We start from the raw sequence: 72,089 nt of genomic DNA on the forward strand, positions 1-72,089 counted from the left end.
CTAGAATTGAGCTTGAAAGTGAGCTGATTTAAGTCTATCTAATGAATGTTAATATGTAAATGTATTTCATAATTTGACAACTAATATTTTCCTGATTACTTATCAAACTTATAGGAATATAGTGCTAACTTTTGATCAGAAATTAATACATGAGAGGTTGTGATTTGATCGAAGTTTTCTTGGGCTGGATCAGGTCAAATGTTGGATGGGGTGGGGATTCAAAATTTAAAAAGGGTCCCCCTTTGGGCACCAAAGCAAAGTCTATGTGTCTATTTACTCAGTGTGTACAATACCCAATAAACATGTGCAAGAATAAAGCTGTGGTCAAACTTCAGCTGACAAGTGACTGTACGTTTGTGTGTGTGTACTTTTTATGATCTGGCCCGAGTTTTCAACCTGGATTCCATATTCTAGTCGCAGATTTTTAAAAAAAGAAGCTTATTTAAAACCTTGTCTATGTAAAGTATTAACTTGGAGAAGTACAAATTCTTTTCCGCTTTGTTTGAAACGTCAGAAAGATGGGTGTTAGGGGTCCACTGGTGACAAACTGGTTAGAGTTTATAAATTGATTAATGAAAATACTCAGTTATGAGCATTTTTAAATATCCCTGATGCTTTTCATTTATAAAATTGAGTGGTGGGGACGTGAGGGAGTACGAATTCTACTGGGCAAGAAATAAAGTGAGTACCTGTGGGTTTTTGCAATACTGTACAGAGCACGTTGATTTAAATTATTCTCGTGCCACAAAAACTTTGAAATATAACTACAAAAGTAGTTCTACATGCATTTCATTGTTTCCTCTCAAAATTATAATTAGAAAGGAAAAGGATAAGAAGAAAAGAACGAGATCAGAAGAAGATCGTACTCACCGTTGTTGACATTTTGGGCGGTCTCGTAGCGTGGTTGTGTTTTACGTCATCATCTTCAGTGTTTACCATGTGGCCTATAATTATGCAAATTTTGGTCACCGGAACTATGTGTGTTATTCATTCGGGATCTGCCGATGACTGCCGAGCGGGATTTCAACATGGAGAGCTCGTATTTCATAACGAGAACCCCTACGTACATGATATTACCCCAGAAATGCCTTTTAAATAGTATTTAATCAGTTGATATACATAAATGTCCCAACATTTTTGCAAGAAAATTCACCCTCAGCTGCACTATTGTGCCTTTAAACTTCTTTCCAAATAATATGGCCCGATCTAAGCAGTAAAATAAGTTACAGTAAGGTGGTGGCGGTGCAAAATGTTTGCGGTGGGCCTGTGGTAATATAATTACGACACTGGTCAACACGTACCTTAGCTTTGCGCTTTTCATTAGCTTCATCAACTTCGTCAACTTTATTGTTTATGCCTGAATAGGTTAGGGACACCAGGACAGCCTACTTAAAAATGATTGTAAATATTTTTATAATTGTGCTAAATATTCTGTTGTGTGTATATATAGTATCATAGTTTTAACGAGTTGATTTTAGCGAAAGCCAAAATCATGGTGGTCTTTGTTTCGCAATTTATATTGATCATTGTTCTAGTTAAATCCCCGTAACAATTACATTTAGGCTAAAAAAGCTTTTCAAAAGCAATATAGAAACCAAACTTAACTTTTCTTTAATTTTGGTAATTTTTAAAATAAATTATAATCACAACAAAGTAACAGAAAAGAGTGAAGGCATCAAGCTTTTTAAAATTTAACAAATAATTTTTTACCTAGAATAAAAAGTGAAAAAATGAGAAAAAGAACTTTCGGTATTGTGAATTAAATCCAAAAATAATCTAAGGATTTTTAAAGACAACCATTGAAACGTTCCAATCGTATCTCAGTTCAAATCCCGATGAAATTCAAGTCGGAAGGCGATGACGTCTGTAATTGTCAACGTTGTACTGATGTGACAGCAATCTCTTGTTGAATCACAGAAAATATTATTTCAGGCAATGTCTTTGTCCAAGAATTATAACAGAGCACTTTTGTATTTCCAGGAAAATGAATTTTTTGAATTCAATAATTTGAAGAAAACAAAAACCCAGCCCGAACTGGACACAGCATAAAATAACTGACGTCTTCATTATTAAAGCACTAATGATATAATTCTTATTGTATCATCAATTATAAGACTAACGAAAACGCAAAATTTATTCCAGGATGGGGTCAAGAGTTCTTCCTTCTGGAAAGTTTGTTAAATGATAATTATTACGTAATGACCTTGAGACAACTTAATGATTCTTACACTGAGACAGTTAACAAAATTTTAAACGGTTACTAAAACTGTCACTCATTTTGAAACAAGGTCAGCAACTAGATACAATATTTTTGTATTATTAGTTGTTTACATCGCAAATAAAAAATTTTAAAAAATAGTCAGGCCAAACAAAATTGAAGTCTATTTTTGACAATATCAAATCCAGTAAAGAATATTACATTACAATAGCGTGTAATGGAATAAAAGAAATTAAAATCTAAGACAACTTCCAATAATGAACATTTGCATTTGTCAGCAGTTTGGGGCTCTAATGACATCAGAATTTGATCTTTTATTGATTGTATCATAATGGCGAGCATGCATTTTGTCTTTCTTCTAATTGATTAGTACCTAATTGGCACAAGTTGCTATGGAAATGAGGTGCAACTTCCATGATGGTGTTATGATCTCCCTTACGACTCCGATATTGTAGGGTTAGTGTGTTCGTTCAATGATCTATTTATGGTCCGTTGTAGAACAATAACTCATAATGGCAATGAAACAGAGGATCAATTAAATTTTCTAAACTGTATAATGTTCATAAACTCAAAATTTGCTTTAATGTTCAGACCATTCAAACAAATTATGCAAGTTTAAAATGCGGGTTGTGATTATCGCTCTTTTTAAACGTTTGGAAGTACAGTCGAACAAAAATAATGAGTTGATATAAGAAATAGTCTATGCCTGTATTACTCACATGTTGATAATCTGATTATATATATATATATATATATATATATATATATATATATATATATATATATATATAGAGAGAGAGAGAGAGAGAGAGAGAGAGAGAGAGAGAGAGAGAGAGAGAGAGAGTTAATTTCATGTTCCTGATTGCTACCTTTACTGTTGATTGCTTGAGTTTGTATCAAGAACCAAATACACGACTCAGACTGAATCTATTTCACATTGATTACATCAATGTCAACAAGCTAAGCAATCTGCGCACATTATGTTAAATATTTGTGTAAGGTAGAGAGGTTTTAAATAAGCATTACAAAGAATCTTCAAATGAATCGGATATAAAAATCGGTATGTAGGCTTTCACACTCTTGTACAAGAGAGCATCCTGATCTCTTTACCGCAATCGATAACTTCGGCGATGCATGAGATGTCGCCATGTGTAGGTTATTCACCTATGAAAGATGTAATTGTCTGCAACGTTTCTTTGTCCAATTAGATTATGTAACAGAAAAACAGTTGGTGGAAATTAACTCAAGTGGTTAGAAAGTTTGAATTTATTTTGGATATTATAATTTAAGGTACGCGTCATTACACCCTGAACTCAAATCCAAGGAAACCAGTGAAACAACTTTAAAATATGTCAAGAGTCATGTAGGTCAGTAGGCTTCCAGCAAACACGGTCAAAGGTCAAAGGTCAAGCACATAACATATATTAGATACACATAAGATCAGACAATTATAACAATGATGTCCGCTGATAAGAAATATCCGTCAAAAAGCCAGTATTTACAATGTAGCGTGATACACCATGTATGCAGATAGTGATAAATTGTAGGGTGGTGCACCATGTATGCGTGGAGTTATTTATTTATTTTGACGGAGTGTAGAATGATCTGATTTTTATATGTAGACAGAGTGTAGGTGATGTGCCATGTATATATACAGTGTAGAACGACGTGTCATGCACGTAGACAGAGTTTATACATATATCATGTGTGACATTTAGCCCTCACTCCGAAAAAATGGAAATCCATTGTGGCTACAATTTGTTATTCTCGTCAGGTAATCATCTGGTTTATTTTAGAAGACACCTAAAGAACAAATTCACCAGAATACATATATAATAAATGAATATATATTTAGTATTAATTTGGAATTTTATACATGTCAAGTTTGCTTGGTTGACCTAGAGCCCATTGGACAAGCTTACTCCCTCCATTTATGATAGGTATATGGAAGCTGAGTAATAAATGTTGCTATTTGTATCATAGGTCGAAACTTGCTTGGAAATAAACTATATGTGTCTAATTTCATATTTTGAAACATGGAATGCAATGTATTTATCTATCTTACCGTAGACAAGTATAGTTAAAAACATTCATGTTCTCAGCAACTGTGACTGAAAAGTAACGATAGTTAATGGTGAATTTGACACAATGAAGGCATATATAACTGCAACTTGTGTATATTACATAACTTTCGAAGATATTTAATTTACCATGATATGACTGAAGCTCAGTATAGACTGTTATACATGTTCAATGACTCTTGGAAACGTTCGAATAGCAATGAAGGGTATTGTGTAGCACTGAAATTACCTCTCTAATAACGATGTTTGAGCTACTTTGTGGTACTCACAATAGTCAATATCTTGGCGCACTGACAAGATTTGTCAGGTCTCTTACTTGTACTTTTAGAAAAGGGTAGTAGTAGCATTCTGGACGGGAACAGAAATGACAGATAAGACAATCTCGAATACTCAGCATCGCTTCATATCATGTATACCCTGTTACGTGGTAAATCTTTTTATTGGCAGCAGCGTCGAAGGTATCAGAGACCAAAACCAATGGATGAAAATGTTTCACTTTGTTAGTTTGGCTGCATTTGGAAACAACGTTGTTAAATTAGAAAAATAAAGTAATATCCGTAAGCATTAATAAAATGTTTTCTGTCTATAAAACAATCTTTCTCACACAGGCTGGTATAGACAATGGAAACCTGAACATAGTCCTGGAACCCGAAGCTGCCGCCATGTACTGTCACCTGCTTCCCTCTAATCGTTTCTCTAGCAAGGACAAATTTGATGACAACAAGTATATGGTTATAGATCTAGGAGGTAAACATTTGTGCTGTTGTTTTCTAATTTATGAAATTGTTTCACATTAATCAAAGAATGAAGAACAAGCATTAAAATGGGTTTTAAAAAGCATGATTTACCTTTTCCAATTAGTAAGTACTTAACTACATTTGTATTGCGAACACAATGCTATACTATATTCTATGCATATCGCGCTCTCATCATGAATTGGTTAACCTTTTGGTTGAGCTGAACGTGGACTTAATTTTTCACATTAATTTAATTAAACAACTCATGTACATGTGGTGTCTGTGTAAATATTTCAACAAATGATGTAGTTTATTGTTTAGTTTGACTTAATTTTATCTACTAAACAAATTAATTAATTTGTATGTTTTCTAGGTGAAGCGGTAAACATTACAGTCTACGAGAAGCAAGCTGATGGAACAATCAATGAGGTTTACAAAGCCATGAGTACACTGTGTGGTGGCACTAAAGTAGATGAGGAATTCAACCAAATAATCATCAAAATCTTTGGGGCGCGTGTGTTCAAGAAATTTTGTCAGGAAAACATGTATGACTACATATTAATGATGAGAGATTTTGAAAACACGAAAAGAAACGCATCTACGAAATCGATTTCTATAACCATGAGGGTCAGGGTGATGCTTTACCATATTTTCGAAAGAGAAAGCGAAGAGACAATCATAAATGCTATAGAGCAATCTCCTTTTAGAGGGAAAATTCATTTGTTTAGTGATAAAATGAGGCTTGACGCTGACCTGTTCAGAAGTCTTTACCAAAACTGTAGCAGTAGCCTCACAGAATACCTTTTGCATATTCTTGAGAAGCCAGGGGTAACGGGAACCTCAACTTTGTGTATGGTTGGCGGATTCACTGATTGCCTGCTTATACAAGAAGCCGTAATAAAGGCTTTCCCAAAGGTTAAGGTCGTCATACCCTGCGAAGCATCCTTGGCAGTGATGAACGGGGCTGTTATATTGGGTCACAGACTAGGCATGCATATACATACATACATACATGCATACATATATATATATATATATATATATATATATATATATATATATATATATATATATATATATATATATATATATATATATATATATATATAGCGAGAAAGAGAGACAGAGGGAGAAACAGGCAGTGAGAATGAGAGAAAAAATGTTTTTTAATAATCTAGTTTGTTTGTTTTTGTCCATAGGCACATGTGAATGACCGAATTTTCTCAGGTATATATTGTATATACTTCTAACGTCTGTGTTTTATTTATTTTATCTCTTCATGTTCAGCGCCATTTCATCGCTCAAGTTTTGTTTGGATTGACATAACCCTCTTATAAAGCTCTGTTTGCAAAATTTAATTTATCTTTAGGGATAATATATGCCTCTGTCTGCATAGATCCTTGCGTTTATGTCTGCACACTTTTGCATGCACAGACCAATCAGTGCATATACTGGAAGAAATAAAGTATCATGAAAGATGAGCACATATCCTTGTTCAGCGCAGTCCGACGTCCATCAACCAATTATGTTGAGGGAAAGATATCCTTTCCAGTTCCTATAAGTATTCCAGCCCGCTTCGGGCATGGTAGTCCAATTAGCAGAGCTTTGGACTCTAGTCTATAGTCTTGGCTGCAATATCCTTCAAGGCCAGTACGCCTCATTATGTCCCTGGGAAATGCTTTTAGGTTTCATTTCCTCAGGGGATGTGGTCTTTAATGTGTTTAATGTACCGTTGAAACAGTTGAAAATAAGATGTGCAAGTGGCCTCTTTTGGTACTGCTGGCAGTGCTAGATGTGTGATTTGCTTCGAATCCGTCTGATCCCAAAATCTTGGCAGCTTGCTTTAGTGATTTTGTTGTGATTGGAACGACTTCTATAACCAGTAACATGTGATCGATCTTTCAAGACACGTGTTGATATGGCCTTCGTAGAGCATTCCATCATCGTTAGATAGTAGTATAAATATGCCTATATACGCACGTCGTAGTTTCAATTTCTGTAATCGTTTATTCTTCTTGCACGCGTTTATGTGTGCTTCTCGTTTCTCGCTCTCTTCCCCAGGACTTTACAAAGACGTTCCGATTCCTTTCGTTCATGGAGTTAACATACCGAACTATTAGAATACCAGAATTTCTTTGCACATGACTAACGGTACTTGTCAGGAATCTTTTCGCAGTAACCATAATTCTCTCTCATTAAATTAAACCGTATGATCCTGGCGACATCAATCACACTATCTGTCTGATGCGATACATATTGGTGCCCATACCAAACTCGAAGGTTGTCTGTCCTACAATTGACAGCTTGATACCGTCATGCAGAAACAATAATTTGTTTAGCTTTAACCTTTTTGGTGGGAATTTGCCAATACAATCTATTAGATCTAGTAGCTCAAAGATCAATTATGCACTTAATATCATGACATTGTACGTTGCTACTACAATCATTCATGTTTTGTTCGTTAAGATCTAAACTCCAACCGCTGTTGGGATATTTATTTCCATCTCTTAAGGCAACATTCATAGTGCTAGTCATTACCCACGCGTTATTGTCTCGTTGCGTCGACTAAAGCTTGGCCATTCGTGTTTCCTTCAAATTTGATTAAATCTTGACATTTTATCTTAGTATGTCCTCTCTGGCCGCATTTTTGTAGCACTTGACGCGTGTCAAGGATTTAAGCCTTATCAGAATCTACTGTCTAATCTTAGGAATTGTTACTTAGTCGTGCCCACTCATGTCAGGGAGTTCTTAGTCGTGCTGGGACGACATTTCCAGCCCACTCATGTCAGGGAGTTCTTCAATCACCTGCTTCATTTTAACTAGTCTCTGCTGCTTCGTCAATAATTGATATTTTTCTTGATGTTATTTGTCACTGGCTTCTGACTGACTATATTACATTATTTTAGCATCAACTGCTTCAAGTTGTACGGTTTGGTCTTTGACATTTCTTAGACATCTTGGCCCCGCCAGTTGATTGCGAAGTCACATATTCCATATTCGAATATTTCATTGCTTTACTAAGATGATATTTGCCAAAACTTCAAATATATCAAGTGGCCTTATTGGATCCAAATGATCAAGTTCCTTGCTATTTTAATAGCTTTATGAAATGTTTAATCAGCTATGCCTTCTCTATTTCATCTATTCTCTATAGTGGTTTTCTTTTTGGAGGTAATACTTGTTCTTCTTGCACAATTTAAACACGTTTCTAATTCTCTCCCTGACTATCCTACACATACTATAAAGGTGGGTCCATGCCATGAAACGAGATTTATACTCGAATCAAGAAGCAGGCACATCGAACGTTGATGGACTGATTATCATTAAGTAACTGTATGCCAATGGCTGTAAGCCAACTTCATCTGCTTTCTTTACAACCTTTAAAATGAACGCATACTGATTTACAACATGAGTACAGTCTCAAGCGTTATCATAACCGACAAACGATCATTGGGTGGGTGCTAAGTATTTGTTCAGAGGGTCACCGTTTGATACATATGTACTTCAAGATTAGTAAATAGTAAAGGCGTGATACTCGCTAACCCGTTAAAGAATGCGAACGCCTAACATATCAGAAACAGCTTCCGTGCAAGACTTTTGCGGTAAGCTGTAACTCTAACGAAGAGAATGTGGAAACAAATCGTGTCTGGAACTTTTTTGAGAGATTAAGCCTCAATATATGTGGTTTAGATATAAAAAGAAATATATAATGACGTCTTTTATGACACTTATAATCTGACGCCGATGTGTAAGGACTTCAAACTATTCATTAATTTGGTTCTCTGTTAGTAATGTATCCATTTTCCATGGGATGCTAAAATCTGTTTCTTAGTATCAGTGTGATGCCGAAGGAAACATTGAAAACAATCGATTAAAATCGATGCAGTCTTATACAAGTGTACCAAAAGGAATCCCACACCATTATAAGTTATGGAGTCAATAATGCATTTGATTTGGTACGTATTGAAATAGGTATTAAAATCTTATACATTTGTACTGAATACGAATCACCAGTCTGCAAGGTCGGTTGAACAAAACATACAAAAAGTCACCGAAAAGAGAGAGAAAGAAAACTTTAGCATCATAGACCAGAATATAAATTTGATGGATGGCACTTTTACTAAAGAACAATATAAACTAAACTAGCTATAGTAGTGGAGATTTATTACTGTTCGTGTTGGTGAACTTAACAAATTACCCAAATTTACACAAACAAATATTGGTTGTGATATTGTGTATGGGGAAGGACAATCGAAATTGTTTTTGAAAATTATCATGTAATACCAAATTAGGTGAAAGAAAAACGTAACCATTCCCTCAAACGATATGCACACTCCACAATATATTAATATTGTCAAAGAACAACAACAAAGTGGACAATAATCTTTGATAATATACATCGCTGTTTAGCTAACTAAATTATCTAAGCACAGTGTACTGTTTGATCCCCTTATAATTTAACGTACATATTTAATCTGTTTAGTAACAACATATTTATTTTATCCACTGATCAAAAATACGTTGTTTTTTTTTTAAAGATTTGTTGCTTTTATGTTCAATTTATATTTAATTGTATATAAAATTTTAACCGCAGGTACTTATTAAGCAAAACAGCTGTGTATCTATATGTTGTAGTTTTAATTCCAATTTTATTTACGGTTTTAAAAATCCTTAATGAACGGCATATATATCTCTTTTCTTATGAATTATAGACTAGATACAGTTGGTCTATGCACCTGTATTTAATGATCGCCAGTTTTGTAACTAGGGTAAATCTCTCTTGCCCCCGAATTGGTCTCTTTGGACATAGCTAGTAGTCGATGAAATGGTAGCAAAAAGTAATCACTAAATACTCTGTAAAATGCAACCAATGTCGTTGTTGTCTAGTATTTCTAGCATATTTGTCTCATTCCATCTAGTCTGTTCTTCGTGTTCCCTCTAAATATTTTAATTATTGGTATTGATGTCATATCCACCTATAAAGATTGATATTTTATAGCCACATATTGAGTCACCATATGGTATCTCCTACTCAACAAAATTTGATCCTACAATCTTTATGTCAGTTGTATGCATAAATTAATTTGTGTACATGTGCAACATTTGGCTATCATTACCTTCTATTCCCCTATGAGTCATCATGACCGTATCAGATTTGTTAAAAAGGGAACTTGTTATCTTAAAATAATCAATCATGGGTTAATCTAGGGGCTCTGTTATACTGAGCTGGGTCTCATTTGTAATTATGTTTAATTATACATTCCGAAAGTCTTAATGTGACGCAACGATTTAAAATGATAACTATTTTGGTCATCATTATTAGCAATTGGTTTATCTAAACTAATATAACTACACAAGTTGTTAAGTATGTACAATGGTCAAGTGCCTGGGTGAATTTGACATAAAACATACTTTTAGCCCGATCTTAATTCACTGTACAATGAGACTAAAGCCGTCAACAAAGTTGATTGTCTTTTCAAGCATTACATGCTTTTCTCTTTTTACAAATATACTAACCAGAAAAACCTTGCTAAATTAAATGCATTTCTTGTCTAAACCACTTTATCAGTTATCAGAAGTGAATTTATCAGGAGATATATGCAATTGTTAAATTATTTTTGAATGAAGTATGACATGTGGTTTGGGTATTTGAAAATAAATTCGCATTTGTTATGTGCCGATCCTGAAACCTTACACTCCTTATGTACATACATTTTACATATTTTGTCTTAGGTTTTCATAATTGCCTTTGTGAGTAGACGAATAACTGTGCAAAAATATATAATGCAGTTTTTGGGTCTATCAAGTATAAGCATGTATCTATTGTTGACTATTCTTCAATGCAAAAGAAACAATGATAAAATTCATTATACCTTTTGTTCTATTCATTATATATTGATCTTAACATCAACCTTTCGTTTCATAAAGTGAAAATTTGATGTTAAACGCCAATAACATGCAGTGCTTTTAAATACAAATTATTATTGTTGGTATAATAGCTGATAGAGATTGTGTTAAATATACTGGCAGAGAAAGGTACATTCGGAGGAATACTTAAGTTATGAATACATAACATATATAAAATTAAAATCTTTTTATCAGAAGTTCTATTTTGCACTATTGCTAATATATTTGTTTCTCGTGTTGTTCTATTACAATAATAGATAATATATACACGCTTTAAGTATAAAACAAAACTTCCTTAAGTTGTGTATCTACTGTCCCAATTATTATAAGGAACGATATACCTTATACTTCATCATATATATTCAAAAGCATTCTAATGAAATAAGGAAAAACAATATGCTTCCTCAAGTGTTATTTGAGGGAAAAAGTTCACGCTATATATGTTATACGTACCCCATGTATGCTATTCATAGATCAAGATTTAGAGTGGCTGTTTAAATAAATGCTCACAGGGTAAAAAGGTGTAATTCACATTGTGCGATTATTTATTTTGTAGCTATTTATTTTAGTGTCTTGTCCTTAAAATCTTCAGGTGATGTCCGCACAGCATTGCCCTATGAAATTCGTCGAATGGATAAACAGTCTCAAAAACTGTATAGGGAAGCATTGTCCGCTGGAAGAGAAAGGGTGTACAACATCCGATTAATGATTGTTGGGCATCTCGGTGTTGGAAAAACCTCTCTTACTAAACGTTTGTTGAATGAAGAAGTCAAAGAAGCGGATAGAGAATCTACCGAAGGCATTGAAATTCACGATATGCGCTGTGAAATTGATCACGAAACTAGAGAGTGGAGAGCAAGGAAAGAAGGTCAGTGAATCAACAGGCTTTGGAAACTTTATTTCCTGCTAGTATTTGTAATTCATATATATCCACCATAAAAATTCAACCAATCATATTTACTACCTGAGAAGCAGAAGGGCTCGACCGACCAGAAAAGTAGAATCGACACCACCACCACCACCCAATCAAGGCCTATTTGCCAATCCGGACCTTGTAAGGGTGTTGATTCTACGTGTAGCAATGTATATTTATTAGTTACCAAATTTGAATATGAGGCTTATATGAAATCTGGTTTTAGCATGAAAACAAAATAGGAAAAGGAGACTGCAACGCCCAACTGACCGATGCTGAATATCATTAGTTATTGTTATAGTTATTGTTTCCATTGTATGTGAACCTAACCCCCCCCCCCCCCCGCGAATCGCTTAGAGCAAAAAGAAATTTTAGAACGAAATTTTAGGGGTTCAGAGGGCTATCCATGCTGAGTTTTAATTTGTTAATCTGTAAACCAACACACCTCCACCCTAAGTGAACCCGACTATAAAAGGAACATACTTATTTGGCGGGGTGGGTGGGTGAGGCACGCAAGTGCACCTGGGTAAAGTTTTACAATTACCTATTTCAATGATATTTCATCTTTTTCAATTGCTTGTGGCCGCCTTCCCATTTATAATATTTTCTTACAACCGCCAACAATATTGGGATCGAACGTGAAGTGAGTTTTCACAGGTCGATCGAAAGCTTGTCTGTCCTCGATACAGTTAAAATTATATGTACTATACCAGCGGTGGTCTTAGATAATTATATCAGTATATTCGCACTAGGGAACCTCTTACTTGTGAGTTAAATATGCATTCCGGCAATTCGTTGTAGTAAAAACAATACGTTACATTAACTATGTACCAAAATCTTTTTATGTCCACTGACTAGTGATCTGTAATTAAATTGCTGTTGCAATAATAATAATGATTACTTCTGCATTGACAATGGAATCAATTAAAGTCACAATTTTGTAATCTGGGGCATAAACAAGAAAAACTACCAACTACTACTGCAAAATAAAAGCTCCATTTTGTAGTCCCCTCTTAAAAACATATTGTATTTCTTGTTACAAAACCCCAATCCAACGATTTTATCGATATTGATTACTGATCAGTATAAGTAAAAAAAATATTTTGTTAAAATTGTTGACGTTGCTGTCATAATTACACCAACTGCTACATATTGCACTGATTTTTTTACAAATATCAAAATGCCATTGATTTGATATATTTGGTTTCTAATGTATCAATGCTAATTGGCCAAACGTGTTCTCGTGGTCGTTTTATTTTTGCATCTGATAACAATCTGGAAACTTGCAAGCGGTTACACAGAGTGGAAACAGCAAACGTGGAAAAACTATCTGTTATATCAGAATCCACGTGATTAATTATGATTGATATCGCCATTAAAGCGCCCATAAACAAATATGTGGGCAGTATATATTTGTTTTCTTTTCACAAGGTATGCCAACACCGATCATGCTTTTCGTCCATTTCACTGACAATACCGATTGTTTTTCAATCAACAGTTTCTGATGGCTTTGGCTTTATTAGCCTTATTGTTTGTGAAGATCGAATGTTTCGCAAATTCATCAATATTTTTAAAACTTGACTCATGTTATTATTTTACTTCCAATAATAGGACCGTATTATTTTTAATTTATCTCTCTATATAATTGTATGTGTCCTGTATTTTAACATTCTCATCATCGTTCATTATTTCGAAGTATCTTTTCAAAGGGCGATATTTATGTCCACCACAAGCGATACAAAGTTCTGCTTTCCCTTTTGCTCCCACTTCACCTATCAGACACGGTTTCGGACAGGTAATGCCAAGTCTGATATTTATCATATGGACACTACAGTAATCTCCACGATTGTTTGTTTCTAAACAAGTAGTTACTGACCTTTAGCCACCTGCAATTACTTTTTTCTCGTGCATAATTGTAGTTATATTATTTGTTTGTAATTATAGGAAAGTTACATTACATTAAAGAAAGTATATCGAATACTACAGCAATTAAAAATTCGAATGTTGCAAATCTACCGCGGGAAAGGTATTAAAAACTGACTGGAGTTAAACCGAATTTTCCGAGGTCAAAATCGCACAAGAAAAATTGCATGATCAGACAAAATATTTGTTAACGACAAGGGCAATCCAGAGGCTAACCAAGATTGAATTACAATGCACCACTAGATTATTCTATCAGGTGTACTTGATCGGAAGGAATCTCTCCAACGTGCACGTGAAACGTGCGATTAAACAGATTTCGTAAAAATACAACGGCGACAATGGTGAAGTATTCAAACACTGTTTTACAATATAGTCTCTTGTGGCTCATATAACATTACAAAAATTCATAGCTTTCAACTCTAAAAGAATTTCTTGACGATATATCGTGTTCATGTGTCGAGTTGGGACACGGCGAAATTTGGAAGACAAGATATAATTCTGCCGATATGATCTCAGCTGAGTTGCATATCGTGATTGTAATCAGTATGTCCAACGATTCGGTCATCCAGCACACAAAACGACCAGAATATCATAGAATGATCCGCTGCATGTATTTTTTTATCTGACTATATTTGCCGAGATTGAATCATTCGAGTTTCAGCAAATATTCATCTGGTTATACCTATCTTGTTTGGTCGACATGTTAATGGACCGGATACCAGTGTTAATCTCAATTACTGTTGTGCAAAGCTCAACGTGGCTGGGCTCCTATAGTGATATTACAATACATGTTGGACGCTAAGATTCTCACGTGGTTAACGGTAACATCTGCGATAATTTTGTACAGGCCGGCGAAGACAGTTTGGTTACTGCACAATGATAAAGATATATGCAGATAAATTATCGGTAAATTCAGGTTATGTGCCACATCTGATAATAAACCCGTTGTGCAATATTAATGATGGACCCGGCAAAACTGGATTTTGCGATCGCAGATACGGCGGCGAGAGGAGTACTTAGGTCGCGTTAACGTGCAATCACAAAGGACGGATGTTTACGGATGCTACTACTGACTCAGATAACACACGTTTGGGTCACTGGAGAATAAAGCGTGAACAAATACGTAATTATTCTAAACCAGTTGATGTTAAATCAACTACGGTGTATTACCACAACAATAAATTATCAGAACCATCATCGTCTCCGTCAGTGGATGATCCAATTACGAGACATAGCACGATATAACTCAATGGTTCAAGAGGTTCTGGCAAAATAACACATGCGATGGAATTATTTAACAATTCAGATATGATTGTGCTGACCCGAACTCGCCGTCTTGCCAGAGAGATAAAACAGCGGGGGCTTACGTTATGCACGTATCACAGCTTCTTTCGACGACATGGTGATGTGTGAACCCCCGAACAAATGGATGAAAGACCTATCATAAAATCATCATTTGGGACAATATATGTACTGTATCCAAAGACATGTTAAAATTATTCTCGATTGGCTGTCAACGAAAAACTCGGCAATTAGCATGTGCGTAGATCAAAGAAAATCTACTCCGTTTACTGGAGAATTGACACATAACTGGCTAAAATAGATACGTCGACGTTTTTCTAGGAAATAGTGTACGACCACCGTTCGTGCGATGAATCATTACGACGGCTGAAATAGTTAGACTTCAGCCAGATAGGACTCAGCTTCAGATAGCGCAAAGTATGATTCCAGAAACGTCGATATTGAATTTTTTAAACTTATGGCGCCTTAATGGTCTGATACTTGTATAACGAAAGAACCTCCGTGATTCACTTCAACGTAGACTATTTGAGCTTCAGCAGGAAAGTGTTCAGACGCTGACAGTTGCACGTTACTATTATTCAGCGGATTCACGTAGACAAAATATTCTGGTGAATATTTCAGGAACTAATACGCAGCAAAATCTATGTTTTTAATGATATCTTTGAAGTTCCCATAGAGGCTGCACAGCATTCTCTAGCGCAGTTGGAAACGTTGTTGACCTCGTCAAAGACCACAAAGTCGCAGAACAACTTGCTGATCTTTAGGATATGAGATAACAATTCATTCGTCGCAGGTGCTAACAATCTCAGATACCAATGTTTTAATTGTCCATGATCTCATCGAATGTTCAGATTTAGCATATTTGGCAGTATCGAGAGTTACAAATATATCTCAAATGCACAGGATTGTCTACTGAAGCGAAGCCGACGACATTCCAACAGCTACATAATCTTTGTCATCACTGCCGACAACCATAAAGAAAAAATTAGCTGATTCTGTGCCAGAAGACACATAAAACCAAGCCGGTTTGATCTTGTTGTAGAATTTATCATGACGCTGAAACAATGACAAAGTAATCACCGCGCGTACTGTTACACAACGTGGTGGAAATATTTCCCTAATGATGTACGACACTTTACCGTGGACAGACGCACTAGTAGTCTGGACCATACACGGGAAAATGTGGCACTGATATGTCTTGAACGAAACAGACTTAGAGTACATAGCGTTCTTTTCTTGCTGCAGAGGCCGAGTCACCGCTAGCGTCTGAGACGCTTAATCCAACATGGTGGCAATTGTGTATTCTCTGGAATTACCTATAATTGTTCACGGACAAATCCACATCGAGGAGCCAGTCTGTAGATTGCAGGCCTTTTAGCAGAGATTACCAATTTAAAACTTTCATTCTTGGTTACACTCGAGACGGGATTTGCTGCTCCTTAGCAACACAATCAAGTTCACCAGGCTCATATAAATACCTGATTGTCAGGTTGCTGCACAGCACTGGACGCTTTGAGTGACTTACCCTTTTAATCAGGATATGTTTCTTGGAGATTGCATCTATGGGTTTTAGAGAACTACATCGCTGTTTAACGCGGTTATCACGTGATGTAGTCTCGTATCCCATTCATGAGACCTGTCCTTGCTCTGTAATTATTGGACGTACTGATGTCTAAACAATCGTTCAGCCATTATTTGATTAAATCGTTCAAAACTTACCTGATATTGATGTAACGTTGTGTGTCTGATTTTATCGTTATGTTGTTGAATCAGTGTTGTTACTGCACCGAGAAATTCTTTGCCAAGATCAGCCTGTAGCAACTGTGGCGATAGTAAGGGCTCACATGAACACATTCGTTCAAACTCGTCTCACTACTACAGTTGATGTTTTAGTTCATAGCAGATCTGCGTCTTTGTATCTGCTTGTAACGTCAAAGACCGTCAAAGCGTATTTGTATGTGCGCCGCTTACGTGATGTGCCAATGACGTCGTGTGTTAAAGCAATATATCTACCAGATGACTGTTGTGCGTGCTGACATCACACCGTCCACGCTCAAGAGTTGTTTACCCTTTCAGTATCCTGTTGGACTATAAAAAATAGACTCCATTATGAAATTATCTGACATTAATTACCTCTCCAACGCACAGCTTGCTGCTCACTGACGATCTTATCAATCAGTTGGCGAGTGATTGTCCTATGGTTTTTTCTCTCACAGACTTCAAGCCTATGAATCAACTTGACGTCCACGATATGTTGTTGTTGCAGATTTTTATATTTATACGCGATGTCATGAGTATGGCATGCTTGATCAATCGTATTTAACGGAAATTCACCTGGTTTTGTTTGATTTTCTTCTTCAAGTCTAATATCAAGTCGGACTCCAGGACCACATTAACTCTATCCCGGAAGATGTTTTTCCCCCAGGCTACTTCACCCATGATGTTCCTGGTAATTTCCCGAGTGTCGTAGCAAAGTCACCGCCAGTCATCGTATAACCACTTACAAACTTATACTTTTTATGCCGCATTTACGCACGTACCTGTAAGTTCCCGAGAGGTATTTCTCAACGTCGTTGCTTTTAGCACGGTCGTATCTATGACCTTTTTTCTTCAAACACAATAAAATATCATGATTATAAGTAATACTATATTTGTACAATATACACGTGATTTTTTATCAGCGACACACTAGCAGGCACCGAGATAGCATCATCTAGTGTTACTAAACGATATTCGAGCATTGATGATTGGTCCGTCTGGATCTATTAAAACTCAGTTGGTGCTCAAGGTGATAATGGGGTGGTTTAAATGGAATAAACTTTATTATGTGGCACCATCCGTAGATGACCAACGATGCTATAATGTTCTTAAGGAATAGAATAAAAATGCAAAGGATGACGATGTTGTTATTGAATTTATCACTGACATCAATGATGCGCCATCCGTCGAAGATCTTGATGGCGATGGTAATAATCTTTTGGTTTACGATGATGCTTAACAAACAATCAAATCCAGCCAGAATATTTTCATGAGGCAGATTACAAAGAAAAGATGTCATCTACGTTACACAGTGGTACAGAGATAACTGTTATTGTTTGGTTATTTTTAACGGTGTTAACACACCTTCGCTGAGAAATACCCCTCAGATTTGGTCTCGATGAATACTTTTATCAAAGAAATGCAATGTCAATGAATCAGTGACATATTAACAAGATTATTGCTGAGATTGGGCAATTACAACAAGATGGTCTAGCGGTTCAACTTGATTTTGAAAATATAGAGCAGCGACGGGAAGATGGAAGATATGCACTAGAGGAAAAATATCGCGCTATCAAATTACTTCAACGAGAAATGGAACTGCGATTGGTTATGTTCCAGCTACCGATGAACGCGAGATAGCTAAATTTGTTCCACTGACAATGGTGACTGAAAAAATACGACCAGAGCTGTCTCGACAATATGAAACTCGAAACAGCTAAAAAAAATTGCTTTGGAATCCACCAAGGCGGAATAGCAACATTAGCAGTACCAAAATAAAATAAAGACACAAAATGATATGTTATTGTTTGCTATTGATGTGCTATTTTTTCGGTCTTCTTCATAGTGGGCTGCATATGCACATAAAAACTAACAGTCTGTTCTTCACTTCGCGTGTGCAATAAATTATCATCTTTGTCGGTTACACGAAAACGTATTCGTAAAAGCGATGGATTATGACATCGTAAATAAACATGATTAAAGGGCGCTGACACAACCAAATGACCTGGTGAGACATCTGGAGAAAAGCTGTTACAAACATATCCCTGCTGGGCCTGCCCTTGGGATGCTTTCCAAGACGATGTATAAGTACAGTCGACTAAGTTACATACCAGGTTTACAGAAAAATCGTTTACGTGATATAGACAATGGGCGATATATGAGGACCACCGCCATCCGGATAGTTGTATGTCAGAGAACTACCGGTAGGGCTTCTGTTTTTTTTTTCACGCCGCATAAATCTTCAGAAAATATTCGCAAATCGTGTCATTGATATCGTGCTATAATTTATCGATGTCAAACCATGGTAGTCTGAACGTAGGCAGCTGGTCTTCAGTGATCTTAAAATAATAAAGATAATGGATTATGAAATGCGCTCCTCCTATATTCTTATTTACTCACTTGTTAATTACTAATTCTATTAGAGTTCTTTGAAATAATCCTAATCATATTAACCCCCGCATTCCATGTATTAGCCTAGTGATCACTTCTTTTACATGATTAAGATCATGTGAACTTAAATATGAATATACAGATGTATATTCTTTACGAAAATGTATCATAACGTTTTTATGATCTGAAATAATCCGCATTAAACTAGAGACATTCTTTTCAAATCTACCCAAATATCACATATGCAGATTTCATCGGTTTTCTCAATCTACCCTAACCCTCCTAGGGATGCCTACCAAATCTACCTGTGTACCACCATATTGCAGGATAAATAATTGTCAAAGACGACGAGTCATCTGCGATATTTGTTTTTATTTTGCGTCTATATTTACAGCGAAGCCTTCTATGTATATGCGTGATTATGTTTATCAGATTTGTGTGGAATTCACTGTTGCACTTCTTATGTACTAATTAATCAACTGAGTGATCGCACGACGAATTCCAAGCACCACAAATACGTCGCTGTGGTTATTTATTTTCTATCTTCCCGATCCAGTATGAATATTTCCCCGGTATACTTTATTTAACACGACTGACATGTTTTCGCAAAATCTATCTGTGAAATGACGCCGTGGATATGTGGTAAATATCCAAAATCGCCATTTTGATGTGACCATGTTGCTGATCCAAACCCTACTGTGTATACCGTGTTGATGAATGAAGTCATATTTCAGAGAGTATAATGTCGACGAGATTTGGATTTCCAAAGAAATCATTAAAGACTCTACTTATGTTTCTGCGACAAATCGTAAACGTGGTTACATAATTATTATATTCAGATCTGAATATGTTCAATCCTTCATTGTATCTCCGGCTTTATCAGCATGTTTAAAGATTTCTCCTATTGTCCCTCCGATTTATAAACTTGAGTCTTTGATGTTTCCACCATCTGTAAATACTACGATGTTATTGTTGGTCGCACCTGAAACTCGCAAGATAATATCAACCCATTTGACACTGCTCGTCTTAAGTCGCCCATGGTGTTCCTAAAAAACAACAACTACATCCGGAACAACCCCGGCGAGACGCATAAGATCAGCAAATTCATCTCCTGTTGCATACGCTGATAAGTCAATGTCACCCGGGTCCTTGCTACTAGCAAATCGTTCGCAAATATCAACCATTATAAATTATTAACGTGTTTTAAACAATGCCGTATTATGGTGTAGTCGTGCACGACTTTATGAGGCGGCGCTGATAATCCCACACGGCGGTAAAAACAGCAAGTACTTATGGGCCACATATAGGTTAATCCGTTACTTTGTGTGTTGTGATGTGGAATACCAGATCGGAAAGGCAGTACCACTGACAAAACTGTAAAAATTATGTTGGTGGCGTAAATACATACGAATCAAATTAAACAACACGACTTGGATCAATCACGTATGCAACCCAGCGAAATCCTGTGCCGGTCATCGCAATTAATGATATCAGCTTCACACGGTCTGGATTTTCCGATAATTGATCACACCTGAAAACATATCTGAAGTGTTTTACGTTTAATAGTTGAACAGCATCAAGTACATTAAAACTGGGCATGGGGTGTTTTAGCGAAACACCCCCGGCAGTATCACACCTTGACCATATAGCCTTCCTGATAAACTGAGACATCGTCCCTTTTTTGGTCTTTAATACTTGTCCTATTGCTTTTTCAGTGCCATGCAGACACTTTTCAAACAATAAGTGCTGGTATCGCCGCAAAAAGTGGAAAATGTACCGCCGGTCTTAGCTGTATGATGATCGCATTCGCCGAAACTTCAAGTGGCACGCCCGTTTTTGATTTCTTATCGTCATTGTGGTGCAGGAGCTGACGTTCAGTCGGCGATATTTTTATCTCTTGCAAAGCCGGTGATTTCAGATATATTGTTGCTCAGAATTCTTTTTTTTTAAAAATGCCGATTTCAGCTTTTTAAACTTACAGGTGTCAGAGTAAGGTTGACGTGATGATATACCATTAAAACATCATGAATGATCTAATGAAATGTTTTCCAACGTATATCAATGACTCTCATTCGTCCACCATCGCCTTCAAGCGACTTTCTCTTATCTGACAGTATAACAGCGATTGTTCTGTGACCACTAGCAGGTAATTGTACTGCACGATCTCAAAAGTGTATGTATTTGACTGGTTGCCTAACCAAATATAAATGTAGCAGCGAGAAATAATATATAGGATATATAGTTGTAAATTCCCGCTAATATATCAGCAAACCAAAATCAACTACCTGATCACGCTCCATGAATGTCATCAGACAATGATAGACACCTGCAAAATTATTGTTCTTAAAATTTAGTAACACTTTTTTGGATGATTCTTTATAACCGTATATTCTTAGAGATACTTCACTAACCCCAAGCATATCAAATATAATTGGATTACGCTGTTGTGAATCTACTCTGGAATATTCCTGAAGGGCTACAATTATATGCCATGGAACTGAAACTCCATGCTGTGATGCTATCTACCACGTGAATAATTCAGCAATGTTACTCTGGACAATGTCTGTCGTCATCTTCAACCATGACACCTTGATTTTCCGCCGTTGTTCATGAAAGAGATCAGCTGTTGTTGCTGCTTCAGTGATGGTGTTATTTTTGGCATCCATAGCGAAAGCTTTGTCAGCATCACCTTACCATAACAACACCAACAAGATGCCAGATTGTATCGCTGTCCGTGGCTTTTTGAACTGGCACTATTGTGTGTTTAGCACCGAAAACTACTTTTCTAACATTTCTGTAGAATCAACAGATGTGTGACTGAAATTACACATGAGAATTCTTCATCGCCGTTTAACTTTGATCGGCTTGCCGTGAATTCTCGCTTCAAATTTAACTTCGGTTCTAGCGGCGCTGATTGTCACGTTACTGTTCTTCGAATGATCAGTGCTATCCTTCGCGAACATCATTGCTGGACCAGCAGACCTCGAATCATCATCGTTGTACTATGATAACCCACCAATCGTCGTAGCGACGTCGACGTTTTGGAGACATAACTCAATAGTCCAATATTCTTTCCGTCAATGCTGTACGTGGCACTAGTAAACAACGCTATAACTCTATTATAAAAAAAAACTCGGTCACCGTATGCTGTATTTTATGCTTTTAAAAGTTAACCTTCGATATCAATGAATGCATGAGCGGGAATGAAATATCTGCTTGTATCCTAAATTTGCAGCTCAGTTCGTCTATGTGCGTCAGGTACACGCGCATCATATTAATAATACTGATAATCACACACTGATTCATCTTTGAGGACTGGTGGGGGATCAGATGGAGATTTGAACATTTTATTATATTCTAATTTGTTTAAAATGACAGTCGAGCTACGCCACTTCCCATTAACAGACTTGGGGTTATATTTTTCTCTCTAGGTGGTCTCTTGTTTGTCAGAATGCTTTACAAGCGGCATCACTAACAGGACCAATACCCTTATCACGAACAATTGTGATGGCTTTTATGCCTAATTGTTTTGCAGTCGAAACTGCTATTGGGGCTATCCTTCTGAATAAACCTTAAATAACACAGAGTCCCTCTCAGTAGATCGCTTTATAAACCGGTAAACGTGAATGTATCAACCTGACAGATTCAGATCCGCGTTGCAGATTATATCATCATGTTATTTAGTTATTACCGATCTAGCTCATTAAACGCTATAGTGATCGTTGGTAATTTAATAGATTAGTGCCCGATTACCGCTGCAGTCCATGACGCCACCATTAAATAACCGCTGACAAATAGTGGCTATTCATGTTTTGTTTCCATTTGTTTTTCCACTTGCAACATATTACTTTACAGCCTTTTTAAGGATTTCACAATTATTGTGATCCCTTCTGACTTGTTGAGCACTACTGGTAAAGCGAAAAACATTTTTGACCCAATTGCCCGATTTTAGAGTATAAATATGTTCGGGATTTAGATAAATGTTCTCTAAGACCATACCCAAACGCTGCAATATCAAATATTTGGTCTTTATCCCTGATAAAAGCAATACCCTCCTAAGTAAAATTATGTATTATGATGGTTTTACATCTTGATAGTGGTGGTGGTTGAACTTCGAGTGGTGGCTGAACTAGTGGTGATAGTGGTGGGGTTTGAAGGCGGCGAGGAATATCAGATGGTAAAGTCTCAAGAGTTTCTTGTGTTGCCTCAGTTGCTGGAACAACCGATTTTTTTCTTTTTCTTCATAATTGGTTTAAATACCTGGTCTTTGTCTACTGTAAATTCCGCATGAACTTCCTAACGCAATTGTAGCTGCTGTTTTATAGAATCACGTATTGGAGAATATTTCTTAATTGCATTTACTCGCTGTTCTGCTAATTTAGCCGTGCGAGATTCCATGGTAAGTGCAGAATCACTCTGTATTATTATTACAACAACAGTTTAATTACAGATCACTAGTGAGTTGACATAAATGATTTCAGTATATCACAGCCGAACCTGGAGATATCTATGACGCATTGACCTGATAACAATAACACGCGCCTCAAGTAACATCATTACCATTTACGATTATACATGATTTGTGGTTTAATATACTAAATGTCTCCGTCGATAATTGATACAATTCTTTGACTATATATATACTGAAAAAATTCTCTATTTGTTTATACTCATACAATTATATGCGATCATCGCTGGTATCGTTCATTTAATTTATTTTAACTGTATAATTTTCAAACAGCCGATAGTAATGTTGACATCGAGGACAAATAATCTTTCGATTGAGCTGTGAAAACTTACTTCATGTTCGATCCAAGCACGAGACTGAGAATATTGTCAGCATTGGTAAAGAAATAATATATTTGAGAAGACGGCCAATTGAACATATGAAATATCATGGAAATGGGTAATGGTAAAATTTGACCCAGATGCACTTGCCTGACTCCCCCTGATCCCAAATAAGAGTGTTCATTGCATATCACCCTAGATTCACTTAGGGATATGTGTGTGCTTGATTACAAATTAGCAAACTGAATTTCAGCCTGGACACCCTCTGAATCTCTAAAAGTTCGTTCTAAAATTTCGTTTCGCACTTATCGATTATATGTGGGTAATGTTCACACACAGTGGGATAACTGCAACAATTCCCCTGAAAGTTATTCAATAGATATTCAATCACTTGGGCGTGGTAATATCCGTATTTGTAATCCACAAATTTCATACAAGCCTCAGATTTAAATTTAGTAACTAACACATCAGCATTGCTACACGTAAAATCAACATTCTTATAAGGCTCGGATTATAAAATGGGGACATCATGGGTGAGCTGGGTTTCTGGTCGGTTGATCTCCTGCTGCTTCTACGTTTCAGTATATTAGTCTTTATAGCAATTTGCATTAGTTGACATACAAGCAGAAGTATCCATTTCTTGGAACTTTCAGATGTGCTTGAACCAACCACTCAGCTTATAGCAGATGTACTGATGAAGCACGTAAAACGTAGAGTAATTCAAGAGAAAGAGATCAGTTTCACTACAAGAAAAGAAAATGACATGTCTTACAAAGACAAAGCTACAGAAAGCATAGCTATATATACAGGATCTGTCTTCGCAGAATCAAAACGCGTCGGCACAACAAAAGAGAAAAGCGAATGGGACATGGGTTCGTCAGCTAATGATATAAAGCAAATACCATTAAAGACACTATCTTCAGGTGAAAAAGATGGATACCACGAAACAAATCTTAAAGGAATGTTAAGAACAAAGGACAATAAATCAGCATCACGAAGTATGGATCAGAACCTTGATGGAGAAAACTACGGTACAAGCCTTGAGGAAATTGAAAAAATTGTACAAATGGAACGATTCCTTACTCCTTCTAGTAAAAATGTTTCATATGTCACAGTATTGGATTTTGCCGGTCAGTTTCTTTTCTACACAACTCACCAAGCCTTCATGTCATGGAGGACCATATATCTACTCGTAACTGACATGCAACTCACTTTAACAGATTTAGTCGAACAAGACGAAAATGGAACTGTCCTGAGTGGTAATACAACACGCAATGTACAAGGTACTTTGATTTTAAATGAAAATTGCTAATTAAGATTAGGCGAATACAAGATTAAATACGGTTGTTTTTGTGATTCGTTCAGAGAATGCATTTATTTAAGCAGCAGCTGCTGCATGTATTAACAACATCATTGCCACAAAAGCACCAAGAATGACAACAATGACCAAAGCAATAATAATAATAATAATAATAATAATAATAATAGTAATAATAATTAATTTGGTAGTATTAATTGATCCTTGTGGTACATATAGAGCAGAAGAAGCTTTGTCATAAATATTGATGACGATACTGCTGACGATTTCGACGATGATAATGTTGGTGATTCAAATGATGACGATGGCGATTACGATAATGATGACGAGGACGAAATTCAAAGGAACTAGTAATATATATATATATATATATATATATATATATATATATATATATATATATATATATATATATATATATATATATATATATATATATATATGCAATTTGATTTTAATCCGAAATCTAGCAGCTTAATATCTATCTTGCAGAATATGTCAGCTACTGGCTCAATGCTATCCATTCTCACGCTAAGAAACGAGACTCATACGGACAAAATGTGATTCTGGTTGCAACACATGCAGACAAAATTCCAAAGGTGGAATATTTGTTATACTCTTGAACTTTATAAACATTGATAATTTACCTAGGAGGAATTTGGTACCTCCGATGATGTAATTCCTGGACGATTACGTCGTTTTTCGTATACAAAATGCAATTTCATATACAAGGAAAATATAATACTTATAATAGGATGTTCAAAGCTATCTAATAAAATTTAATGCCGTATTGAAAGTGACACTTATTTAACCTCGAGTTCATCTATTTAAGGTGTAACTGTTTAAATCTAGCACAGAAACTATCGAAAACTTGCTTCTTATTGATAAACTCTGCCCGGATATAAACAAATTTATATCGGTTAGATAACATAGCTAATTAGCACCGACAACAATATTTACAGTTTTGTACTTTGCTGGAGGGAATGCAAGACTAAACAAAGATGAAACAGAATACGATGGTTTATAGTATTATATAGCCATCAGTTTTTCATCACTGAATGAGTCAGAATTTCACCTAATCCGAAAAGAAGGAACACGATAATGTCGATTTCTGATTCACTATTTGCATACACAAGCGAGTCAGGAACTAACTTTCCTCCGGGCTGATAATAAGACGTAAATTTGAAATCACGATGACAGTATTGTGATAATTCACAATACTGTTATATATATTTATGTGATGTGTTCTTGTACATGTAGAAGAGGGGTGCAAGTTATTGTCAAAAAGAAAATGAATGAAAACACAGGGTTCTGCATTACTAACTTGTTTGATGAGATAGTAAAATCAGATGTGCATATACCAGCCTACTCTTGCTGATATCGATAGTGTCGATAGGAAGATAAGAGAGTGAAAAGACAGAATTCCCAAGGTCAGTCGTGCAAATATTCCAAAGTCAAAGTATATGGGTACATAATTAAAACAAAGACAAACGTTGTGTTTGATTCTGGCCACCTTCGGGACTTTGTATTGAACATAAATGATATTAGTGAATCATCAATTTGCTATGTATTTACAGCATAACCTATTTGGACAAAGTATATAGAGTAAACGTGCTAAGAAATTGAACAATGAGACCTAGCGTATAATACATAAATATTGTGAGTTTGCAACCGCCGTAAGCATGATTATTATATACAGACTCAGCCTAAACTATGTATCTACATTAATATAACTTGGAACAAAATATATCAAGTAAAGATACTAACGATGAAACACTAAAACGAGCGACATTATAAACAAAACGAGACTGTAGAAGCCATATAACCTTGCAAGAGATTATTTGCGGAAGCAACCGCCTAAAAACAACAAATGGAGAAGAAAAACAAAACAATAAACAACATTAAATAAACATATCTTTAACAACACGACTGGATATAACAATTATATACAGGGATGTATGATGTGGTGGAGGCGAGAAAGAGTTCTACCAAAAAAGAAAACATATCCGCACCCCAGAAGGAAATTGGCACAACTGACGCCAAAGTCCCTATCAGAGAGAATCCCTCCGCGCACAGCCGGTGCGAAAGCATTGCGATCGGCTGGACAGAACACGTGATTAAAAACTTTAAATATAGTGGCCCTTGACAGCGCGTTACACGACAAATCTGACGGGAAATTATAGACCCAATCACACCTCCCACAAATGTACTTACGCGAGCGTAAATCGTTTCATGTGATGTGTTCTTGCACATGTAGAAGAAGGGTGCAAGTTATTGTCAGAATGAATGTGAATGAAAACACAGGGTTCTGTATTATTAACTTGTTTGATGAGATTGTAAAATTAGATGTGCATACACAATCCTATTATTTCCGACATCGATAGAGTCGAGAGGAAGATAAGACTATGAAAAGAAAGAATGCCAGTCAGTAGTGCAAATATAACAAAGTCAAAGTATATGGGTACATAATTAAAACAATGACAAGTGTTGTGTTTGATGCTGGCCACATTCGTGACTTTGTATTGAACATAAATGATATTAGTGAACCAAAACTTTGATATGTATAACTAACTATTTGGACAAAGTATATAGAGTAAACGTGCTAAGAAATTGAAGAATGAGCCCTAGCGTATAATACATAATTTTTTTGAGGCTGCAACCGCCATAAACAGAATTACAGCAAATAGAGCTTGCTGCATTTTTGGCAGCCACAAAAGGATGGGTGGGGCAACGAACCAAAATGTCCAGCATCAAAGAAAAGAAAATATCAATGTTGACCACAATTAAACCAATGAATTCTGTAGTGCCGGGGCAGTAGAGCACCCTCATACTCACTGGTAATTAGGATATATCCAGCATGAATAGAGGAAAGAAACGTTAAAACAGATGCGCGTACTTCCAGAATGCACTGTTGGTCTTCCGGAGCTGTTAGAGTATCCTCATACGCTCCTGGCGGTCGAAAAGGCAGGTAGACACAGATTAGTCCGGATGGAGTGGATGATATCTCAGCAAAGCACGGTCTATGCCCAGGCGTCTCGGTCTATGCAACCCCTGACTCGCTTGTGATTGGAAATAGTGAATCAGAAATCGACATTACTGCGTTCCTTCTTTTATGATACGTATGTACATTTCTGACTCATTCAGTGATGCAAAATATATACAGAAACCTATTACACACATATTTCCGACGATTATTTATATTTTTAGGGTTATTACTGTTATATTTCATACTTTATTTGTATGTGAAATAAATATAATGAGTTGCTGTACTCATGTAATTAATGCTTGCTGCTACCATTTTCACAGGAAACCATTGTCAAAGACAAGGAATTGTACTTCGAAACCATACGAAGAAACCTGAGCAGCAGTGTATTGCGATATCATCTGGCTGATGAAGATTTCCTCGTCTCCAATATAGGGTTTGATCACAACATTGAGGGTCTGAAGCAGAAAATATTTGATTTGGCTCAGAAGCAGGAGTACTGGGGTGAGCTTATTCCTGCCAGGTGGTTTCCTCTTGAACAAGTATTGCTAGAGAAGAAGAAAGGGGATGTTCCGGTATAGTACGGACTTTATTTACTTTGTTTTGTTATATACTTTAAAATCATTACTATATATTCGTTCAAATAATCACACATATATTGTCGTTAAGAGAACAACATACCTTTGATCAGACTGGGTACCCATCTTGAAACTATCTTAATTGGCACTCTCCTGAACAGATGTTCCTATCGACACGAGCATTGTGCTAAACGAATTGTGATTGAAGTTGGTACTAAATAAACATTATGCCAATGTTACATCGGATATACAGCCAAATAATGTTATCGCAACTTCTCGTAAGTGAACGGTGGGGACATCTAGTTTTCATTAAAACACATTGAATCAAGTATATTTGGTCATCAATTAACATCGTGCATGTTTCATTATGGTGGCCATCTTGAAATTTTCGTAATAGCTGCTTCCATGCAATGGATGGTCGTAGGGACGGAAGTAGTTGTCACTAAAATACTTCTTGTAATATCTAGTTTATTTCAATGTAGTGATGATCTGCCATCAATTTGGAAGATCGTTTGAAACATATTTGTATAGTTATTATTTATGAAAGGATATTAGTAGCGATATTGGCTTTCAGCCAAATAATTATTATAATATTAGATTTTGCTAACGAAAATATTTATAATAAGGCCTCTAATATGGTTCCATTGGTTACCTTCTTGAAAACCATTGTTATAGCTGCTGCATTTAAACGGTGATTATATAGACAAACTACACATGGTATCCAACTTGAAAATCTTTTATGGTTACTCGTCTTTATTAGATGGCGATATTGGTATCCGGTTTTCATTAAATATTCATACTATATAAAAGCAGTTCAGAGTCAAAATAATATTAATGTAACCTCCAAGAAAATGGCATTAAAGATACTTTTAATGAACTTACAATATGTTGTTACTCCCGTTATAAAACATGCGAATGGCTTCCTTGGCCTCCGTCCAGAAAATATTCTTTATTGCAACTGGTCGTTTCTACGTGTTATTTTCACTAAAACACCATTGTAATATCAAGCTGGTTTTAATCTCCAGCAATACATCCTAGTGATAATCTAGAAAATCTTAATGTTACTCCTCTTAGACAAATGGTGGTACTGACATACACTATTTAGTTCCCTCTGAATGTTAGAAATCCAGTCATCACATAGCTGCCATTTTGTGAAGTGCTGAAACTTGACCTAATTTATCATGGCTTTGATTATTGTACTAAAGTAATCTTATCAATACAGTGGATTGTAATATGCAAATCAATATTAACGATACCTATTTATTGCATTCCAGTGAACTGGTTGAAAATGTTCACCTCCTGATTTGAAGAGCGATGGTTTTTTATGGGATTGTAGTAGTAATTTGCCTGCCTGCCCGCCCGCCCCACTCCCTCCTTCAGCCACACAACAAACACCTAATAATATACCTTTCATCAAAGTTACATTTTGGGTATATCATCACATTGTCCGAGAGATATCTTCATGTTCTTTGTGGTTTTCTTTAAGATACTCGACTACGCTGAAGTGGAGATTTTAAACCAGTCCCGTCAGGTGAAAATTGAGACGACAGAAGAACTTGTGTTGTTCCTTCAGTTTGAACATGATGTTGGAAATATCGTCTTCTTCTTGTACGTAGTAATATGTCTGTTTGTTTAAAAATCTTTGCTTTTAAGTCGGTTACAAAAGTAAATGGATATCAAATCATGTAAACGTATACAATCAAAACACGACTGGCAAACTTTGAAATGATCTGGGAAATATTGTGGTTTTCTTTCTTCTTGTAAATAGAAGCATGTCCAACATTGTTGGCATTTTGTGTTTGAAACAAAGCGATAAAAGATAAACAGTAACGAGTAAATAATGTACTACACAATATTATTTATTCAAATAAGAATTCTGACTTTGCATTTAGCTTCTTGCATACATTAGTATATATATTTGCAGAATGATATTGTATCTGTGGGGTAAGTATTTTAATGTTAGGACAAGGTGATCACTGTACATTTTTCCATTACAGGCATCATTCAAACAATTCCACACAAAAAACAAAGGGTTTGCATCACTTGGTAAAATAATATATATGTATACGAAAAGAATGACAGTTATAAATATGTTACGTCTTTATGCCGCTTTTTTCCAACACAGTATATTTCTAGTATTCGAGCTCAGTGAGAATATGTTCATATTACAAAGCGCGATGAACTATGACTTTTGTTTGGTTGATGTAATACAATATTTCCTTAACAGGCTGAAAATAATTAAATAATATATAAAAATAAAATATTATTTTATTGCATTTATATACATGCCTATATTTTTGTTAATGTGCACTTAAGTTATATATGAATATTTTGCTTGCATATATAAATCTACAGTTAGATACATTTATTGAGTATAATTTATTTAGTATGACTTTACATGATTTTTAGCAACTTTTCTCGGATACTGGTGAATATGAAATTTAATCGTTTGTATGGTAGACATATCTTCATGAGTTTTGTTGAACAGAGTATCAAAGAAGACAGTTGTTCTTATAACATTGTAATATGAACAGCTTAATAAAAAGTGGGTGTTTCATACTTAATGATAGTGTGCAGAACCTACAATGTCTCTTCGGGCATTTGACCTACCAGTCTTAGCAGTAACATGCCACATCTAAACTTAGCGAAAAGGGACCTTTAATTGTTTGCATGCTGCGAATTTACATAATCTTCACATTCTAAATGATTTTTGAAGGAAGCGAAGTTTATATGCCTTGGTATACTTAAAATAATACGCGACTAGGTATCTTTTTAAGAGTACTGAATCATTTCATTGACATTCACAAGGTCATTAGCGGTTTTAGTTTCCAATTTATGCCAAATATCTTGAGCCTCATTGTCGGTACAGATTCATTATCCACCCACCATATCTGGAATATGTAGATGGTTGCCTATATCTTATTTTATCGGTAAATGGATACATATTCCTTATTCAGTCGGGAATAAGGAATAATTAACCAACTTGATGTCAATCTTAATAATGTTTTCGTACCCCAGACTGATGCGCCACACTCAATAATCGGCACTACGCAGGAATTGTAAAGATATGACACAAGCAATTAGTTAATGCTTCAGGGTCTTCATTGAAGTCTTTATGGTATTGTCATACGACAGTCCAGTACTTTTTTACTTATAATCTTCAACATATTCCAAATATTATCTCCAATGTTAGATTAGTTGTGACTGTTCTGAGTTCGATTCATTTGTATTAATGAGCACTATCAACAGCTGACATCACTGGTGCAAAGTGTTTAGCATGACCTGAAGGTTGTACTCTGAATCGAAGACCAACACAATATCATACACAATATCATAAGAGAATAGAAGTAGTGATATCCTAAGGTAATCCATTTTCATGCCATTCTAAAGTCCATTAACAACTTGCACCAGGTTAATTATAAAAGTGGCGAAGATTGTCGGAGAAAGGTAACACCATTGCTGTACACCGGATATACAGCGATTTTTTTTAATACAGAATTATTATTTATCAAACACTAGTTTTTTTCCTTGGGATATGGTTCAACAAGTTTGTATAAGATCATAACATGGTCTTTATAGTCAGGCGCTTTCATCAGATCAAAAATTGTGGTAAACACAGCATTATTGGTCATATATTGTTTCAGCCGAAAATATTATCCGCATGAAATCGTTCTGCCCTAACGTTATGCCATTGGTCTGTTCTAGAATGTTTGACAAAATGGTATCGATGCATGACATCAAGCTTTTACTTCTATAATTCAAAGGTTTGCACGTGTCTGATTATTGGAAATATACTTGATTTTCCTGAGGTATACAATATTATTATGGTGTTAAACTTTAGTTGGGATAATAGCTGTAATATGACAACAGTATGTGGAAATTTCGAAATGTCATGTGGTATCCTGTCGTAGCAACAAATATAAACGGACCGTCTATGCGCTCCAATACCAGTGATCTCCTCTGTTGTAATGTTAGAGTTTGACTGTTAATTCTGCACTTGTAATACATCAGCTATATTATTTTCCATGAGTTATGTATGTACTTTGGCACTGATATAATATCTCGGATCAAATTCGTCATCGTCGTCTCTGTTATAATGCTTTCAGACGTGATGTCTTTACGTATAAAATACCGACTCCTCGTGGTTAATGATTCTGTCCTAATTGTCTGCAACTGGTATTGGTATAGAGATTTTCGTTATGTTTGCTATGCGCCGTATCCTCTACCAGAACTCATTTGGGATTATTTGTCGATATTTGATTCAATGTAATCTGTAACTTATGCATTCAGGTTGCTGAAGCAGTTTGCTACAGATATGCATGCATACATGTCTTCCATATGTAGAATGCTATGTCGGCCACTCTTAATCTTCAGAAACTCACATCCCTTCTTTTGTGCCACAGATTGCTTAATTCATCTAGTCATGATGACCTAATGTCTTTAAATCGTTTTTTATTTGCATTGTGTCGATTCCATTTTTAGATGTTAGATTTGTTAGCTTCATTTTTTAAAAATTCATTTACACATTTTTGTTTGGCATAATTATTGAGAATATAGCGAATTATTAGTTCTTAGGTCATCTTGATCTCTGTCACAGCAACCCGTGCATAATTTGGTTATTCACAATCTACTAGATAGTTAATACCTTAAAATATGTGCCGTTTTAATATACATCATAGGGCACACATAGATAGTCTGCATCAGCTTTATTTTTCTTCAATGACCAAGAGAGTTGTTCTCATGTGTATTGAGATATGTTTCTGAACACACAAAACTTTTAACCAATTAGGAAGTCTGTAAAGTGATGCTCATGCTGCTATCTTCATCTCCGAGTTAGATTCAGTATCATTCTCAATATCCGATTGTATTTTGATGGATGAATTTCCTTTATGTTTTCAAAACTGAGCACGTAATTTATGTTCAGGAGTTGTTTTCTTTGAAATTTATACTGCAATTATCCTTAGTTCGCATTTACTTATTCGTTCACTGTAATAACATTTGTAAGTAATAAAGCGATCCAAAGTAAACGGAACTGTGATTTGGAACTTTATTTTAATTTTTGAGTGGTCATTAAAACGGCTTTGGGGAACAAAACAGGATGATATCTCAGGCATTTTTGACACAGTATCGATATAGTTGTTTTCATCTGATTATAGACTGCGTGTTTGAATATCCATATTTGTCCATCATCAATATCCACTTCAGGAATTTTGTAGTTTGATTTTAATGTAGCACAGAGAAATTGAGGCGTAAAGTAGTGCTTGATCCCCAGTGGTTGATTCGTGGAGTTACGACGTTGATAACATCAGATCAAGTCATCAAAAGGTATCCCGACATCTCTGAGCAATGGTACGAGTTTAAGGACACCGGACGGCTAACAAGAAAGCTTATAGGTATTACAGTTTCGAGTTATAACAAAGGATTATGGATATGAGTATGGTCAATTGAACAATAAAAGTAATATTTCTCTCCTTTGAGCATTTGAAAGCTATTATTGGTGTAGTTTAGCAAATTATTAACCATATTCATTTGGTTGTTATGTACAGTCATTGTGTCCTTTGTCAAAAGGGTTTTAGTGATATATTTTTGGTTTAATATATTGACTAAATCGTACGCAACTGACTAGCCAATATTTTGTTACTACTGTGCAGGTTCGTTCAAAGGTTTTTACAATGAGCTACTGATTGTCCGTAACGGTACTTAAATATTCGTATAAAAACGGTTTTTGTCCTAAATAAACTTTTGGAGAGGTCAATAAAAGGCTAAGTTTTACAAATAGACACTCAACACAATATCAAAGTCAAGCTCTGGATCAAACATGTTATAATCACTAGTGTGGATTTACAACAAAAGAGAAAATAATAAATGGTTGTCTAACAATAATAAAGATGTTGGTTATTATGTTTATCATATAGATAAACAACATTGTTTGTTCTAATTCCATGTTGTGAACGAAGCACGAAAACAGCAGCGTGAAGAAAAATCAGCACCGTCTACATGATTTGATAAAGAAAGTATAACCGTATATATAATTGCTATGAAAGAGTGTCCCCGAACAAAATGTGGGCTCTATCTCTGAGATTTCTCTTGGTTTCTATAAACATTTGAATGTTTTTAATAAATGTAATTTAATTGATTGATTTCAAACGTTGTAATAATTATATCATTGTTCTTAAGACTTACTGTGGTCACAACACGAAGAGTTTGATGACAACAAGGAACATCTCATAGGGTTGTTGGAGCATCTGAATATCATTGCAAAACCCCTAAAGAAGACAGAAGAATCAAAAGAGGTATAAACGACAACTACTACTACTGTATCTCTCTATCAATGTATATGGTAATTATTTTGTCTGCTGGCATGAATAGTTCATATATAAATTTGACACACATATGTCGTTCATTCAACGTTACCTGGTGATACATCATTACGTGTATATTTATGGTTGAGAAATCTGTGAGACAATAATAATGTTCGACCATCAAGTCGATGATGACCACTTTAGACATCTTGTGGTATAGCGGGAACGAACGGTTTATTGGTAAGTAGATGGTCGATGTAGTCGATACGCGCCTGAATGTCCTATAGCATTGTTGACAGGGGATGGTAGCAACGATGGTTGTGGGGTTACTGGCGCGGGATTACCTGGCCTGCCTCAACTGTTCTACTGCAGCTATCATATTGGCATCGAACGCTGCAGCCCGTTTACGATGGAGGTGCGCCACATGGACGTGTCCTGGGCAGTCAGATCTCACGTTTCATTGCTAATGCCAAAGTTCTTTAATGACGTCTTCCTTATGTCCTTTCCTCGCTTTTTCTGGCCTACGTCGTTGCATTTTCCTTGTTCATGGTGTCAATAAATGAGTTTCTTTTCGTGCGATAATAGTTTGTATATAAATTCCATGCAATAGATAATTTACAAAACAAGCTCTTAAAGTTAGGTCTTTATAGTAAGCCTGGCAATGACATATTGTAGACCATATTATATCAAATCAAGCTTTGCTGCTGAAGAGGTCTGAAAGTGTGATCCATTAGATTTCCCCTTAAATTGTCAACAGTAGAGATTAGACAACACTATAAACCAGATATAAATATATAATGTTATGTATAATCTGCAATATAGGAACGAAGTAAGAATTACAAATCATTGGAATTTAATGACAGATTGATATCATATTTGTACAAATTTAAAAACCTTTTTACCAGGATGCGTTCTGGCAAATTTCGTAAATCAGAAACTTAAAGCTTTTATAATTTTGGAAATGTGATGTGATGGCGACTCAGCCACAATAATACACTTCTTCGTAAGAAGTAACTTTCATAATACTCAACGTGTTCTTTTGTACCAGATATTTACTCTCAAATGAGACACATAAGTAACTATACTGCTCATTTACTTCAAATATTCATGAAACCTACAAAGCGCGAATTCAATCCTCCAATCGTTGTTAGTAGAGAACAAATGACGAGCTTCCTACTGGCATTTGAATCTTAAAATCTTTTATTTTAAAGCATATTTATAGTAAATTATGGAAAATTAAGCCAGAAAACAAATTTCTATTTCGTACCCAGATCGGTCAGAAACCTATAAATTTATAACAAAATCAGCTAATTTTGGGAAGTGGATTCAGAAAAAGCTTCTTCATAATGATGAAGATTTATATTACCGCTTATTCTTTTATTTGTTTGGTAAACATGAAGCATAACATAAACCCTCTTTTGCATCTACACTAACTCCTAATATAGGATGCACGGTGTGAATAAAAATATAAGCCATGTTAAATGAGTAGCAATGAAGAGTTCTGTCATTTAACCAAACGACGTACGAAGACTATTTCCGTCTTCTTTGAAATGTTTAGACCCTGACAAAACCAACTGTATCTAACCTCGAGTAGCTTCCAATAGTGAAACTGCTTGAATATGCATGCAGGTCAAATTTGAATGTGTTACTACATAATTAATTGGATATTTGTTATAAGCCGCAATATTGCGAGTGATAATTCAAACTAAGAACTTCTCACCTACCGTAGACGATGCCCTTTCGGTTGCTTGTCAGTCCTTTAGATGAAGAAAAGATTTGTTTTTATCCATTATACTGTCGAACCCGTTGAACTAAAATACAACTTTTCCATTGCTAGTGGAGCGGGTGAACTAACTTGTATGTATTTTTTTTCATTTGTTGCAGGGATTACTGAAATGACTTTAATTTGTATTCATTACTTTCTCCACATAATGTTGCTATGGACGCATGTTATGCATGTTCACTTAATATTCTGGAAATAATAATAATAATAATAATAATAATAATAATAATTCATTGATGTGATTATGAATACATATTTAAAATAATAATTAGAAATTCCTTGGAAAGCATAACAAATAATTTATCATGAAACAGTCGTTCTCACTATCTTCAGAACGATTATAATGTATATGTTTCACCTTTTAAAAACAGATCCACTGTAAGTCAGCAACAATATAACTTTCTAAACTGTTAGATATAGAGGGATACAAATTCTAACATTTCGTGCATAAATTCAATTCAGGATTACTATTGGGTTCCCTGCATGGTTCACACTACAGCACCTGAAAATATCAAATCTCTAGGAGAGGGTGAAGGAGCGACTAAGACATCCACACTTTGTTTTGAATCCAAAACAAAGTTCATCCACGTTGGTGTTTTCCACCGCCTGGTCGCCACCTGTTTGTCCAAGTGGATGCCAGCCAAACTTGGAGATAAATATCTTGTCTTCATCGGACTGTGCGTACTGCAACTTGATAACTGTCACAATCTCATGCTGTCCTTGAACGAGTTCGTAATCCAGGCCACAGTGATGCGACACACCAACAAATGTGTAAAGCCAGACCTTTCACTCTGCATTGAAATCAAGGAGTTTTTGCACTCGTCAATCTCTGAGATTTCAAAATACCTCTGTCCGAACTCCGAGTATGTAGTTTGCATAATGTGTGGCAAGTCTGCACTCGAGACCAATGGAGATCGTCACCAAGTTGATTTTCTACGAGCAAATAAGGGAAAAGAGATCAGATGCAACTCCCATAGGCATACTCACCCTTGTTCTGAAGAACTATTGGGATCCTGGGAGGTATTTATAGATCTTAAACGTTTCTTCTGTTGTTATAAAAGTATGACATAATGTAGATTCACATATGATGAACAATAGGTTTTATGAATGTGGAGGTGATGTTAATTGTTAATATTTTATGATTCAAATATTTAATCTATATTATTGCAACCAATATATAGATTAAAAATACATCAATTGTTATTTGCTTGATAATAATCAACATTTGCACAAATATAAACGTAATAGCGAGTAGAAAGAAAGGGAATAATCATAGAGGATATTTCTTATGCAGTAATGATGACGAGACCTATATTTATATAATAATAATATATCGTTAAATTTTATTAATTTCATTTTCAGAAATGTCTCGATGAAGAACGGAAGTCACATGGATGCGGTGTGTATATTTTGTATGTTCAATTTAGAATAAAAGTGCATAGGATAAAGATCTGAATATATTATTCGTTGTTAAATCCTTTTCAGCGGTTGCTATTTTTCATGTAATGTTTTTTTCTTTTGAGTTTCATACTGAGTCTGTATGAACGTATTTCATGCTAGAACTCCGTTTCAGACGCACTTGGGTTGGGTAAAAACAATACAGTAAGTAGTATGTTTGTCCAAATAGTTCGATATCATGGTTCGTATTATTCTGAAATGAGATTGCATTTTTCAGCCCAGCTCTGCACTCATTCATTACGATTAATCTTTTTCCATGTGGCATTTTCTATACAATGAACCTATTTGAAAATTATGCATAGGGAAACGTTTTAAGTCCTTCCCTCCCTGTCCAGAATCGAATCAAAGTAATCCAGGTGTACTGCTCTAATCGTATTGACTACACGGAACAACCCACTTACACTCTCGACAAAGTGCACATCTTCATGTTTTTGATCATATTAGTTATTCATATACACCTGCATTTCTTATTATCAAGCATCCTTCTAGCACTATCTGCTGTGTTGCTTATATTATATGAGTTAACTTATAGCAAGGGAACTCATTTTGCCTGAATTTTTTTTCTCTGGAGAAGAAGAATTAACATTTCTACAAAATAATGTATAATATTATTAATTTTCCATATACAATCTTACTTCATAGTATTACTAATTGTCCTGCAGGATCCAATGACGGCACTTTAAGCTCTATCTGGTATATATTGTTACGTTCAGGGACTTAAACTTAAGTGACAAGACAAGGTAAACCCAACAAACATTCAATTATCCAATATATAAATTTATATAAATAAAATATTAAATTATACTAATTGCAAGAATTGAAAATAACTTACGGTATATGGATTTCTAGACTATTATCATAAATTATACTACCAATTTCACAATAATCCGGAAACTATAAAAAGGTTATTCCAAATGATGGTTCTAATTTGTTTATGTGCTAACATGCTAGCACCACTGAAGAACGGCAATCCTAAATCCAAATGTTATTACATCAAGGTAATTCCGTAAAAGTAGAATATCATTAAAGTCCTTGAGAGTTTCACAAAATCTTGTAGCTTTATTTAGATATTCATGTCCGTGATTAATTTCACAGAATTCAGTAAGTACTTACTGTTTAATATTAAAGATTGTCCACCCTGCTACTGCAATGAACAATTATAAATAAATCATAATCTTTCTCTCTCTCTCTCTCTCTTAACTTTATAATACGTGATGCGTATATTCTCATTATATAGTCCCTTTATACGCATCAAGTCAACATAATCTGATTCATTGAATATTATCGAACAGTTGAAATCATTATTCTGTTTCAAAATACCTTTGTCGTCAAGAATACATTTGTAATAATTATCCAATCAACTGCTTGGGCGCTCGTGGTAAGTCTACAGTATAGATGTACGTCATAGGTTCTGATGATGTTACGTGGTATTCATTTACTAAATGCGTGGGATACTTGAACGAAACAATCGTTGACTTTAGCTAGGCAATCAGCCTTGAATCACGAATGAGATTTCTATTCATATTGTACATGTATTTTAATATAGTACTAGCCAGCCAAGTAATTTATAGAATTAAAATACAAACGCCATAAACCCAAATGATTGATACTAAACTATAATATAAATTTAATAGATGATAAGACACAAATATCCGTAACACCTTCCACCTTATATAAAAGAAGGATTTAAGCTATCTAACTTTCTTCTAGCAAATATCAAAGATAAGTGTAATTAATATTGCATGAGAATATGAATGATACCATGTATTAAAAAAAACAATGCAAAATAGTACTTTTGTGCACTTGAATGTGAGACTAATAAAATAGCATTTTCCCTTGATGTGCCAGACACCGATGATATATGATTATAGCATGATAATCCATCGTTACCAATTTGATTCGTATTCTTCATTTTAGCGATGAAGGTGTGGGGGTTGTGATCGCTGAAGACAACAGCTGTACTAACATACACCTCAAAGTGTTGCAGACAAACGCACTTTCTCTAAGAGAAATAATTTCTCTGGTGCTTATTCAATTTCCTTAAAAATAGCACACTGGATGATCCACATCATCGCTATCTTCCTTACGGAGTACTCCACCAACCTCTACGTCACGTGCATCTACACATATTTTGAAAGATTTAGTGAAATCCGGATCTGACAGAACTGGTGCACCTTTGAGTATGGCCTTTAACTTATCAAACGCCTCTTGATATTGTGACCTGTGAAACTTGGTATTCTTACTTAGCAGTCTGGTCAGGGATTCAGCAATCATGAAAAATGTAGAGCAATATTTCCGATAATAACTAGCCAGACCCAAATAAACACAGGAAACTCAGAAATAGCCTCAATCTTAATTTCTTTAGGTTTCTGTTTACCATATCCCACAACATGTGTTAGGAAACTACCACAAGCACAGCTAAAGTCACTTTTACCCGACTTGATTGTCAGATTTGCCTCGCTGAGACTTTCCAAAAACTTCTCGATGTTTTCCATGTGGTCCTTCCAGTAGACGTTGTAGATGATGATGTAATCCATGTAAATGTCACCATTGCTTATAACAGATATTATCATATTCATCGAACGTTTGAAAGAACTCGGGGAACCCTTCATTACAAATGGCATGACTTTGTATTGGCAATGTACATCTAGAGTCATGAATGCTGACATTTCATTTGCCCTCTCCATGGAGTGGAACTCGCCGAACATGGTGAGGTATTAGGTATTTCCATTCCTGCCAATACATTTATAGATTCTATGAACTAGATATGAATATGCTTCAGTATCACTCTTTACTCTTCTGTAATCGGTAAACATAAGAACAGTCTTATCTGGTGTAGTAACTAAAGAAAAGGTTAACTTCATTCACTTTTACTTAGTTCTATATTCATTCTACAGCAAATAATTAACTTCTTTCTTCAAATATCTTGTTTGAGAGGATTCATCATGTAAGGATGTTGCTTTACAGACGTTGAATATAGTACTACAAGGAAGTCGAAAGTATTATTGGTTCATGTTGCAAGATCAGGAAATAAATGTGTTCCTATTGTTTTATTAGCTGTTTCTGTTTGTTCATGTTTCTGTTCCAGATTTTCAATGTTTCAGATTCGCGAAGTCACTTGAAGGTCACCACAATCCGATTTCTCATCTTTGTTCAAATGTTGTGTGCGGGATAGGTACTACTAAATTAATTTGATACTTTATGTGGCTATCGCTATCAACAGACTCCTTAAGTATTTTAAAGTGCAAAGGTGTTTACTACTTTCTCCCACATGCAGTATTTATAATGTGAATCGAGTCATTAAATTTCTTTTCAAAAGTATAACGACCAAAATAAGTAGCAGGAAGAGAAATTTGGGGTATACAGAGGTAAAACTTTATCACTTTGCTAAAAGCTCCTATCTTTCGTACGTTTTTCATACCTCAATTTCATTCTTAACTGGGTAGACTGAATATTACTTCTTGCCACCTCTCAAACATTTGACAATCTTTATATAGCTTCAGAGACATAGTAAAGATTTAAGTCCGGCACTTGAGTGGAAAGAAGCTCAGTGATGTCAATGGTCCACGAACAGCATGTCCGAAAACAAGTTCGCAAGGACTAAAACATATAGACATTTGCACTGACCCATTAACAACAATGTCTGATGAAAGCTTTCCAAAGGACCGTGCATGTCAGGGTGATAGGCAGAGGATCTAAACTGTTCGGCACCAATTCATGCAAGACCTGCTGATATATACCAGACATGAAATTAGATTCTTAGTCAACAGACTCGGGAAGGCCATATAGTCTAAACAATTTACCAACGCTTTCACTATGTTTTTTGTTTGTTTTGATATTCCGTAAAGGAAGAGTTTCAGGAACTTTTGTGGATGCACACATAGTTGCCAACCAGTATTGGTTGCCTAACTTGGTCTTAGGGTAAGGGCAGACAGAATCTACCATTGTTCTTCTAAATGGTTCGTCAAACGCAGGAATAGGTGACAGATGACCTTTGGATATCTTCTGATTTGGTTTCTCTACCGTTTGAAAAGTACGATCTTCAAAACTTAGAATCATTACTATTAAGTTTCGGCAGAAAAATATTAATTAAGATCTTGTGATATGACTTATTTACTGCTAAATGACGAGACAACAGCGTTACATGGGCTAGACTACTACTTTTCTGTCCATATGACCTAGGAACAACAGTCTGATGGGTAACTGACCTCTCATCACTAGCGGATACCACAGGTGGCCCGCATTTTCTCATAAGTACCCCATTTTTCAGGAAGTAACAAGTTCCTCTTTGTATGGCATAGGGTTCCCTAATAGCCCTCCGAAACCAGCATGACATATCTGGTTCTTCCTCTAATGCTTGTTTTTTATCACCCTCACTACATTTAACAGAATGTGCAGCTGAAAGAGTGTCACTGTGATCAATACTTATTGATTGATCCAAACTAGAAGCAAAAGTGACCTCAATAAAAACATGGCCCAAAAAGGTATTCGTGGAAGGAATTACATTGTGTTCAACAACTTCATTCTCAAGAGCATGCTTTTCCATAGCTCTAGTAACTGATAAAAATGGATATAAAGCATGAATTTCTACTTCGACATTATCAGATCATCAATCCATACTATGCTTTACAGTTACAAGTGGATTAACCACTACTTTATCTCCAGCTAGAGTATTATATATAGTCTGATAATACAAACCCGTTTGTTTGTACCCTCCTACCGATTTAAATAATGGAAACCTTTAATGTGATACAAAGTGTAAGGAACTTAGTCAATTCATTCATTGATTTATAGTTTCTAACTTGACTGTGAGTAGAGTGGCACTAACACCGTCATCTTATGCGCGTTTCATGCTTAATGGAAGTTTTCATTGTAATAGACGGACATGCTCGGATCCATTTCCAGTTTCTGGACAAGTCCATTTTCAGCAAAGGGGTGTATCTTAACTACAGATGTACATGCATAAGTCGTCTGCTTCTGATATTTAAAACGTCGAATCAAGCAAATGAAAATAATGACAACTACAAATTTGCTTTTCATGTGGATTTATCAAGCGGTTTAATTTCTATGTTCATATATGCAAAGGAATATAATTCCAAACTCACAACGTTATGTAATTTACGCAGTTATTCAGCAGTTGCCAAATAGGATGAAATACGTCATTATGTTGTCTGATGGAAATAAACAGGCCTATAGTGTACGCAATATGGCGCCGTGTTAGTATGGAAAGTCCGTTAAGCATGAAATGGTGCAGGGGATACCAGCATTAGTGCCATTCCGGTCTCAGTCAGGTTAGAAATTATAAATCAGTGATTCAATTGATTTAGTTCTGTGCACTTTTTATCACAATAAACGTTTTCTAAATCGGTGTGTGTGGGGGGGGGGGGAGGTACAAACAGACGGGGATGTAGAGTCAGACAATAGTAGCAAATGAAAGACCTGGATAAGCAATGAATACACTGCTCCTATTTTCACTGGTCCCGAAACTAAGCCTGATGAGAAATTAATATGATACAGAGATACAGCATCATAGTCACAGTCTACTCCCTTTATTAGAACACTTTCATTTGAAGATTACGCCTCAGAAAATGCAGAGTACTTACTAACAACAGACTCTGGTACCCACGTGCCTCTTAATATTTAATTAGGAGTATACTTATTTCAACCACCAACAAATGATACTGAACCCTTTGATATGAGTGTTCCGCAGTTCTCCATAACAAAATCAGCCTGGGGTAAGCTAGACCCCTCATAAGTATCACATTCAATGCCTGACCATGACTTTGAATTCTTGGAAGCAAAAGCATTTTGGACTGCCCTGTTAGAATTATGATGCCTATTTTTTACCTTATATCAATTAGAACAAACGTGCCACTTCGTCTTATAACAAGAGCACGTGGGAAGAGATAAGAATTTCTTATCGGTCATATCAGAAATTTGTTTCTTCAAAATTATAACAGTTTGAGATTTGACAGTACTAAAAAGAGACTGAAATGGATTCCCAACAAGACCTGTTCAGAAACAAGATTTATTTAGAAATGGAACCTTATAAATAAAAAAATAAGCAACAGCTATACTGGCTGCCTCTTCTAAAGTTTCAATCCCTATTCTCATCAGGGTATGTTCTAATGTCACTGTGACACAATTCTAATGTCACTGTGACACAATTCTAATGTCACTGTGACACAATTCTAATGTCACTGCTGACACAATTCTTGCACTCTTCAATTAATACGAGTTGTTTAAGATGATCATAATCTTTCTCAGCCTTCTCGACTGTACATCGTCTAGTAAAGACACTTTATTTTTCCCATGTAAATTCAATATTAGTTTGTGTAGCTTCAATAATACAATTTATTAAGTTTTGACGTTAGGTATCAGACAACATTTCATAAGCCTTCAAGACCTTTTCTTTGACCACGTCACAATTTACAGTTTGCTCGGACGAGTGAACTATATAGACATCAGTAGCTTCATCAGTAAAACCCACTATGCAATAACAAAGTCCGATAATCTTTCGGCCATTTCGAATTCTCAACGATTTTCTCGCAATTGTGAAAATTGTCTACTTCCTTTTCTCTAACGTATATGTGTGTGTCCTGTCTGACATGTTATGTCAGATCAAAATATGAACTTGTATTTCCATGAGAGTGGTCCATACTGGTCAGTTCCGATTCCTTTAATCTAAAGTCCATATGGCTCTTATTTGCTCTCTTGCATTTGCATTCGTCTCTCATCCTTCGCCTATCTCTCTCTCTCTCTCTCTCTCTCTCCGTTCCGTCTAATCGTTCCATCTCATCCTTTCTCATCATTCTTTTTTGCTGTCACGCTCTCTTCCTTCCTTTACTGCTTGAACATCTCTTTCACCTTCATGAAGATTCTTGCATGTTCCTAGTTCCTACTATATCCAGATTTTATTAGCGGTGTAGAAATGTATATTATATACTGATATAGGTCAAAAACGCTGAAACCTCACCTGCAATTTGTTGACGTAAATAAGGAGTCAATTTTTAAAATTCCTCATAAATTTACAGGTATGAAAATCAGTGATTTTTTCTTCTATTCTTTCATTTTAATTTCATTTTGTGAAATTTAGGCTACTTAACATCTGAACGACACCTGAATGATGTGGCCAGTAAACTCGGAATGGAGTGGTACTCCTTGGCTCTGCACCTTGGGTTAAGTGAGGCAGAGATCGAACAAATCCAAATGAGTCATCCTGGCAATGTTCGTTACCAGATATTTACAGCATTGACCAAGTGGTCACACCTCAGTGACAAGGACTACATAGGAAAGGTCCTTGAACTAGTGGATGCCCTGTATGAAGTTCAACGCAATGATTTAGCAAATGAACTTAAAACGGAGCTTTTCGGTAATTAAGTGCATCTGAACTTATTATTTACAACAAAATCTTATCTTCCCATTGGACATTTTCTTGTTAAACCTCACTTCATCGATCTGCACGACTATACACACAACCATTCTTTTCTCATTCATGACACGGTGTGTAACTGATGAATATAGTGTTCCAAATTAATTCCAGGTCTTAATGTAATGAAGTGGTAACAATCTTAGTATATCACAGTGCATTGTCCATAGCTCCTATGAATGAATTCTGAATAATCTGAAAACAGTTGCTTAGTCTAAACAGTCCTATGAAGTCTTTGTGATTCTAATAAAAAATCTAAATAAATTATTCCTATCAAATTAAAGCATAACACACTCAATAAGTACTTCCACAGACTAAAGATATAACAAGAATAGTAAAAAAAATAGAAATGGATTGATTGTTCACTTGTTATTATATATGATATGTACCCAGCGGCGGTGCTATATGGCAATATTTTGTTTATTTGATTATGTCGCAAGACCTCCCACGTGCTTAAGTCGTAACGCAACCCGCCTGACGTAATCATCAGGCAATATGTATATATAGGTAAGTTTTATTATAATGGTATTATCGCCAAAGTTCTAACATAAATAAAGGTTTCCTACTTCTGTGTATACGTTCTTATGTTATCATGGTATCGGGACATTGTTTCATATATATTACAGTTTTCAGTTGTTTCTAAATAAACTATACACCTGTGTCTGGTATATGAGTGAAATATTATTTTTAAAAATGCACGCATTTCCATGCACATAGTGTATTCTCCTATGGTTTTTGCCTCAGTGTTTATTGTCTGAAAGCATACTTGTGTACCAATAAATATATTTTTATTTTACATTTATAAATGCTTTTCCTACTGATCGGATAAGCACATCAGGTCATATTACTTAAGTTTATCATAAAGTAGTGGTAGAAGTGAGATCAAGTTAAAGAGAGAAATATGAGGCTGCTTTGTGTTGTACTACCGACTGGGATTAACCATGACTTTGATTAGAACACACTGACTTGCTACAACAGCTGTATTTGGCATATGATCTGGTTTTAAAAGTAGCTGCCATATATCAAAAGGATTTAATGTCGCCACATATGCAGTAATAAATTAATTGTTCCCAATGATCTCAATAAAGAGCACTTTGAAGAAGACCATGTGATCCCATGAAGTGGTTACTTCACGCGACTATCAATTTACTTGCTTGCATACATTTTATTTTATTTTAACATAGGTAAGTATCACTTGTCATGATCAGACATTCTTAATCTCGCATTTTTTCTCAGATGACTTGCAGTCGCGTCGCAAAGAGTTTTACTCAGTTAGAATCTCCTACTCTAAACCTGAAAACGAAAGTTGCACGCGTGTGAGCGGCGAAGGTTTTTAAAATAGTTTTAAGGAGTACTTATAAAGAAAAGAACGTAATTGTTTTGATGAAGACGCTTGTTATTTTCTGCTCCTTGTTTTATATATCGCAGATATCCACCGAAAAGGAAATACGGGTGTATCAAAGAAGCCAGTCAGCAGACATTGCATACTATGGTAGGCTGGAAGAAATAGTCCATATCCTCACTGGTCTGCACTGAAAGCACATGCTGATTGAAATCATTTCATCAACCGGACACACATTACAATAGGACATCAATAATTTTATGGAATGTATTTGCTGTTCGAATCACAGCAGAGATGAATTTGTATCATTACCTCCGTGTGATGTGGATATTTCATTAATATAATAAAGTGTCTAATTATATTCCTTTATCAATAGAATAAGATTTGTGTATTACAGTTTGGAGTCTTTGCAAATAACTAAAGGCTTAAAATATGTCAAGTGGGTTTTTATAAACAAACAACATTATACTTTCTGCATATGGACCAGACCTCGTATGCAGTATACTTCCTGTGGGAAACCCCATACGATGCGACAGGGTGAACCAAAACCCGCTTAGAGGAGGTGTATCGTTGTTATGTTCTACAACCCATTCAAAAATTTATAAAATTTGGGGCCTCATCAGAATACTTGGTGGTGTTTACAGGAATACATATTTTAACTCACATTGTAAGAGAATGAAAGGGCAAGAAGCTGTTTGTTAGTATTATTGTCATTATCTCTTCTAATCGCTTAATTTTCATTTAAAAGACCGTTTGCATTTTATACACGTATACACATTATATACTTTGGATTGTAGTATAGAAAGTTTAGCTGACATCAATAATTATTTTATTTCATCGCAACCATCTTCCAGCGGTAAATGAAATTACGCTCTGTTCTTATGCAAATTGAAATGACAATATTAGATTAATTTAAGAGAAAAGTTAAACTATTATGAGGAAATGAAATATCATGCTGCTCAGAGTTCTTAAAAAAGAAAAAGCTGACACCATGATACTGAAAACTGCATGTCTTTTTCAGTTTAAAGTCAGCTAATGACGATTCTGGTGAATAAATGATAGACTTTAGGAAATATTGTACTATTTACCAGTTTTATCTATGAATGATTCATTTTGCGGTTGATACAACTACTCATTTTGTATCAAATCCTCCGATTCGAACTACATAGTATAGTTCTTTGACATCAGCGCGTGTATAATGTTAGACGTATCAAATCGAACGTTTATAATTCCCAATTCTACTTGAATTTTATTTTTACAGTATAGTACAAATATTTAGACAGCATAGACGAGTGGGAATGCAATAATGCAAAAGCGCAATCGTGTTTGCTTTGAGTCGTGGGACTTAACTCGTTTGATAAGTTTTAAAAATATGTCTTGGCGTGATGACAGCACCGTATCCCTACGTTATATCAAACACCTAGTTTCTGCTCATTCAAATCGAAGCACGAATGCAGTTGTGTGTATTTATTTTGAATCCATATTTACCCTGGGAAGAAAGTTTGAGAGCCGGATTTTGACTGCAAACGATCTCCAACTATATGTTCATTTTATAACTATTATATATTTTGGAAAATAAATATTACTTACGAAATTTTTAATAAAACTCTTCCAGATTCGGATATGCTGCCTCCAAACATAAATGGTTTTTGATAATGTAGCTGAAATCCTCATGTAGTCTAAAAGTCTAATTTTTATTTTATTTCGGCTGCTTATGTTATCGTGACCATCTTGTATACATTTATTGATTTGGTTTCTTTTGTAAAATTACGTCAATATCTTTGTCATCAACGAAACATATTCGTATGAAATTTTCGATTATTCTTTATAGACCTCAAAGTCATAAAACGTGTATTACATGGAATTGTTTTACTTGGTTATATATTTTGTTTCATTAGCAAACTATTTTTCTATATTTCATAATTACAGCTAAGCATTATTCTATTTAATTATGGTGTTTAATTTACAGTTAGGATATGGTATTGGCTTGCTTACTCTGTATTTAGTTTGCATGTTGTTGTTTTTCTCATCTACCTATGTTTTGCTTGTTTTATATTAATTGTTTATTTCTATATTCAAATTTTGTGTTCTTTAAATTTCTAGCAGTTATATCAATATGTATATAAACTTTTAAAGAAGCTACTTTTATTATGCATATTCTTTTTATTTTACTGTAATTATACTCGTTGCCCAAATGTTATTCTTGTTGTATAGTTACATGTCTTAGCATTATAAGTGTAATCAAGTAAGTTTTAGAGAAACGTCTAGCTTTATTGTTAACAGTGTCAAACTTTGTATTGGGTTATAATTTTAACTTGCTACCAGCTCTTATAGGTGTTATACATAAAATGCTGAAAATGGTTGTAATTTACTTTTATTTGATTGTATGCTTCATTTGTAAAAGCTCCAAACATATGTCATTATGGCACATGTGAAAGGACTGAAACTTTATTTTATTTTGCATTGAGACCTATAAATAAAATGAGTTGAGGCTAGGCGTAATGCAGAAGATAACAGTTTCAGAAGTGGAGTCCAAAAGGTATCAATCAAGTAATTGATTTGTTTTCCATAACGTACATTATTATATTGACAAAGTATCAAAATTGCCGACCGAAAATTCAAATATTCACATTTACGTACACATACGAAAGCATCGAGAACAATTTCGAAGCCAAACAAATACGTTTTCAATAATTCAGAAACGCTCATTACATCTCAATTTTTGGTCGAAATTCTGGGCAGTCTTGTATATATTTTGGAATTCCTTTCGAAGAATAGTTGATATTTAACTTTGGAAAGATCAGAATATTTAATATTTAATCATTCGTTTCAAAATAAAAGAAGGCTTAACAATCCAGATCAACCCTCTTTTAAGTTTGCATGTAATATGGGACCAGTGTGAAAACGAACTACATAGTTCGTATCTGTATAAGGTGTTGCACATAAGATCACCACATGAACCTTGGTTTTTGCGCAATTTTCATCATTTTTTCCTAATTTGTGAAACGTTTAAGTCTACTAGATAAACAAATGCTTGCATTTTACTGGTAAGACAGGATGAATACATTTTTATTTGTATTAATAAATGCATGATTAAGCACAATTAATTCGACACGATCTGTCGAACGTGTTGGGAATTTTGAAGCAAAATCATTAAACAGTGCAACATTTGCAATTATAATTTCACTGTAACATTTAAGCTCATCTTGGAACCATTAATATTCTCTTTCGATTGTTACTGGTATAAACAAGTAGGGTCAGGCGACATACTGCAGATAGTTTCAGTAAAATATACGTATTAATTAAATTATCACATACCTAGCCTTAAGTAAACTATATTGCAACTTTCAGGTATCAGCTCTTTAAGATGTCATTTATATTTTGAAAGTGTTATTTTAAGTTTGCAATTTCGTGACCACTATGCATTTCAATTTAGTTTGGGAATAAGACTTCAATGCATAATAATCATGCTAATATCTTCATGTTTTGATTGCAGTATATAATATTAGTCCCTTTGTGTTAGAAATCATGTGCATTTTTGTAATGAATTTATTAAATACGTACATGCTAATATTTTGTGACAAAATTAGAAACCTGACAACATATATTTAATATCTAAAAATAACAAATATGCTCTTGTTATTTATGTGATATCTTTTTTTTGTCGTTAAAAATAATAACTGCAATGAGACTATTGGTCTCACTAACAGATGATTATTACAACATTGACACTGGTGTACATTGCTTTGACGATGGGGATAAGAGTTGCCCCCTTTCTTGTTGCCTGTTACATTACATATCTTAATTCAACGGATAAATCTCTTTTGGGAGGCGTGAGAGACAGTCTCACACCAAAATATACCCATGAACCCTGCTTGAACGCATTGCAGATTTTAAAACGCATAGTTGCACATAAGAACATGTGTACACAGTGTGCCAATTTTGTCCATAGGAACATGTTATAACGTGTATTATGTATTATCTAAGGTTGACATTGCCCGGGGTGGGAGTGGGAGACAAGCGCCCCAATCCTCCAAAATGCCCCATACGGCCTGCGTCTCTTACTGCCTCTGTCAACTAAAATCCAGCTCCTGGCCTTCGCGAGTGGCTTAGATTTGAAGCCCGGCAGACCATGTTTTCTACTAACAGGAGAAGGGGTGAAGGCGGCCCACTGGCGCCTTAAAACCAGTTGCTTCGGGTAGATGGGACTCGTAAACCTTGGATGGTAGCTCATCTAGGAGAAGGAAAACTCCGATTCCAAACCTCTGCTGCCTTGTGGCTATACCCACTCATGGGAAAGGCTAAGGGAGTAAACCCCGACAGAAAATCCGGAGATGGAGTCCCTAAGGCGGTATGACATTGACTTCAACGTCATTCCGGCAACTCCTGCGACGCCGTTGGTGCCAAGCTGTATCGGCATTCGTCGTTCCCTTGGGCACACCAGCTGCGTGGAGAGGGGGGATCTGCTGCATGGGCAACAGCTGATTCTCCATACCACCCTGCCCAGGCTTCATAGCTCCACTGGAGAGGACACTCCAGCGTCGTCGTACGGCGTCGGCACAACACGAGAAGTAGCAGTTTACCGGTTCTAAGTCAAAGCTCGACTGGCATAGAGCTTGGCGCCAGGGGTTACTTCTGACGGTGGGAGAGATCATCAGGTCTCACTGGACAGCTACCGCCCGCCTCAAGCTGGGCAGCCCCCAGTCAGTAAGGTGCTGCCCGCCATGGCCTGCCTGCTTCACTGGGTGCGTGGAGCTTAGAGAACCATCTCGACAAGTGGGCCACTAAACTCTGCACCAGGAAAGACTAAAAGAAGAAATAAAAAGACTCCAACTCTTCGTTTTGCAACCTGGAACATCAGGACCATGTGTCCTGGATTGACCACTGACCTACAGCAGATCGACGATGCACGGAAGACTGCCGTCATTGACAGAGAACTCTCCCGACTGAACATCGGCATTGCCTGCCTCCACGAGACCCGACTGGCTGACAGCGGCACCATCAGGGAAGCCAATTACACATTCTTTTGGCAGGGGAAGCCCTTGGATGAACCTAGGCAGCATGGTGTAGGCTTTGCCGTCAAGAACACGCTAATCGCCTTCATTGAACCTCCATCATCAGGTACTGAGAGAATCCTTGCCCTCCGGCTGTCAACATCCTTAGGCCCGGTCAACATCTTCAGTGTGTACGCCCCAACCCTCTACTCCACCTACGAGGAGAAAGACAAGTTTTATGAGGCTCTGGATCAGGCAATATCCAGTATCCCCAACAATGAAAGCCTTTACTTACTAGGAGACTTCAATGCTAGAGTGGGAGCTGACCATGAGGCCTGGTCCACCTGTCTCGGCTTTTACGGAAGGGGCAAGATCAACGAGAATGGTCAGCGACTGCTGGAGATGTGCTGCTCCCACAGCCTATGTGTGACAAACACTTTCTTCAAATGCAAGGAGATCCACCAGGTTTCGTGGAGACACCCACGTTCACGCCACTGGCACCAGCTAGACCTTGTCATCACCAGGCGTGCAGAACTGGCCAGTGTCCTCCTTACCCGCAGCTACCACAGTGCCGATTGTGACACGGACCATTCCCTCGTGGCCAGCAAGGTGCGAATATTACCCAAGAAGCTGCACCACGCCAAGAAGAAGGGTCACCCACGTATCAACACCTACTGTGCAAGCAACCCAGAGAAAACACAGCAGTTCATCAGCAAACTGAAGGAAGCCCTCACCAAAGTGACACCTGATGACACCATTGATTCCAAGTGGTCCCATATCCGTGACTCTGTGTACAATTCAGCCATCACAGCTTACGGGAAGAGGGAGCGAAAGAATGTCGACTGGTATGAAGCAAACTGGGAGGAGATGGAGCCCGTGACTGAGGCAAAGAGGAAAGCCCTTCTGGCATACAAGGCTGCACCTAGCCCCAGAACACTACAAGCCCTCAGGATTGCAAGGAATAACGCCCAGAAGACCGCCCGCCGCTGTGCCAACACCTACTGGCTGAACCTTTGCAACAGTATACAGACAGCTGCTGACACCGGGGATACAAGAGGAATGTATGAGGGTATCAAAAAAGCGACAGGCCCCCCCAGCTAGAAGACCGCCCCCCTCAAGTCCAAGACGGGCGAAGTCATCACAGACCAGGGGAAACAACTGCAGCGATGGGTTGAGCACTATCTTGAGCTATATGCAACCCAAAACAATGTCACTGGAACTGCCCTGGACGCCATTCCAGACCTGCCTGTCATGGAGGAGCTAGACACACAGCCCACCCTGGAAGAGCTCGGAAAAGCCATCGATTGCCTTGCCTGTGGGAAGGCTCCTGGAAGCGACGGCATTCCGCCTGAAGTCCTCAAGAGCGGAAAACCAGCACTGCTCCAGCCCCTACACACAATCCTCTGCCTTTGCTGGGAACAGGGATACATCCCACAGGACATGCGTGATGCCAACATCGTCACTTTGTACAAAAACAAAGGAGACCGTAGCGACTGCAACAACTATCGGGGCATCTCCCTCCTCAGCATCGTCGGAAAGGCCTTCGCCCATGTTGCCTTGGCATGCTTGCAGATCCTAGCCTCCCGCGTCTACCCAGAATCCCAGTGTGGATTTCGAGCCGGCAGGTCAACTGTAGACATGATCTTCTCACTACGTCAGCTGCAGGAGAAGTGTCGCGAGCAGCGGATGCCCCTCTACATTGCCTTCATAGACCTGACGAAGGCGTTTGACATGGTTAGTCGGAGTGGACTCTTCAGACTCCTGCAGAAGATCGGCTGCCCCCCACGTCTGCTTGCTGTCATTATGTCGTTCCACGAGAACATGCACAGCACAGTGTGCTTCAATGGCGCAACATCTGAAGCATTCCCAGTCGTTAGCGGAGTCAAACAAGGCTGTGTCCTTGCACCGACGCTCTTTGCCATCTTCTTCTCCATGCTTCTCCAGTACGCATTCAAGGACTGCAGCGAGGGAGTGTACATCCATACCAGGGCTGACCGCAAGCTGTTCAACATCGCCCGTCTCCGTGCTAAGACTAAAGTCACAGAGGTACTCATCCGTGAATTGCTCTTTGCCGACGATGCAGCCTTGACATCACACACGGAAGATGGACTTCAGCAGCTGGTATGCTGCCTCTCCCATGCATGTAAGGAATTTGGACTGACCATCAGTTTGAAGAAAACAAATGTCATGGCACAGGACACAGACTCCCCTCCCTCTGTCTCCATCGATGGGTACAATTTGGAAGTTGTCGAGAACTTCACATACCTCGGGTCTAACATCTCCAGCTCACTCTCCATTGATTCTGAGGTGGGCGGCAGGATTGCCAAGGCAGCAGCAGTGATGGCCAGACTTAACCAGAGGGTCTGGAACAACCCCAACCTCACAGAGAAGACCAAACTGCGTGTCTACCAAGCGTGCGTGCTCAGCTCACTTCTCTACAGCAGCGAAACATGGACCACCTATGCAAGACGCGAGAGGAAACTCAACAGCTTCCACCTGAGATGTCTGCGGCGCATTCTGCACATCCAGTGGCAGGACAAAGTACCCAACACAGAGGTTCTAGAACGCGCCAACATGAACAGCATGTTCTCCATACTCAGCGAGAGGCGCCTTCGCTGGCTCGGCCATGTCAAGAGAATGGACCCAGGTCGCATTCCCAAGGACCTGTTATATGGGGAGTTAGCAGAAGGTGCACGACCAACTGGACGACCACATCTGCGCTACAAAGATGTTTGCAAGAAGGATATGAAGACAGCAAACATCAATGTCAACGACTGGGAGAGCTGTGCAAACAACCGTTCCAGCTGGCGTCTAGCTATCAGGCAGGGAGTTCAAAACGCAGAGGAAAAGAGAAGAATAAAGCAAGCTGAAAAGAGAGCTAAAAAGAAGGATAAGCAAAAGCGTACTTTGGAGCTATGCCATCGTCTCTCGTAGACGGACGGATGCCAAGAGATATATTATGGAAGATATTTCTCCCCTAAAGATATGCAACATCATCTAGTAAACATGTCTACTTTACACAATGCACAATACTTACTTTACACATGGCAAGGGGCCCCGAGTGGCCGAGTGGTCTAAAGTGCTTATAGTTACGGATCACTGCCATCTCACCTCTGTCTGTGTGGGTTCGAGTATCGGGCTCGGCCAGTGTGGTAAGGTGAGAAGGATTGCCCGTATTTTCTCGTGGGTCGGTGGTTCTTTCAGGGGTTTTCCCGGCTTCTTCCTCTACCATTTCTATTATGTATAGCCTATCTTGTGCTGAAAATGGATTTAAACCCTACAACAACAACAACAACAACAACAACACTTTACATTAAATTGTATGGTCCACTAGTTGATAGAGTTTAGAAAACTGTGTTAGAAAGAATGTTGAAGCTATGAAGATTAGATCCAACCCCGTCCCCAACAAAAAAACATGCAGAAAAACACTGAACAAGGAAATCTGTTTAAACAACTGTTCCTTTATGACACCATAAAGAAGACCATACTCTGTTTCTGATATCTTTTTGGTGGGTCAATAAAGCAGATCAGTGTGCCAATATATAAAAAACACAGTATATGTGATTGGTTTATTTAACGTCCATTAGGTATTGCCATACTGGTTCTCTCTCTCTTTCTCTCTCTCTCTCTAAACATGCACACAAATAATCAAAATACCAATATTCTCCCACTTCATCTGTCGCTGTATTTCAAACGTATAAACAGATGGGAACGGTTCTTTAATATCGTATATATATATATATATATATATATATATATATATATATATATATATATATATATATATATATATATAGTGTGAAATAAAAAGACGTTTTAGGGAAAAAGATTTATATTTCTTAATTCCCAAATTTTACCTGTGAAAACTTTAAAAATATATACGTATATTTTCATTGGTGAAAATACAGCATTTCCCGTAATGCCGTGGACCGTTGATTGTGTTTGCCTACAAAGGGTATAGATGCAGCAACAAAAAGGAGCACGTTGGAAATTAATAGTTGCTTAAGAAACATGACTGGAAGCAGATCGAATCTCTATGAGGTTATTTTCCATTAGTTTTGACAGTTCACGAATTGATATATTCTTTATGTGGTCAGTCTATTAAAGTGATGAAAAGTAAGAAAAGGGGGTGTAGTGGTGTCCTGTCGATTGCGTTCAATCTTCTTTGCTTCGATTCTGGAGCAAATTTGGTTTATATTAAAAAGAAACATTTCCTTATCTTTCTGTTTGTGTGTGTGTGTGTGTGTGTGTGTTCAATTTTTTTGAAGACTAGTAATTTGGGTTTTCGGTATAAAAAGAATGTGAGTAAAAAGTGGGTGGCTTCAGATATGTGGTTAAAATTAGGCGGTGGCGCTAAAAATATTTAAATTCTACTTTTAGGAAATTTTTTAAATAAATAGAGTGAAAGGTAGAATCATAGTCGGAACTGCTTTGAAACAGTTTTATTAAGCAAAATGTCTAAATATTGACCAACAGGCAATAAAGAAATGGATAAATATTTTTTGGCTGGTCCGGGATTTAGAGTATAGGCTAAAATTAGTAATTTAGCTCAGAACGGAAACTTTGTTTACCACTAGTGATATACCGTTTATTAAAACCAATTTTTACTTAAAACTTTGAGACAGTAAATCCGCTACAATCCATCGGTCGATTTTACAAAACGTTGCTACCCTCCAATTAAACATGTTGACCATCGATGAATTCAGAGTGGGTTAAATCTATCGGATAAGTTTCTTTAACCAAACCAATGGAGAGATGCATCATCCACTATCGGAAAAATGTATACTGTGTCTAGGTTTATCTTAAGTAATATGCGCCATACAACACAATATCGGCAATGTTACGCTGCGAGGTTGCATATGCCATGCACATTTTCGTCATGCTGATGAAAATACGAGTTAGCGCCAACCACCATAAATCAAAGGCGAATATGCAACGAATCAGCAACCACGTGATTATAATGGGAATTATGTCGGTATATCTAAAGCAAGGAGATTATAGTGAGTGGTGTTTGTTTTTGTAATCATATTATTATATGTTTTTTATCTTATAGGTGTTGTCTAATGTTGTAAAGCGCTTAGAGCTTCTAAAGATTGGTCGCTATACAAAGTCCTCGTTATTATTATCATTATTATCATTGTTATTATTATTATTATTATTATTATTATTATAGTGAGTGGTGCCTCGGAAGTATGCTATCCCCTTCTCCCAGCCAATAGCGTATATGTTAGTTGAGTAAAAAATAAAGTTGCAAGGGGTAAACTTCTGAGTACAACATAAACCATAAAAATCTGGTCAAATGTAGACTTTGGAGCGAAGTGAAAAGCGAACCTTACCTAGGTCTTAATAACTTTAATGTCAGATATTGTTTCAATCCACGTATTACCTAACAACGTGTGATAATGGAGATGACTCAGAAACTTTCCAGGAATCGACAAACTGACCACAGACGCATCAATGGGAAGTACCTCATTGCCGCCCACTAAGGATGTAACCTCAAGCGATACCTCATACTGTGCATCTGCACAGACAAACAACAAAGGTGACAGTTGTAATCCATAACCTGCGCAAATACGACGGCCACCTTATCATGAAGTTACATCTTGCTGAGAGCCTCAGTTCATTAATAGCAAATTAGGGAATCTAGGTCAAATCATGTCTAAATAAGCGTTCCTCATAACGAAACAAAGCTAAGAATTCTTTGAAGAAAGAAAGCTGCGGCTGAAAATGTCGTATCTCAGCTCATCCTGGAACACATGTAAAGGGAACACTGTCTGCATGCGCAGACTGTGTGTAAGACTTTCGTATGTAAGAAACATTGGATGCCGATGCTGGAGTCTGAATAAGATCTTCAGGTAAATTAGCAATGTACTTGTCTAGTTAGGTCTGTGTTATCATAACGCTACGATGTCTGCATTGTCGCAGTTTATAGTGATGCCTAGCACTGGGACATCATGCAGCAGACATGTAGCATCATGTTCCACCCGATCACATTATCCTGACACCATGCCAACCAGTCCTAACACTATCATCTTAATGCTGAGCGTCTATCGAGGCAGCTGTATGTACCAGTTTTAAAAGTCTTTGGTAGGACTCGACCGAGGTTCGAACCCGCGACCACCGGAGCTGTGCGAGTAATTCCAGCAACATTACATGATGAAGTTTGTACGGCTTATAAAGTTGTACTGTACCACACCGCACAGTATTAAATACGCTCAAAATATTACTGAAACTACTTAAAATTAACATCACAATTAGAAATACATTAAATAACACGCATCATATAACAGCAGCACATTAGATGCTAAGAAATGCACAGCAGTTACTGAAAATGGTATATCACATATTTCAAAATAGCAAATCACTTCATAAGAAATGCAACTCATATAATTATTACAAAGAATATATTAAGGAACGCGCATCATATAATGTAGTTTCATGCACAAGTATTCAAAACTGACAAATATTATCTGCTCTGGCGTTCCACAAATAGCGATATGGATTATTAATGTGCAAGTTACCTAAAACATAATTAAAGATAACGTTATAAAAGGACATTTTATTCTCATCTGTATAATATAAATCTGAATGTTGGAAATGGATTAAAATAAAAAATAAAACTGGAGGAAAGGGTAAATAGGAGTTAACAATTCATCCTATAGTGTGTGTGTGTGTGTGTGTGTGTGTGTGTGTGTGTGTGTGTTGCTTGTGGGGATATTATCATAAGAATCATTTTGAAGACCCCGAGTTTCCACTAAAAGAAATATCAATGTGGTGGCCTTGAGGTTAGGATCAAACCTGGTTGGAAAGGTATAATTATGTGCTAAAAGATGTTACATTCTGCGTTTAGTACAAATTGAAACAATTAGGGTAAAAATGTATAATTTTAGTCTAAACAGTTTTTGAAACAACATTTTAGCAAGACTTTCCAAACATAGACCAATAAATGTTTTAAAAAATGATAAGTATTAGATTGCTGTCACAGGATCATACTCTTTAGGGTAAAAATTACTTGTTTAGTCCAGAACGTAACCATATCATACAATTAGTGGCACACCATTTATTTAATCCTATCATTAGCTAAGCAGTCAAACATAACTGAGTCGTTTGAAAATCATGTTCGAAAATTTTAATAGTGTGACAAGGAGAAGAGACAAACGAAGCACTCTTATGTTGATGAAATGAATTTATGTAAGATACTATGGAGAATATATATGAATATAGATTAATGGATCTGTTTTCTGTCGGACTGCGACATGTTTGCAAGCCACAATAATAGCCCCTCTGAGCGTTTTGAACAGGTGGTATTGGCCTTTGCTGGACAAATGAGCGACACATATTTTAATGCAAGGTCAGAAAGGAGAACTTACTTTTGTGATCCTATAATGCAAGTCGTAGAATGGCATTTGCTTGCTGTGCTTTTGTTCTGTGCGATGTTTGCAGGACCGGTCTAAACTGTTATCCCATGTCTCTTCCCATGCCTTAAAACGAGGCAATAAAGCAGAAATGACTTTTTAGCCTGGTGTTAACGTTGCAAGATGGATGCAAAGTCTAAGCTCTTGTCCGCGACTTCATATTAATTCTAGAATAATGACGAATATCAAAATCCGGGTGCAATCTAACGTGCTTTTCCGATTTCAAATGACGCTGAAATCGTTTACATATAGCATGGCTCAGTAAAAGTGTGACGTAATGCATAGCAAAGAGAAGTTAGCAGAATGTGTGGAATGGAAATAAGTTAATATAACTAAATACTTAACTTTCGGGAGGATTTTGTCTGGGTCAAAATTACAAGACACTAGGAAAACCTAACAGCTTGAAACGATCACCACGAAGAAAATAATCCTGCAGAAAAAGTCAACACATCTATACCCCAGAAGGAAATCGACTCAACTAACGCCAAAGTCCTTAGCAAAGAGAATTCCTTGTGATTGAATGGGCAGATTACGTAATTCAAAACTTTAAATATATTGGTCATAGAATGCGGGTTACACGAAATTGTATACCCAAATACCCAATCACACATCATATAAATGTCCTAACGCGAGCGTATATATATATATATATATATATATATATATATATATATATATATATATATATATGGGCGGGGGTGTAATGACTTTATCGCATAAGTTCTATAGTAAATATAGGTTTTGTCACAATTGTTTCTGGTATATTCTGGTATATTAGATTTCATAGTAGTCAGTTTGGTGTGGCAAAGATTCCGTTTGAAATATTTAACTATATTACATTATTCTCTCTACTTGCAATTATTATTATTATTATTATTATTATGACTGAATAGTTTTATTTTACTATAAATATTTGTTTTAAAATTGAACTAAAACTACTGTTTGTAAATAAATATAAATAAATATACAGGTCTTTATGATATCTGAGTAAGATATTATTAGCAAATGCACGCATTTCCATGAACGAAGTTTCTTTTCATGACGAGGTTGTTAACATGCTGTTGTTTCTAAGGCATATATGTGTATTACTTGATATGGTTTTATTTTACAATTGCAATTGTTGGCTTACTAATCTGAGCATCACATGATGTTATAATACTAAAGGTCGTATTAAAGTAGAAAGCAAGATGTACATTGTACAGAGAATTATGAGTCCTATTACCGAGTACGATTGACAGTAGCGTTCATCTCTACAAAGACTTATTAAAACACTGACTTCCTACAACAGCTGTATTTTGGCAGGGCTGCTATGGTCTGGTTCTGTAACTAGCTACCATATATCAAAAATATCTAGTGTCATCATTTATGACAGGAATGGACTTATTGTTTTCAGAGATCGCATTTAAAAACACTTCGAAGTATATAGTACGCTCCTATGAAGTGTTCTACTGCAAGCGACTGTCATTTTACATACATGGAGACATTTTATGTTATTTCAACATTGGCAACAATCACTTGTTATGATGAGATTTTGAAATTCTGGGTCTTGCTTTTCTGGGATGACTTGAGGTCGCATGAAGAGTTTATTTTAGTTCTAACACGGCCAGAATCTCCTACTCCAAACTCGAAACAAACGCAGCTGATATGTGAGCGTTTAAGATTTTTTTTAAAAAATATCAAGGGAGTGCTTATAAAGAAAACAACTTAATCTATTTTATTACAATCTGTATCTGATTCTTTTACAGATATCACAGGTACCTCTCCGAAAGGAAATGCGGATGTACCCAAGAACCCAGTCAGCAGGAAATGCACACTATTGTAGCTTGGGAGAAAAAATTCATGATTTTCTTCACTGATCTTGGCTGAAACATATCATTCCATCAACCAGACACACTAAAATAGGACATCAATATTTTTATGGCAACTATTTGCTCTTCAAATTCCACATGAGAATCACTTGTATATTGACCTTTGTATGATGTGGCTCTCACATTAACACAATCAAATATCCAATTATAATCCCTGTATGAATGACATAAACGTTGGTGTTTCTGTGGCTTGAAGGCATTACGACGTAGCTAAGGAAAAGGCTTAAACATAAGTTAAATGTTTTTCTCTAAAAACGAAATATTCTAGTTAATGCATTTAGCTAAGGACACGTATTTATTATGGTTCCTGTGGAAACCCCTATGCGACTCAAATGGGTGAATCAAAACCCACGGTGTATCCACGGTGTATGCTTCTAAATTTTTCAACCCATTCATAAATGATACTATTTGGGGCATCGTTAGAAGTAGTCGGAGTTATTCAACGGATGGAATATGTTAACTCACATTGTAAGATAACTAATGGGGAGTTCGCTGGTTATTGGTGGTGTTGTAACTTTTTCTAAGCACTTTGCTTTTCAAATAAATGTTGCATTTAAGACATATATACACATTGTGAACATCCGATATTGCAGTCTATTACAACTGTCTTTTGCAGACGTAGCAAAGACTATTTCATTTCATGAAAACAAATTTCCAGATGTAAATGAAATTACTCTCTGCTCTTACTCAGAAAGAAGTAAAGTCTAAATTCATTAAAGCGTTTAATTTTTACGACGCAATTAAGCATCATGCTGCTAATATAGTTTATGGTACAACTGGAACCGATATAATGAAGAAGGGATGGTTTAATCAAATGGAAGGTCAAAAATATTTATTATGACGAATAAATGATAGACAGTAGAAACTGATTTCATTTGTGATCCATATTTAACTCGTGAAGAATGTTTAAGGCCAGGAATTTGATTGTAAACGATCCCATGGTATTTGTTTTTTTAGAATTATTATGTTCTTGGGGAAAATATTTATTATTTATCAAATTACTTTATTACAATGATCCAGCTATGGATATGTTACGTTCAAACCACAAATGGCTTTGTATAATGGAGCTGAACTCTGAGGTACAAAGTCGACATTTTTATTTATTCCAGTTGCATTTATCGATTGATCTCTCTTGACAATTCTCTCAATGATTTTGTCAACGTTTAGAACAACCGATAAAATACGAATAGTTCACAAATATTACCTAAGGCGCATATCTTAGATGATAAACGATAGGACCTATAACTGAAGCCAGGTTAACCGAACTGTCCATGAATCAGAACCAAACAACAGTCCTTCAAATAAATTTGGCTTGTGATGATTCTTTCTAGTCCTTGCATGAAATTGTTTTAGTAGGTATGTATTTTGCTTTCATTTTTCAGCTATGTTTATTATTTAATAACAGGCATGTGTATTTCTATAAAATATTTGTATATAATTTGCATGTAGTATACATTATTGGCTAACTGATTATATATTAGATTTTCATTTTTCTTTATTCTTCCTGTGTTTTAGTTTCTTAGATATGGATTTTGTGTTTCTCTATTCAAGTGCGTAATAATTAAATTTCTAGCTGCTTTTAACAGCCTGACTACGCAAGTTTAAAGAAACTTATTGTATTATGTATATTCCTAATACTTTGATACAAATATACTCGGCATACACCAGGTTTTTCTTATTTTCTATAATCACATTTCTTTGCATTATACGTATACTCAAGTGAGTTTTAGATATAAAGTAAGTTTTATCGTCATTAGTCTAAGAAAAAGTTTTTATTTGTGTATATTGTTTATCTTGCTGCAAACTTTCCATGGGATTTATATAAAATATTTTTTGAAAAATAATTTAAGTGTCTGCTTGAGTATTAAAAGTTCCTAATAAATGTTATGATGGCGCAAGGGATCGTATTGAAAGCATAATAACAACATATTTGCAATGAGATCATTAAATCGAGTGAGTTGCGTCTATGTTTACCATAGGAGTTGACAATTTAATGAGTCAAGGACAAAATTATGAATCATGGTATCACTTGCTTTTATAATAATTTCAATATTCAGTCGGCTAGGGCATACGTGTATCAAACTGTTTGCAGTAAATCCAGAAACAAACACACGAGCACAGGCTCACGGGTACACATATGGTTTACAGTGGTAATTCTATAGCAATTAATTCGATACCACCTGTAAAAAGATGATTGTAATTTTAATACAAATTGGTTAAACAGCGTAGAATTTTCAATCAAAATTCACTGTAACATTGGGGCTCATCTTCCAGCCATAATATTTGCTTTAGATTGTTGCTGGTGTGGAGTTAATTCGGCCAGGCGACCTACTGCAGAACTGGTTTAGTAAATTGTAAAACCAATTTATATTATAGGAATCATGGTTTTATGTAAACTATATTGTAATGTTCATGTGTCAGCTCTTTTGTAGGTGATTTCTACTTTGAGAGTGATATTGTATTTGTGCAATTTTGAAACAACCACGTAGTTTAAGTTTACTTACAATTTGAGGATTCATTGCATAATAACAATGATTTGTATCTTGATGTTGTAATTGCAGTAAATATAATTAGTCCCTTAGTGCCATAACTTACATGTACACAATGTGCTTATATTTTGGGAAATAGAAGACCATAAATATATTTATGTTTGTGTTTTAGTGTAGTTTAATAATGAATGTATGAGGATCTTTTTTAGCAGGTCAGTAGTGTACCTTATAAACATTTTGTGACTGAGAATGTATTAAAATCGCACAAGTTCTTTCCTATCTTGATATTGAAGCTAATGAGAGCTGCGTGTCCTAAAAACATGGGGTGTTCTGGCAATTGCTGCCACAAATATTATGCAGTGGTGACCTTCCTTGAGCTGAATTTTAAAGATAAATGCATTTCTTCTTATTCTAATCAGTGTAACCAGACATCCACAAAAATCCGCAGTCTCGCAAAGTTTCGTTTCACAGCGATATACCAAACATCTGTCCTTAGACAAGTAGTGGCATCATAATCAAATCTGAGAAATACAGGACTCTCCCGTATTAGTGATGCTAGGTTATATAAAGCAGATAATCTGTTTCAAAGAATTCATTTACAACAATAATTATAAGTATGTTTTGTCAAACAAAATTATAATTTAATGTAAAAGCTAAAATGTATACAAGGATCGATATTAATGGGTAAAATATGAAAATAAGTAAACAGCATTCCCGGTATTTGTGATTTCTCTATATCAACTGGTTCTATACCATATGTCAAAGATGATGGTAATTCAGACAGTTTAATTTAGCCATAAAACGTAGTCCTCAACGTTTTCTCTACGATCTGATCTCTTCTTACAGCCATTAATATTTTATTTTGAATGTTTCTGGCGCGGATGAAAAATGGTCTGGAAACCTACTCCGAAAATTTGACTTAAATTGTCAAAAATAACCTAATAATGATTTATCTGGCTTTAAGCAAACTACATTGTAGTCTCAAACTCAAAACACCCTGAGGGCCGCATGGTGGAATTTTCGATGGCCCAAGGGCTGCTCCACCTTTGTTATCTCTCATGACACTTTTTGACGCCAATCATTTTGCGGGCCATAGGATGTAGCATACTTCTGTCCTGATAGAGCCTATAGCATCATAACCGAATAGGAGAAATAGAGACTATATTGTGTTATTGTTAATAGGTGCCTATGCATCATAACTACTTATAAGAATGTATTCACAATAAAATTATAAGCATTATGCCAGATTCAAGTAAATTAATAATTTAATGCAAAAACTAAGTTGGATAACAGAATCGATGGAGGGAAAAAGAAATGAAAAAAAGTTAAGAGTAGTCCCAGTAGACCTTTATGGTTTAAAATGAATGGATTGACTGTAAGAAAAATTTCAAAGGCCTATGAAGGAACGTTTGTGCACTCAAATCGTCTGACGTTATTGATACGCTTATCAAGGACCACTGCGGTGGCCTAAGTGGTTAGAGAGTCAGCCTCGGATACGGGAGGTCGCACGTTCGAGCCCTCGACGAGTCATAATAAAGACTTATTAAAATGATGCCTAGTTTGGCGCTCAGAATTAAATGATTAGTGTTAGGACTAGTCGGCGTTGTATCAGCATAATTTAAATGGATGGGACATGATGCTAAATGTCTGCGATATGATGCCCCAGTGCTAGACATTACTATATACTGCCATATTGTAGACATCTTAGCGATTACAACACGCAGGCCATAGTCATAGACCGCTATAATATCGTAAAAAGTCTAATTCTCTGACATCCGTAAAGAAAAGTAATAAAACTCATTTTGCCCATGTTTATTTAGAACTGTTAAAAGTCGTGCCGTTATTATACGAATCTATGCGTAAATAAATCCGTCAGCATCAATGTGATTTACATTTCTGAAGCAACTCAATATTAATCTCATTTAGTCGTCTTTAGCTGTATCTGTTATAATGAAACCAAGCATTATGGATATTCCAAAATTTGACCATCTATACCTACATAACACGTTCTTATTGTTAGCTAATACTATTAGTGATTAAGATTTTAAATTATATTTATTAATGAATTTCAAGCTTTGTTGTTATCATCAGAGCATGACGTTTGACGCTGTTGCCACCCATCGAAAGGCAGACTTTTCCAGTTGTTACGTCAAAGGGAGATAATTCTGCAGGATATTTATAAATGCTTGTCAATATATCTGCAAGAAATTGATTGTGTTTCCGATGGTCGTATCTGGATGTTCCTATCTTTCAAACAGTTTGTGCAAAATGTCCTTACTCAATTTTTTATATTAATTTCATTTAAGACAGTATGCACAGACTGTAACACTTTTATTTATTATTTTCCGGGAATAAGCAAACCATACTGACTTAATTTCATGAAAAGTAACGTGTTCACAATCCTTTTGTATCAAGTCAAACGGAAAGTTCTTAGATTTTAAATACGGATAAAATTACAGTTTCAGTATTTTGTTATTTCATCTTGATGTAAAAAAAATAAAAGAGCAGCAGATTTAGTTGAAAACATTTGCTTAATCAACAACACTGCATGCATACAGTACTGTTCATAATCTTGTGAGGTCCAATCAAGCATTTATTACAGATCTCTTCATATAATGTTACTAGTAAAGTTAATTATATTAAAATATCGACATTTCTATGTTTGTTTATTAAATTCTATTAGAACATACTGCTACTTAAATTAAGCAGTCTGGTCAAAATGCACACCACCACTGTGATTCAAAGTCATTGTGTAACTGCAGGTAAATTGAAGGGACTAGACATCCACGTAAAAAAATTAGAGACCATTACATATCAAGTGATTTTATCGCCGTTAAGAAATGAAATGACACTTAAGTTGGTATCTGTGTTACATCAGTGTCATAAAGGACTCACGGTACTAATTCAACTCCAATAGTAAACATATGGAAACACTATCATATTCAAAATTCAATAACTTAAAATGCATGGATGCTGATGATGAGACCTATAATTATCCATGCTCATCTAACCTTGGTGCAAGCTTATGTGTGGAGAACACCATATGAGCCGCAGAATTTTGTTTATCTACATGTCCATGAAACACATGTTATTGATTCTGCACCAAATGAATCAGGTGCTACTTTCTTTTTTGAGTACTCATGGGTCAACCCTGCAAAAATACTAAAATTGCATCAGTAGAACTTTGTTTATAGTTTTATAAATTACATATAGGATAAGCTCTCAAAAGATATTTTTACTACAATTGTCATTATTAACCAATTATGGACCACCAAACCCGTAAATACTCTCTTATTTGTTCATCCATTTCTAGACTGGTTCACAGTTCTTCCGTATAATTAGTACCGTGTGTCCTAAAGTCAATTATAGAACGACAAATCGTTAAAATGTATGGTCTAGATCACATTGTGAGCTGGAGTAATCATATGGTGAGTTGGAGAGACCGAAACGCAAGCTGGAGAGTTCGTATGGATAGCTGAATAAATAGTGAACCTGAGAGATCGTAGGGTGACCTGAAGACATTATATAACGAGCTGGATAGATCGTACGGTAAGCTAGATTGATTGTTGTGAGAGCTAGAGGAAAAGCTTGAGGGGGTACGCAGGAGAGAACGTGCTGGAGTAATTGATAGTTAGTTGAAATGATTGCTAATTCCGCCACGAAACATGCGTGCGTATTTTTGTTAATGCAAATGCAGTATTCTCCTTGCTTGAATTTATAATACTCATTTATAGAACTAACATAATCCTGTTTTAACAACTTTCTCCAGCTCATCCTACGATGTCTTAAACTGCATTGAATTGAACTAACTCGTCCTAAGATCACTCATGATCACCTTCAATCTATCAAACTCATAGATCTTTTGGCGTTTTGTACAGGAAATCACAAAGACCTTGGAACTTATGTCCAAGTGTAACCATACTTTCATTCTCTGTAACGTTTATCGATCATCAATATTACGGTGAGTTACTGAGTTCTGGGCAAGAACTCAAATATGACATTCAAGCAACAATACGTTAAGAGTCTATCCATTTCCCCTCAAATCCGGCCCGCAAAGGCTTGACGAAAGATTTGTTAGCTTGTTCAAGCTATAAAGAGGACGAAAACGTCGTCTGCCCACTGACTCATGTGCCTATATACAGGGATGATATTTGCTCATTCGTACGTTTTACCCAAACTCTGTATTCGCTATTGCCAATATAATCTCATTTTCATCACGGGCAGTGAACTACCTAATAAGCTCAGTTCTGAAACGAAATTGATCTGCATAGCCATGCAATCGGAGAAAACACTCAGAGGAGTCCTTGAGGAAAGGTACGCGGTGAGACACAGAAGCCTCCAATACTACATACTACCATTTAGAGTTGAATATAACCTTGATTAGATCAATATGACTGCATATGATACCAAATGGTGTTAATTATAAAATTTCGCAAAAAAAATGTTAGCAGATGTTGATAGCTTTTATAATGATTTTAGAAGACAAAAATGGTGATGATGACAGATGCTGAGAGCTTATATACTGATTTTATACAAAATTGATGTCTAATTGATTAGATGATACAGTATACGCAATGGATCTGGATACTATCCTAGAAAACTGCTAGAAAGCTCATAAGCCGAGGTAGAAGTCCACAGAAATGTATTCAGTTGAAGCAACAAAGATATATGGATCGAAACTGGTCAGAACTCGCAGTGTTTGTCCATTTTTATCACATGAAGATGTGAGCAGAAAAACACTTGATAATCACCACAAGTACGCAACTTTGCCTTTTCTTTGAGGAACATTATTTCAGCCAGTGATTATAAGTTATTCGGGATCACTACTGGTGAAACAGTTATTAGAAACGATATTCTGCATCAGAAATATTGACTGCTTCATATATAGTCCAAATGGTTATATTATCAACGGCAATAAATGTTTGCTCCTGGATTTGACACAGATGTCAGAAAGCTGCCTGATTTTTTTTCCTCACGTATTATCCGGTTTTCAAGTCTTAGTCGTAACATAATAGGGCCTGCTTCTAGACACAATATTTCGAAAATGCTGGCTAATACATTTTGGATATTATTCAGAATACGGTAAAACATTTCACAACAGAGATTATGATATATATGAAAAACCCATCGCGATAGGCGTCATGAGATTCGTTAGTGATTACGATGATTTGATTGACCTTGGCTATTCTACGGAAGCAGAATTATCATTGTTTGTGAAGAAGGGTCTGCATTAAGAATAAATGATCATTGTTTGTGAAGAAGGATCTGCATTAAGAATAAATGATCATTGTTTGTGAAGAAGGGTCTGCATTAAGAATAAATGATCATTGTTTGTGAAGAAGGGTCTGCATTAAGAATAAATGATCATTGTTTGTGAAGAAGGATCTGCATTAAGAATAAATGATCATTGTTTGTGAAGAAGGATCTGCATTAAGAATAAATGATCATTGTTTGTGAAGAAGGGTCTGCATTAAGAATAAATGATCATTGTTTGTGAAGAAGGATCTGCATTAAGAATAAATGATCATTGTTTGTGAAGAAGGATCTGCATTAAGAATAAATAATCATTGGTTGTGAAGAAGGGTCTGCATTAAGAATAAATGATCATTGTTTGTGAAGAAGGGTCTGCATTAAGAATAAATGATCATTGTTTGTAAAGAAGGGTCTGCATTAAGAATAAACGATCATTGTTTGTGAAGAAGGGTCTGCATTAAGAATAAATGATCATTGTTTGTGAAGAAGGATCTGCATTAGGAATACGGCTACGTTACCACAAGCGTCCAAAACCAACCTGACTGTATCTGATAAGAAAGGTAATACCTCCAAGACGTGTTTGGAAGAAAAGCTAGTCCTTTTCTTGCCTTTAAAATATTACAATAATTACCTACTATTATATTGCTTGCAAGCCAGGCTATGAACAATTAATTAAGAGTTCCGTATTAAAACTGCTACAAACTCTTTTTACATTACAAGAAAACCATAATAATATAATGTACAACTTTGACTCAGAACGAAAAATGGCGGAATACAATCACACATATAATAATATTGTAAACTTTTCCATAGGCTGTAATATAAAAGACACCGGTTGGACGTTATGGCAAATTTGATCGTTCAATAGTGCTTACAAATTTATCACGGATGCCCTCAAAATAATAATTATCAGACGTTAAAAGAACACCTCGACCACTATGATCTTCACAAGGATATGACAATGCTAACGAGAGGTCCAGATCATTATTAAGAGAAATATATAATAATATTGACTGGACATGATTTTTGTACGATATGGTCAAGACACGTATAGACGTTAGAAATTTTAATTCAGGCAACAACAAAACATTATTTTTCAATATTGTCTGCTTAATTGTTTTTTAAAAAAACATGGTTAACTGTAGTGTTATTGCAAACGCTTTTATTTTAAGAGCTATGGTTTTGCATAAGGTTTTGCATATTTTCTATTGCATATGGGGCTTAACTCTACGATGATGTTATCTACGAGTTTTAATTGTTTAACTAAATCAGCCATGTAGAATGAGGCACCATGAAGGCAGGTCTTAATCTGATTTAGAATTGATGAGTGCGTGATAAAGATGTACTTGCACATATACTTAATGCTATGGAGTCTAAGGTCTACTTTTCTAAAGGCTGTCTGTGCGATGATCCCTATTCCAGAGGATAATACCGCCATGATCTTTGTTCCTAAGGTTACTAAGAAAGTGAGGGGTCAGAAATGCAAAATCTCAGCTGGAACAAATCCTGAATCACCAGTCTTCTCGATTTAGGAATACATCTATCACGGAAGATCCCGGCCCAATTTCTCAAACAATCTCTAACCCCCGTGTCCTATCCCGACCCGGACCATCTCCTCCATCGCGCTTGGTTCTTGACCAGAGACCCATATAGTAAAAATAATTATAGCTTTCAATCTTGGAACAAATTGCACGAACTAGAAGGTCCACCATTTTCACAGCATGCGATGGAAAGTGGCACATTTCAGGGACAGAAACAATGTCGTAACTCTACCCCTTTCAGTGCCTCCGTCTCCATAAATGGCTGAATGTTTCTTTTCGAGTAAAAATGGTTGGCCCTGACTACTATTAAAAGTACGTCCCATGGTAGGGAGAACTTTGGTCATAACAAGGACCTTTATGACTGTTGTCCAACTTTGACTTCAAAAGGCCTAAATCGATAACATTATTTTCCTATGCGAGATTTATGTCTAGCGCGACGAAGTTCAAATTTATCTGAGCGGAGTTATGTGCGCATTAATAATGCTGTTCTTGTGTAATGATGAATCTGCGCTTGAGTATTTATTTTGGAATACGGCATACATTCAGTTACTTTGTTTCTTGTACTGTATACGTTCGTTTATATAATTAAAATCTAGGTAGTTTTGGGATGGAATACTGCACAAACCTGTGAGTGCAGTATAAGAAAATGAGCATATCATAAAAAGGCTAATGCATTTGTATGGGAAAATATGAACTCGTTCAGTATTTCCATTCGAAATACTAGTTATATTTTCTCATACAAATGCAGTAGCCTGTAATAATAGTTTAGTTATAATATTTATAGGTTACTGCATTTGTATGGGAAAATATGAACGAGTTTTGGGATGGAATACTGCACGAACTTGTGAGTGCAGTATATCCTTCCGAAAAAACGAGTTCATATTTTCCCATACAAATGCAGTAACCTTTTTAGTATATGCTCATTTTTTTTATTCTACCAAAAGGTTTCATTATATAAACAAAATACACTACAAGAAACAACGTAAATGAATGAATGCCGTATTCCAAACTAAATATACAAGCGCAGGTGTCTCATTACACAATGGCATCATTATTAATGCGCACATAACTCCGCCCAGATAAATTTGAACTTAGTAGCGCGCTCGACATAACTTTCGAAAGAAAATGGCGTGTCTAGTTACAATTGAAATTTGCAGTCATATTGTGAATGAATGCGCATTGCAACAACTTTTCCATTTCATCTGGAATGACTATATTTTGGCATTTTGTTTCGATTCGACGAAGGTTTGTGATTTTGGACTGGATTCATCTGTGCAAATTATACTTGAAATACATCGGACTGAAGTGGCGCGGGAGA

General features: G+C 36.1%; 2 protein-coding genes across 3 annotated transcripts; both read left to right on the forward strand.

Moving 5' to 3' along the window:
* The first annotated feature begins 4,871 nt into the window (after positions 1-4,871).
* On the forward strand, positions 4,872-9,641 carry LOC149797786 (heat shock 70 kDa protein 12A-like). Its single transcript, XM_089960804.1, has 3 exons — positions 4,872-5,046; positions 5,410-6,024; positions 9,631-9,641. Exons 1-3 carry the CDS (start codon positions 4,872-4,874, stop codon positions 9,639-9,641), a joined length of 801 nt encoding a protein of 266 aa, XP_089816930.1.
* Positions 9,642-11,214: 1,573 nt separating this feature from the next.
* Positions 11,215-50,834, forward strand: LOC149797787 (uncharacterized). Of its 2 annotated transcripts, XM_089960484.1 has the most exons (11): positions 11,215-11,811; positions 24,672-25,301; positions 25,829-25,935; positions 28,643-28,894; positions 30,384-30,505; positions 34,130-34,290; positions 35,075-35,190; positions 37,445-38,002; positions 38,345-38,381; positions 45,537-45,812; positions 47,298-50,834. In XM_089960484.1, the coding sequence occupies exons 1-11, from the start codon at positions 11,574-11,576 to the stop codon at positions 47,363-47,365; spliced, it is 2,565 nt and encodes an 854-aa protein (XP_089816610.1). In that variant the 5' UTR covers positions 11,215-11,573; the 3' UTR covers positions 47,366-50,834. The 2 variants fall into 2 exon arrangements, with proteins under 2 accessions (XP_089816610.1, XP_089816611.1); XM_089960485.1 differs by lacking the exon at positions 45,537-45,812.
* The last annotated feature ends 21,255 nt before the right edge of the window (positions 50,835-72,089 follow it).

This window comes from Sinohyriopsis cumingii, chromosome 6 (assembly GCF_028554795.1).
Source record: "Sinohyriopsis cumingii isolate HCF-2022 chromosome 6, ASM2855479v2, whole genome shotgun sequence".
Taxonomy (NCBI): domain Eukaryota; kingdom Metazoa; phylum Mollusca; class Bivalvia; order Unionida; family Unionidae; genus Sinohyriopsis; species Sinohyriopsis cumingii.

Excerpts from the sequence above, each read along its gene's own strand:
- LOC149797786 (XM_089960804.1), top strand. The coding sequence starts at position 4,872 with ATGTTTTCTGTCTATAAAACAATCTTTCTCACACAGGCTGGTATAGAC. Across the intron at positions 5,047-5,409 it reads TATGGTTATAGATCTAGGAG|GTGAAGCGGTAAACATTACA; the intron begins GTAAACATTTGT and ends TATGTTTTCTAG.
- LOC149797787 (XM_089960484.1), top strand. The coding sequence starts at position 11,574 with ATGGATAAACAGTCTCAAAAACTGTATAGGGAAGCATTGTCCGCTGGA. Across the intron at positions 35,191-37,444 it reads AGACAGAAGAATCAAAAGAG|GATTACTATTGGGTTCCCTG; the intron begins GTATAAACGACA and ends AATTCAATTCAG. Across the intron at positions 38,003-38,344 it reads AACTATTGGGATCCTGGGAG|AAATGTCTCGATGAAGAACG; the intron begins GTATTTATAGAT and ends TTTCATTTTCAG.